Source organism: Euprymna scolopes, chromosome 8 (genome assembly GCF_053919585.1).
Source record: "Euprymna scolopes isolate OS-2025 chromosome 8, ASM5391958v1, whole genome shotgun sequence".
Taxonomy (NCBI): Eukaryota; Metazoa; Mollusca; class Cephalopoda; order Sepiida; family Sepiolidae; genus Euprymna; species Euprymna scolopes.
Window position 1 is genome coordinate 92,726,999 of NC_136489.1, and position 72,089 is coordinate 92,799,087.

Genomic DNA, 72,089 nt, shown 5'->3' on the forward strand with positions numbered 1-72,089 from the left:
TGCTACAACACCAGTCCCACAACGAACGATGGTTACACCTGCGTGGACATGAACACATGTTATATCTAAAACATTCATTCTTTCAACAATAAATAAACGACGTTTATCTTATCCATCAATTGAGTCTTTGTTTCCTTCAATTCCATTCGTTTCATTATTTTCTTGTGGCGAGTTAGGGTATTATTATATCCTGGTCCGCAACAAGTCCGGCGTATGTTATAATGGTAGGCAGCAGCAGTGATGGTTACTTGTTGGACTATATCCTGGACAGTTTAAATTTTGCCTGTTTAATCTTTATATACAAGCTTTCTTGAACACTCCAACCTGTTTACTTGTATTTATATGCGAGGAGCATACATAGTTCCTTTCTTTTTTTTTTTTGTGTGGGGATCATATCATAACGTCATGTGTTCTTCATACGTGTGGGTGTTTCAGTGATCGCTGTGAAATGTTCTTGCCGGGCATTTATTCCGGCCGGGCATAGTGGTTGCTACATCTTAGGACTTTACTTTAGACCCAGAAAACTAATATTTATCTTTTAAGGGATTTTTACAATGAATTTATTTAACTTCAAAATTTAGCTGGACTTGTCAGTTTCCGAATATTGCCGTGAAAATATTTCCCATTATAATTTTTTTTTTTTTCACGTGTGTAAATATTATTTTTTTCCTTTTGGAAATTAACTTAAGGTTTTAATCTTTCAAATACAATCAAAAAGTAGTCGAAAATCTAAAAAAAAAATTATAAATCGGTTTTCAAAACTATGTCCCTCTATCTTTTTTCCGCTATTATTGCCGTATCTATTGTTTAGAAACCCACTCTTAACATAGGGCGAGGAGGGTGCTTTGTAACTATTCTATACTTTCATCTAACAATATAATAAACAAAAGACACCGAATTTAACTTGAAAATTAAACTTGAAAATTCTATCCTAAAAAAAAATAATAATAATAAAATAAAATAAAAATAAAAAAACACGGCCCGAATTCTACGTAATTAACCAAGTCATAACGACATCGCAGCGTCCTGCGTAACTATGGAAACTATAAAGTCTCGCAAGACAACGTGTCTTGCGAGATTTCGGAACACGATAAGTTTAATGGAGCTCAGTTAACGCTCACGAAGAGCACGATGAAAGAGACCTCGACTTTATTATTATTACTAAACCGAGGAGCTTTATTGTTGTGTATCACTGCTAGTACATATCCATTATTATTCTCATCTTCTGTCAAGAATACTGCTGATTGATTTTAGCATCTACTAGAGAAGTGCCAGTATGTTTACCTCTCGTCGTTGTTACTAATACTAAGCACTCTGCTTTACTCTGCCTGCAAAACTGCTGTAGTGCTGTATTATTCATTTTTGTTTATTTTGGAAACTTTATATATAAATATTTATTTATTATGGCATCTCAGAATTTGTGGCGAGGTCTACGGACGACGGTTGCTGTCGTGTTGACTGCTGGACTTTCGGTGGCTGCTCTCTACGCTTGGTTCTATCATACCAGGAAAGTGAAAAACGAGAAGAGGAGAGAAGAAGCCGATGAAGATGGAGAAAGTACACAAGCGGTGTGTGATGAGGATGGTCAGGGAAAAGAGGAGAGACACCAGTTCGAGAAAGATACGAAGAAAGTAGAACAATATAGTAACAAAGATTTGAAGAATCATAGAAATATAATTAAAGAAGAAGAAGAACTCGAGGTGGTTCTCCCTTCGGGCGATGATAAACCTGCAAGAGTAAAACCGACAGTTCCCTCAGAATTACCTGATCTGGAAATTACTACAAAAGTTGTGAATGACCCCAACAACACATCCCAACCCGAAGAAAAGTCTTCGACTAATATCCCTTTAAAAGTAAGAAGCTTTTTATTATCGTCAACGGTTAATTCCTATTTCAGTCACGTGAATTATATAATGTGAAATCTTCGAAATGACTTTATTTTCTTATTTAAACCATTTCTGCAGTTTAACATTCACAAGCAAATTTAGAAAGCCATTCTTAACACGGCGGTAGCTCTGTTCAGCTCTTAGATTGCGCGGACGCTACTCTCCTAAAAAGAAACAATTTGTTAGTGGATATGAAACTGTGCTACTGCCTGCCTCATGTTGTTTTAACTTGTTTTAAAGCGTTTATTTACTTTGAAACGTAACTAGTGACGAACTTAAGTTAGAACAAGAAAGAATGTCTGGCATCAGACGATCATTTGGGGAATCCAAATAACCGATCAAAATTAAACAAAATACTGTTTTAAACTGAACTCATCCGATAAACCGTGCCATAAGTGGGTTGGGTTGTTGAGCGATTACCAAGGGTTCTTCATCCTGCGGTAACCATAATTATTTTCCGTTCTATCTAAACACAAGAATTCGTTTGACCCGAAAAACGCTGTAAAATATCTTAAAACACAAAATTTTCTAGGAAGGTAGAAGAGTCTCAGTAACTTACCTTGCCTTCGGTAACATGTATTTATTTATTTATTTTTTTAAAACTACTTTTTCGTTTTGTTGTCTATACTGAAAGATCCCCAATTTATTTTCGAGAAATTTTTACTTGGTTTCCATATTAACATTTTCGGTATTTTTTTTTTTTTTTTTTTTTTTTTTTTTTTACGAGAGTACCCAGTATAGTATAAACACCCTCAACCTTCCATGTTAAGAACGGCTTTTGGAATAAACACATCCAACCTCGAAAGCTGTTAATATGAGGTGTTTATACTACGCTGCCGCTGGGTACTGTCGTATAAAACACCGAATTACATTGCTTAATACCCGGAAAACTACTTATTTGCGGAAAATTTAAATGCTATATTTGTTTCCAGCAAACTCTTTAAAAGTCATCTTGAAAGAAAATGTTAAGGTGGAAATCAATAAAAATTTACCTTATTTTCTTTCAATTTTTCTTTTTCTTTTTTAATAATGGTAAGAATCGAATCCTTTTTTGAAAATTAGCCCCAATTTACATCTACAATTTTTTTTTCGAAAGAGCGAAAAGGAGGAAACGAATTATTTTCAATTCCGTCTTTAAAGATACAAAGGGTTTGTATTACAATCCACAGATATGAAAAGTTGTCAAAAACAAATATAGGGTTTGTTTTACTGTACACATAGATTCGAAAAAGTTGTCACAAAACAAATATAGAACAAGTAAGTAAATGTTATCAAAGGCAAGATAAGTTACTTTTCTACCTAACTGGATATGTTTTTAGTGTTTAGATTTAATGGAACATGTTTATTCAGCCCGAAAAACATAGTGTTTGCCGATGTATTGGAAAATTTAAAATGGCAGCCGTCTCTCTCTCTCTCTCTCTCTCTCTCTCTCTCTCTGAGACGGTAAGTTTGGGAAAATGAGTTATAAATAAAAAAAGTCAAAATACTGTTAAAAACCCGCCGAATATATGTCAGCCTATGTCACGGTAACATATATTGAGCGAGTTTCTAACAGTATTTTGTCTGATTTTTTTCAGTTCGAAAAACGAGTAATATCAAACGCTACCGAAGAATAAGAAAAAATGGCCGCAATATTTTCGAAGATTCGATAATCACTTCAAAATAAGAAATAAAACAAAATGGTGGTAAAAACCCACCCAATAAATGCCACAGTAATGAAGATTTAGTATCTGTCTGAGGTCGAAACTTTGCCACAAATGGACCGGTGTATCGACCACTAGTCCCTCCCTCCCTCTCTATTGGACAATATCCTCCAAAGAGTCTCCAATGGCAATCTAATAGGTCTCGCACTGTCAACCAAACTCCAACTCCTGCCCCATCGCCCAACTGTTGCATCCTTGTGCTTGTTTTACAAGAATTTTAATCGAATATGCTCCGATGAACTCGTAAAACTTGTGCCCATTCGACGTAATTACTTTCGACAAACGGCAAAATCCCACCCCCTTCAGTATAGGGGTCCTGTCCTTCAATATTGTGAGCCTTCTACTTTGAAAGTTTCTTCTCTCACACTGCTAGACTTTATGATTCTCTTCCTGTATTCTGCTTCCCCGACTGTACTACTTAGTGTCCCTGTAAGCATGGCCCCTCATTCGCGTTTTAATTTACATTTCACTAGATCTGTGCCTTGTTTGGGGTGAATGCAAGTAAAAAAAGATCTAATTGTTCTCTTTCAATGGTGCTTATGCAGAGAAGTTACCGTATTTTTTTTTTTTACTTTAATACAACTCATTATTCACCGTTAAATTGACGATTTCTATAGTTGTCGCATATGCTGAAAACAAATATCACATTTACATTTTGGGCAGACGAGTAGTTTTCTGGATATTAAGACCTTTATTATCCAATTCCATCCATTGTTTTCACTGGCGGCCATGTTTTTTCCAACGGAAAAAGTACTAATGTGCATGTGTAATTATGAAATGCTCCCATCCTCCCTATGTTAAGAATGGCGACCGCCATTAAAATTTATTAATTGGAAAAAAATGTCTTAATATCCAAAAATCTACTTGTTTACCCAAAATTTGAATGTGATATTCGTTTTCAGCATACCTGAAAAATCCCACGCCTTCAGAAAAAATCAATTTAAAGGTGAGTGTTAGTGTTGAGTTGCCGTTAAAGTAAAAATTTACCTTTTTTTTTTTTTATATATAATTCAAGTTTTACAATATCTTTCTTATTAAATTGTTCGGTGAAAGTACAGAATAGTAAGAAAACACCATCCCCATGTTAAGAATGACTTTCTAAATGTGATTATTTCAGCATGGTAACTTCTCTACAAGTACCCTTTTAATGCTGAATTCAGTTTACTATTTCGAAGTAATGTACTATCTTTTAGTGCTCAATTTAGGGAGGTAGATTAAATGTATTTCTTCTGTTATCACGATATTCCTCACAAATATTATGTTTTTTGTTTATTTTTTTGTTTTGTTTTTCCCCTCTTGGTGGCAAGTTGAAAATATGCGACCTAAACGTCATATATATAATAATAAAAAAAAAAAGATATAAAACTTTAATTTAACTTGAAAATACTATTAAAAAAATAGCATTGTAACATACGTGCATAAACATCTAATATTTTTATTTATTTATTTTTTTTTTGTCCTCTGGTTAAATTTCATTTTTATTTTTGTTGTGTAAATTTCAATTGAATTTGAGCATTATTTTAGAAATATCTACCTTTCATTACAATCTTGGGACATGACGGTAGTCAAGTTGTTAATGACAAGGACTGACGACCTGGGTGTTTCTAGTTCGAATCCAGTTCATTCCATAAAAATCACTTTAACTTAGGATGTTGGTAACCTTCATGCAGTCCCTCCTATAACTACACAATGTCTTTCTAGAAAGAATTCTGACTTGAAAATATCCAGGAAACCAACGATATAGTCTTTGGATTCATACGATATGATGATCACAATCTTGTCCAATAAAATGAAAATTTAGTAAAAATCGGTTCAATTTTACTGTAAGAACCTGTAGAATATCCTACCGATTTTGATTGGATAAAAATCGATTCTTCTAATACCTTTTGTTCTCAAATAAAATTCTAATTGACTTATATAAAAAAATTTTATTCCAAATTTTATCCATGGCAATCGTTCTCTTTTTATTAACTAGTATGTTTTAATCTTTTTTTTTTTTTTTTTTCTGGAAAATTTTTTTTTTAATAGTATAAATGTGTACGCCTTTCTCTCCTATAACGTCCAGCAAATGATATCACCATATTTGTCTACTGTGTCTCGTCTGGTTGCTGAGACTGGATTGTTTTTTCGATATGAGTCCTGGTTGATGAGAGGATCCGGTCGGACAGGTTACCACTCTTCCTACATTGCTTTTGAAAGTGTGCAATCCATTGATCCCTGGTCTCTCAAGTCAATATCACTGGAAAGTGGAGGTCATTTTAAGCCAAAAGGAGAAAAGAATAACAAGTCGATAACTGAGTTTATTGTATAAAAAAACAAGCAAACAAAAAAACCGGGATAATTATTCACTGAAAGTTATAAAACTCTGATCATTCATAAGTTTCTGACTCAAAATGCAAATGCTCGGGGACTGGTGGCTTCTTTTAGTAAAGTTTGGACGATCGACCCTAAGTGCGAGAGATTTGTTTCCTTAGTGTAGATTCAGTGGCTTGGAAAAGAGTGAGACTAAAGTCAAGGGTTTTTTCTCTTTAAATGGTGTTGGCCCTCGGCGGTCAAGCAGAGTGTGTCTTCAACGCTATTTTTGCCTTTCATTATATTGAGAATCAGGTGGGCTTGACTCCACCTCCAGATGCACAGAATTTTATTTCATAATTCTCAATAAACCAATCTCAGGCAGTCTTTTTTAAATTCTCAAGCTCTGAAAATTTTTCCTTTTTTTCCTCAAATCTTTATCTCTGACCGCCACTCTCAATAGACGGGTTCCATTACCTTCACCCTCCATTCGCTTTCACCATCACTCATGTGAGAAGGGTTTTTTTTCTCCTCTTGTTTCATTTCCATAATCAAGGTTTTTCTCAAATGCCATTTTGTATAAGTAAAAACATAAATAAATTAATTATCTTTTAGGAATAACCGAATTTCCTCCTCTCTTAAGGCCCAAACAACAACAATTAATAGGCACTTGAATTTGTGTCCGCTATCTTTTTCTTATCTAAAGAAACTAATAATATCTGAGATTTCACTTCAAATGGTCTACAAACACATTTGACTACCCCGAGGAATTAGGTTAACTATTTTTCTTAACAAGGGTGGCATTTAGATGAGACTTGCCAACTTGCCATTTCTGACAGTTTTTGGAGATATCTTTATAATCCAAGACATTAACTTTTTCAGCTAGTGTGTGTTTTAATGGCTGTCAGTGTCAACCCAATTATCATAGAAGAAAACGGATTTCTCCTTTATTAATTCATTATATCCACAAATAATTGTGTGTGTGTGTGTGTGTGTGTTAAATCAATATCATAACAATCTTAACAATGCTCTTTCATTCCATCATTATCATCATCATCATCATCATCATCATTATTGTTACCTTCAACAGCACCATCACAAATAGAATGCCCAAAGTTTATTTTATTTATTTTTATTTTATTTTTTTGTATCAATGTTTTTATAATTTAAAACCTGTAAACGTATTTTAGTGAGAGATAAAAAGAACATTACCATCAACAATTAAAATAGATTTTGAATACTTTTAAACTAAAATTTAATTTCAGGGCAAGAAATACAATTTAAAACGAATAAGTGGTGACTCCTCAGTTAAAAAAAATATCTCCAAAAATGTTCAGGCAATATATATTTCAGCAATTTTTATCACACGGAATTATCATTAGTGTTTTAAATCAATATGTATGTATATATGTAGAGAGAGTGGTCCTCATCCTCTTATGGAAGTAAATTGAAACCAGGAATTGTCTGGCTTGCTATTTTCTTAATTCCCCTAAATACTTGAAATGGAATCATCCCACAGTTTTTGTTTTTTTTACTCGTTTACTTTTTTTGTGATGAGGCAGATATATATATATATATATATATATATATATATATATATATATATATATATCGATAATATAAAGCTGTGTGTGTGTGTGTCTGGTCACGAATAGGCTTCTATATGGTTGACTATTTTAAAAAACTGATTACATATAATGATAGATGTATCGAGACACAGGAATGGGTATGTTTGATCTGGGAGAATGGTGGTTCATTAAAATTGTGGGGTCTGAGTTCGCACCTGGTCCACAAAGTATGGAAATAAAAAATTTTAAAATTAAAAAAAAAACGTTTACAAGTGTTTTTGATATAGATGTACATATAATACTTTGATAAGTATGTTTTAACTTAAATAGGGATGGTATAATAAAATTGTGGGGTCTGCGTTCGCGCCTGGCCTCCATAGAATGGAAATAGGCACACACTTTAATATAAAGACTTCATATCTATCTGCGTAAGTATACTTTGATAATTATGTTTCAGTTTGAAGAAATATGGTATGATAAAATTATTGGGTGTTCGTTCGTGCCTGATCTCCATAGAATGGAAATATTTCACAAAGTTTAACAAAGTTTTTTAATATAGATCCACAGAATATTGCGATGTTTCAGTGTGAACCGGTATGGTATAATAAATTATGGGGTTTATCTATTTTATTTTTACTTTCATCTTATTTTGCTTTGGTTTTGATACCCCCAAATTCGAAGCTATCTCTTTACAACCCTTCCTTTTCATAACCTATCATACTTTCATAAATCAGAGTCTATTTTCTGTAGGCTGTTTTTGAACCCAGTCAACGACGGGTACTTTTGCTAGTATATATATGTATATATATATATATATATATATATATATAATAAAGTTGATCCGCTTAAGTCCAACACAGGACTTTACACAGAGGCATCATGCATAATTCCAATATGACATGCTTTCAGCCAGCATCTGATGGATGTTTTTGAAAAAATTATCAGTTTCATTTAATTTTATAATTTCATAAATTAATCCTGACCAAACTGATTCTTCCAAACTCTTCATACTTAGAGAAGGTAGGAATATATTACACTCAGTCAAAAAAATCTACTACCACTCTCCTATCTATCATTGGGAACTCTACTTCATTGGATCCACTTTGCAAAAACCTATCATTGTTTCATTTACTCATTCCATGATATTTTACCCATTATGATTTTTCCAGTTAAATAAGTACTGCTCTTTTCAGCTGTAATTCATATTTTTATGGCAGTTTGATTGGCTGCTGTTACATATGCGATAAAAGGTGTGGTAAGTCAATTTATAATGTAGGGGTATGAACGGAAACTTAATGATAAAAGCAAATATTGTTTACCTTTGTAACACATTGCCAAAAGGGGGGGGGTATAAGTGAATGTACGGGAAATCAAAAACCCAAGCATTTTTCTCTTTATCGCATATGTGACACAGCAAAAAAGTAAAACAAGTGGAGAGAGATACAAGGACGAACACAATAAAAACTCAATGAAATAACGAAGTAACCGACACTTTTCCAAATGATACAAAAATAGATTTTAGATAAAAAAAGGAAGAGTTTAACGAAAGAAAAAGAAATGTATTCAAAGTTATGGAATCTGAAGTATATATACGTGTATGTAAATGAGCGAAAGTCCTTTTGGGGGGAGGGTAATCAAAGTCTTTGCACTTGCAGGTCTCTTTTGTTTTCCCCTTTTTTTTTGTTTCTTTGCTGGTGTGATTCATAACTCGTCAACGACGCAGTTAATCCAAGATATTTCCTTCGGTGGGGAAAAAGTTTGAATAGCAAATTCACGTGTTCTCTTTTCTTGCTTGCGCGTTGTATATCTGTCTCTTTCGTGAGGGATAAGGGATCACATCGTCCGCGTTAGTACATCTGCATCTCCTTCGCATGATGGGGATGGGGAAAAAGTCATCGTCTCTTTCGTGAGAAAGTAAATTAATCGCATTCTCTCGCATGAAAAAAATGAACTAAATTTATTTAAGTTAAAGAAAAATTAAAGATGCTTTAATGACGCCCCCCCCCTGCTGTTTTATTTACACATTGTTTAATTTTTTTTTTTTTTACTTACATAATTTTTTTTTTAACTTAAAATTAGTTAATTTTTTTTCATTTTCTTCGTGCGTGTTTGTTATGGAAATAAACGAAATTACCATTAAAATAAACACACACATGAAAAAGTTGTGTATCACTTGTCCTTGAAAAAAAATGCAACATTTATTTTATTAAAAAATAAAATAAGCACGCGCACGAAAAAAAAAATGAAAGAAAATGAAAAAAGGTATTTAAATTAAAGAAAAATTATTTAAGTAAAATAAAATGAAATAATGAGTTAATAAAAAAAGCCGGCGGCGTCATTAAAGCGTCTTTACACAAAACATGCGTTTGTGCTGGGTCCAGTCATGGTGTCTTACCTTTTTTTTTTTTTTTTTTTAGCTTAGACAATTAAAATGAAAATATTGAAAAGTTGAGAAAATAATTTTCTTTATCAACAGTATGGAAAACAAAGCTGGACATGTTTGATTTTTTACACTAAGTCACCAAACTGGGTTCAGCAGACAGTAAAAAAACAAAAAACAAACTACCTGATATATTTTTATGATATATATCTATATATGGAAAAAAAAAAAAAAAATTTTACATTAACCTGAACAGATTTGAAATATTTTCAATGAAAATTTTCTAGGGACAGTGCTATCCAAAACAAATGTCCAATTCTCTCAGGACAAAATTTGACTACTTTCCGACTTCACAGAGCTTTGAAAATGAGTGAAATTTCGCACGGGTAACACATGTGACAACAAATTCCTTAATTTTCAGGGTGTCAATGAATAAAAATTTATCGAACGACTATTGTAATAATTAGAATACTCCCTTAGAATGTAGAAAAACTTGTTTTTATAAAAAAATAAAGGCACAATTCGCAGAGTTTATACATTGTTTACAAATTTTTCAAATATCCTTCCCGTCTGAATATAATGCACGTGACGCTAGAAACAAGACTATTCTAAAAAAAATGGTCATAAGTATGGGGATTTTTTATGTCCTACATAAAAGAGTAATGGTTTAAGAATACATAAGCCAAAAAGAAAAGAGCAAAATAGTATAAGGGAGATTTTAAATAAATTTAATCGATGAAAACCTGTCTGAACTGTAACACACGTGACATGGAATAACCTTTCCATGACCAGGCAACACTGGGCAGCCTACTAGTTAATTATTTATTAAAATATTCCTTTGAGATATTGAAAACTTTTGAATCAGAAGGTAAAAAGAGGAGTTAAATTACCATAATTTGATTAATAGAAATTTCTTAAACTTTGACTTAGCATAAATCCTATTATTATAATCAGAGTTGTGGTGTCAAAGGTGGTGAATATTGTTTGACGTCAGCTGTTGATACATAATGGAAAATATTCCCCTTTAATTTAAAATTTTTTTTCTGATACATGAAAAATTCACAAAACAAAACATGTTTTTATGGATTAGGGTCATATAATAACCATTTAAGACAAAATATTTCTTTTTTCGCATCATTTTTCATGATCTATTACTTAAATTTTTTTATTTTTATTGGACTAAGTTAGATTTGATTGATTTAAAAAAGAAAAAAAAAGCATGGTTAATGCACAGAACCTTTAAGACGTTCCCATATTCTTTAAACTCAAAATCTTTTGCATAAACATTATCTAATAATAGATTTTACATATGTATAAATTAGAAGGTTTCTTATGTCAGACTTTATTTGCTGCAGCAAGGTCAGAAGGTGGCGACAGTCAGTTCTTCCAAGGGAGTACTCTAACTTGTACAAAAAATGGCAATGAACAAACCTGTCGACATTCCCTAGCATGGAGCATCTCAATCAATCAGAAATAAATCACCACCCTCCCTCCTCTTAAAAAAAATGGTAATGCTTGAGATTGTGAACCTTCTAAGATTAAACCGAACCAGACTTCATTCTGAGAAAGAAGTGTCTAGTAGTTCGGGTTGGTCAGAATGATTGCCAATGACAGATCTCTGGCTGGTATGAAAATGCTGCCCTAAACCAGCCTGAGGTGGACATTTGAGTTTTACCTAAAAAGCAATGAATTTGATTACAATTTTCTCCATTTTTTTTTTTCTTTTGACTAAGTTTACTGTGTGTAAATTTATTCTTTAAATCATTTACATACATTATAACCCTACTCACATTTATTTTTATGAAATTCATACATTTTATCATAACAAGTGGCCTAAATAGCCTATAATTTTTTTCCATTAGTGACAATGCAATTATAAACATTAAATTAAAAATAGATTTAAAAAAAAAAAAAAAAATGATGCTTGTATATGATTGGTGTTAGAAAAAAAGCAAAAATTGATTGTCGGCAGAAGTAGGAATGAAGAGAAACATTTTGTAAAAAGAACTGAGTGAAAAAAAAGACTTAAGATTATATATTGAAAGTAAATATCAAACTGGGAGGACGTGTTTATATTTGGTAAGGGGAGTGATCAATGCAATATAGCTTTGATCCAGCTTTTTATATTTTCGCTACAGAATACTTTATCTTTTGAAGGAAACAATTGCTTCATTTATTTATCTACACATTTTAAGACACGTCAGTGTGGATACTACTGTTAAACCACTGTGCCTGCTTCATCTTAGCCTTGTATGCAGGAGCAAAGTCATGCTGGAAGATGGAGTGTTTGGTAGCGATCTTGTCCATCCAAAAGTCCACCATGCCCCTCAGCACCTTTTGTTTACTTTTTTTCAGACTTTTCTGCAACTGTGTGTGTGTGTGTGTGTGTATTATATGCTTTTAGCTAGTGTGAAAAATCTCTTGCACTCAATACATACCAAATTTCATGTTTTGGGCAAAAAATATCCCAGTATAGAAATCCTACTCAAAGTCCTCCATTTTCTGATTTAAAAAAGTATATAATTTTATTAAAAACACTTATACATACACTTCGAATCGACCCTCAACCATTATTTCGTCAGATAATAAAAACAAACTTGCCTAATTTTTTTTAATTATTTGTTCTCCTTTCTCTACAGAAATATATCAACATAATCTCTATAAGCTGATGTTGTTAGCAACGTTTTCATTTTCAAGTACAAATTCATGTTTTCTCTAATTGTCTGTTTTAGATCATTCATAAAAACATGTTCAAACAAAATAATTGAGCCTATGAGGATTCAGAAAACCAATGCTGGTTCATTAAACATATTACACAAGGATGGCAGCCATTTTGGAGAAAAAGGTGCTTTTATCATGGTCATTCTATGCTGGCTTTATGATTGATATTTAAATCAAGTTTAAATACAAAAGTAAACTCTATTTGATTCTGATTATACAATGATTTTATTTTGTAAGTTTGAAACACAAAGGAGAATAAACAAGGTCAAACTTTCACTTGCTGAGACTAATGTATAGATTGATAGTTGAATGATGATGCATATTATGAGAGGATTGAAAATCTTCACATATTATCCACTAGAGTCAACAGCTAACGCTAAAAACAGCAATTCTCCCCTCTTTGTTAGCAACATCTCTTATAAAGTATGAAGACTAAAAGATAGAATAGGGATGAAACTATAGTCAGGAGGCTACCAAAAGTAAGCTCGATTAATTTCTCTCCATCAATATAAATGTATAAACGGCTGTTGTATTCCATGAAATTCACCCCCCCATTGACAGCTCTTCACTAACTACTCCTTTGCCCATTAGAAACCGCTTTTAGCATATATCAAAAGCTTTCTGCAGATCCATAAAGAAACAAACTAAATTCTAATTAAGAATTTGCATTTGTCTCTGGATAAATATAGTGACTGGTACTTAATAAACTGTCAAATAAACATCATTATTGCAATTAATTTGCAGATTTTTTTATCTAAAATTTCATGTTATGTATTTATTAATCAAAAATGATAGGAAAAAGTTATGCTTCTCCAGTTTTCACACTTTTATTTTAAAAAAATTGTACAATTATGTGAATAATTAAAGTTTTTTTTTATATATAAATAATCATTTCTGATGACTTAAAGAATTAGGTTATTTTTTTTTCTTTATTTCAATAAGATAGTCAGACTCTGAACTATCATAAGTTGAAAAAAAAAAAAATAGTCATTTCTGATGACCTAAAGAAAAAACCTATCATTGACTATGCTTTTATTTTTTTCCTTTAATTGAGAGCTGGAGGTAGGCATTAAATATTAAGAAGAAAAAAAATGACGCTAGATGTTCAAAGGCATTATGAAGTGAAATGGTTTTAAGAAAAGAAGAAAAAAAAAACGTACAAATCAATATAAGAAGCAAAAAAAAAAAAAATCATTTCATTATAGAAATAAATTTATGTTCTCCTTTGTCTTATCCATTGGTCAGATTTTTGTGTGACAGGATAACATATATTTATAAATAAACGCATCTTGCTCTTTATTACAGAGCAGAGGATTCAAGCAGGTCTTCTAATTTTGATTATTATCTAATAATAATTATTATTATCTATAACCTTCTCAATCACCAATAGCTATGGCTAAAGATACATTACTTGAAAGTACTTCTTTCAAACTCCTCGGCTTAACGTTCACAGGGAACAAAAGTTGGAACAAATGCATTGAGAGCATTGCCAAGGCTGCTGCGAAGAAGATGGGCTGTCTCTGTCGTGCTAGAAAGTTACTTATACCTGTACCTTTACAAGGCCACCATTCACGCATGTATGGAGTATTGTTGTCACATTTGAGTTGGTGCATCTGCTACTAGACAGGGTTCAAAAGGAGTCTCCAACCTGATAGGTCCTGAACTGTCATCTAAGCTTCAACCTCTGTCCCATCAACGAAATGTTGCATCCCTCTGCCTGTTCTACAAGTACTTTAATGGTGAATGCTCTGACGAACTACTAGCCTTTGTACCCCTTCAACATAAATACCCCTGACACACCCGACAAGCAGCAAAATCCCACCCCTACACAGTAGAGATCCCTAGATGTAAGAAAGCCTTCTACTCTAATAGTTTCTTCTCCAGAATTGCTAGACTTTGGAATTCCCTTTCGGTTTCCTGCTACCCCAACTATACTGACATGCATAAGTTCAAGTGTAATGTGAACAGACATCTTTCTGCTCAACTCCCTACATAGTATCCCTGCAACTCATGCCCCTAGTAGCCCTCTACATCAAAGTGGCACTGTGCCTTGTTTGGGGTGAAAATGTAATAATAAAAAATTATATTAAAGCTGAGTTAAAAATTCGTAGGGAAACAAGTATTGATTAACCTAAATATATGAACCACATTAAATGTCTGCTAAAATATTTCTCTGTTTTAGGATTGAGTTATATTTGAAGAGAAAAAACTTTCCTTTTAATGCTGATTAGCAGCAATTTGCAAATCACTCATTAACTGATCCATGACTTTTTATCACTTTAACCCTCTCTTGCTGTATGTTGTTCGATCCCCCCACTCTTATTTTTAGGTTGTCTATTACTCTTGATTTCTCCACTCTGTTTGATGAAGGAAAGAATAAGATAATTAGTCCATCATAAACAAAAAGAATATTACCACAAGCAGTAATACTATTTAATTTGTAGTAAAAAAAAAAATTAAATTAAAGACTTGTATAGAAAACAGAAATAGGCCAATTTTGTCTTTTTTAAATACTTAACTGGTTTTGCAAACTCACATTTTCTTGATTCAAGCAATTTAACTTGAACTCAGTGGGTGAACCAATGTACGATATTTTTTTTCTAGTTGTCTATAGTGGAGTTGTCACGTTCATTACCATGAAATTTATCTTTGATAAGATACTAGCATAACAAACAATACTTGATATGACAAAAATCCTATAACCATTACTGGTAAATGACCCATTGCATGCCGCAGGCCTTCAAATCAGACTGAAATTGAAATAAGATCAATTAGAAGTAGAAAGAAGGAAAGCAAAAACAGTCCAGTAGAAGAGATGGGGGAGGAGGTCAGTCTTGTTACCATGCCAATGACGAGATCAAAAATATGAGGAAGAGGTGATCAGAAAAGTGTATGGCTAGCAAGAAGCTACAAGTACACTACAAAATACAAATAAAATTTGTGGAAAAAATTTGAATAATATACAGCATTTGTATCGCGAACCTATAAACATATAAATTGATTGAGCTCCTGCAGATTCCATTTATTGATCTTTTTTACCTGATCGGTTTGCTTCTAATGGTATTTATTTTTCTCCCACAAGGGTCAGAAAGTGGCATTAAAATGTCAGCACTCCTGAAGAGGAGTACTCTGACCCACAAAATTGCCTGGGCAGCCCTGTTAGCATTCATCAGTAAGGGCACCTCAGGCAATACAGCAATAAGCTAACCCCTTCTAAAAGAGAGAAGGCAGTCTGTGATGGTGGGCCTCCTAGAAATGCACAGGACCAGCATCATACGAGGGGCGTGCAATAAGTAATGCCCCTGACCCACTTCCAGTTGTCTGATCTAGCTGAAATTTTGCATGTGCAATGATTTATATCTCTACGGGTTATGTGGCAAATTACAGCTCTGAACTAATTGTGGTTTCTGTTTTACAGGTGTTTGAACTGAGTCAGGTGTGAAATGGAGCCTGTTGAATGTCGAGCAATGATTTGGTTTTTGTATTTGAAAGGACGCACACCACAGGGGACTTTTGATGAAATGAAAGAAACTTATGGTGATAATGCCCCATCATATGACCTTGTAAAACACTAGCATCGTGAATTCAAACCTCGCCGGAAGTCTGTGGAAACAGCTCCCAGACCTGGTTGCCCCCCACCTTCTGCCATTGATGAGGCATCTGTCTGTCAAATTGAGGCTGCCATTTTGGAAGATTGGCGCATTACTATTCGCCAAATAGCCCAAGATGTCAAGATTAGTACAGGGTCTGTGGAAATTATCATTCATGATCATTTGCATATGCACACGGTGTCTGCCAGATGGATTCCCAGGTTGCTCACACCATTCCAGAAGCGAGAACGCGTTGAGTGCTTGAGGATGAATTTGGAGATGTGCCAAAAAGATGAGTCAGTTTTTGAAAAGACTGATTACACAGGATGAAACCTGGGTCCATCACTATGATCCAAAGCCCAGTCAATGCAGTGGAAGCACTTGGACTCACCACCTCCAAAGAAGGCTAGGGTGCAGCCCTCTGTTGGCAAGGTCATGTTCACAGTCTCCTGGGACCAGGATGGAGTAGTGATGACAGATTTCCTGGCAAAGGGTACCACGATTACAGGAGCCTATTATGCTTCACTTTTGAGGAAATTAAGGGAAGCTACCAAAATCAAGAGGCGGGGCAAGATCAGCAAAGGTACCCTCCTCTTGCAGGACAACACTCTGGTCCACAACTTGCATGTCGCCAGATCAGAAGCATGGGCATGTGGTTATGAAATCCTCCCCCATCCTCCCTACTCTCCTGACCTTGCACCCTCTGACTTTCACCTCTTTGCAGCCATGAAGTTGTTTTTGAAAGGAAAGCGTTTCCCAGATGATGCAGCCTTGATTTCTGAAGTCATGTCGTGGTTGGAGGACCAACCTGGGGTGTTCTACAAAAACGGTCTCCAGAGCTGCATCAAACGATGGGAGAAATGCATAACTCTGGGTGGTTACTATGTAGAGAAAGACTAATAACTGTACCAAGTTTCGTTGCTCTACTGCTATGGGAAGTGGGTCAGGAGCATTACTTATTGCATGACCCTCGTACCTCAATCAATAGCGAAAAGGTAATTTCAGAAATTATCTAGACTCTATCATGGTTAACCCCCTCAAGTGGCACGGTGATTCGGACATTGTTGATATGCTAATGTCAAATATTTTAGACATTTATCACTCTGATTATTTAACATGAGTTTTCTACAAGAATTGCTTTCAAAAATTGTTGAGTGCAAGGTTTCATTTACCTTCATCTTCAAGGTTCTTGTTGCATTGTTATTTTGTGTGAAATCTTAGCAATTTTTCATTCTTCTATTTCAGCATACATACTTGTTTTTAGATGAATAAAGCCTTATTTATTAACTGGCAATCATTCATCTTCCGTGTTCCGAATCATTACAATTTCTTAAGCCACAGCATTTTTGATGGTAACCTTTCAGTGCCTGATTCCGCAGACCCTTGGACACATTGGCTGTGTACATTCAACAACTTTCTGAGGTCAATTGACTGTCCACCAACTAGCAAACTAGACTCTTACCAATTACATCTCCCATCCAGTGCACAAATTAATAGCAAATTGTGACTCATGAATCGGCCATCGCTGAACTCCAGTCTCTTTTCGTAAAGCCCTCTAACCTTGTTCATTCTAGACATCTTTTGGCAACCTTTACGCAGGAGCCTAGTGAAACGATTAATGATTTTTTGCCGAAGTTAGATCCACTTCCTGTGGATTGTTGCTTTGAAGCAGTAACGGCTGAGTGTGATGCTCTCGTAATAAGCATTCACTCTCGTACAATTCAACAATGACTCTTAGAAAGGACACACAATTTGAAAGATATTTCTGACTCGGCTCATTCTCTAGGAACATCCCAGAAACAAGCTGAATCTTATATCAACCTCACACTGTGGTGCCACTGCTGAACCATCAGTGATTTGTGAGGTTTATTGTACTCCCAAAAATGTTTCAGCTGCAATGGGGAAAAAAGTTTCTTCTGCGGTAATCAATGACACGCACAAAATCAATGCTCTGCCCATGATGCAGTCTATAGAAGCTGCGGCAAGAGGGGGCATTTCCATCTAGTTTGCCAATCAAATTGCTCCCTTAAGAAGGTGACTTCTGCTTGTGAATCATTAATTGCATCCATTGTAACCGTTGAATCACCTGATTGTCTGTCGAAAGACATAATTAAACTTCCAATGAATAAACTCATCCTGGAGGCTCTGGTTGATACTGGTAGCTCAGAAAGCTATATATCATTGGCCATCATCCATAAGTACAATTGGCCGACACAAACTTCTTGCATGAATATATCAATGGCATCCACAGCTTTATCAAGCAGTACATTAGGTCACTGCTATACAACATTAGCATATAAAGGGTTTACCTACCTGCGTTTCAAACTTTCAGTCCTTTCTTCTCTTTGCTCAGACATCTTACTTGCCCACAACTTTCTCAAACTACACTCCAAGGTAGAAATACCCTTTGGGGGTCACAAAGATCCATTCTCTGTATGCACTGTAATAGCATTCCATCTTGTTTCTACACCACTAATCGAACATTTATCGCCTGGTTGCAAACCTATTGCTACAAAATCCAGAAGACACTGATCCATCAGCAGTTTATACAATCTGCAATTCTAAAAGACGGTGTTATCGAACCCTCTTATTCTCCATGTAGAGTACAGGTTCTAGTAAGCACTAATGATCGACACAAGAAGCATCTTGTCATTGACTATAGGCAGACCATCAACTGGTTCACAATGATCTGTAGTTTTCATGTATGACCTGAAATGCTCAAGCAAAATAAAAAATGAGAATGTAGAATGCTAGAGAATCAAACTATCAGCCCTTACATTTGACATAACATACTGTCCAGGGAAAGATAATGCAGCCGCAGAAACATTTTCTCGAGCAGTCTGCTCCTTAACTTATTCAACTAGTCTACGAGACCTACATCTTTTATTGCATCATCCAGGCATCACATGAATGTCTTATTTTGTACGTCTGTATAACCTCCCTTATTCCATTGAAGATGTGTAACAAACTATTGGGAACTGTTCTGTCTGTGCAGAATTAAAACCGTGATTTTTTTTTCATCCCACTAATTTTAAGCTTATCAAAGCGACACAACCATTGTAATGTTTAAGTGTTGCCTTTAAAGGTCCCCTGCCATCTAATAGTCGAAACAAATATTTATTAACATAACTCCATGTACTGTTTATGTTGTCGATTGTTTTGGAAACAAGAAATTTGAATTCCTGCAAGAAAAGTATTCATATTTTTTATCAACTTTCATCATTAGGGGTTTACATCCAGAAATTCAAAATTTATTAGAGTACACACCAATTTTTAAGCAAGTTCTTTTTTTTTTTTTTTTTTTTTTTTTAATCTATTAATGCTTACTGCCAATAACCACTTGAAGATAAAGATTAAAGAGATGGAAGGATTTCTTAACCGAAAAAGTGAGGAACAATCAATGGTATGAACTAAGTTTGATTACTTGTAGGACAGTTTGTACTTTAGCAGTGTTTGATACAAAGTAAATTATCTTTTTTTAAATGTGGGTTGAATAATTGATCAGTATTTTTCGGAAATCTCTCTATACTTTTATGTATGACCTGAAACGCTAATGTTTGTGTGTGTCTTGTAGAAAGAAAGGTTAGAAAATCTATATAAAACTTAAAAATGTATTATGTAAAATTAACAAAGGAAGATAATTGAAGTGTTCCTGAATCTCTAAGGTAAGGGAGTTACAGAGCATATTTTGTTGGTGGTGGATATTGAGTTTTTCAGCCATAATTTGAAAAGAAAACACTGTAAATTTTTTTTTTTTTTTTTTTACACAGTGATCACCACTTATCAAGACCCGGAAGCCACTCAGGGATAAGGGTTATTGCAAGTACATTACGTTAGTGTGGAGATTTGATGAAGTTTTTACTTAAGGGGGCGGTTCATTAGGAATTTGTTAACATTGGACTTGAACACATCCAAGTTGTAGTCCGGTGGGAAGCAGGCAGACGGAACAGAGTTCCACAGGCGTGCAGTTCTAAGAAAGAAGCTTTGTTCATGGAATCCACGTTTTGATTTAGACACAGATATAGAGTGGGGGAAATTTTTCACAGTGGATTCGGCTAGATGGGTGTTTTTCGTGAAAGATTGGCGAGGGGGGGGCAGAGATTGGAGTTCAGACGAGCACCTGCCATGGAAATAACGATAAAACAAGGATAGGCTCGCAACGTCTCTTCTGTGGGAAAGAGGTTGCAGGGTAGAGAAAAGGGCATCCCCCACTAAGCCACGAAGTCTATTTTGTATTCTGTCAAGGCAGGATAGGCTGTTTTTTGCAGCTCCTGCTCAGATATGGCAAAAGTATTCCATCCTTTTATTATTTCAATGTATTCAATGCATTCCAAAGGATGATTTTAGTAGGGCCCTGAAGGCATCCTTAATTTTATTTGGGTAGTATCAGTAGTGCTTTAAATGGGGAGCAATACATATAAGATTACAGTATTGTATTTCGTATGTGGTATGTAGTAATCCTAAAGTAATCAATGTCCTAGATAGAGCAGGTGTGTTTAAAGGCAGGATTGCCCAGGAGAAAGAACTTATGTTTTTTTTAACTTTGTGTTGCCTGGGAGTCAATAGTAATAATCCAATATTATATTTGATAAGTAGTAGGAGTTCATTAAAAGTGCTTAATATTCTAGATAGAGCAGGTGTGTTTACTCAGCATTGTTTAGGAGTCGTTAATATCTTAGACCAATCCTTATAGATAAAAGAAAATATTTTTAAATGCTGTGAATTTCACTCTAGCATGTTATATTATTGTATATTAGAAAAGATACCCTGTATTGCTCAATATACTAGATAGAGCATGTTTGTGCAATAATAGAATAGTACATTTCCTATGTGGTATATGCAATGGATAAGGGAAAGATAAAGAAAATTGTCCACATAGCATGCCACGCAACATAAATCAACAAAGCAACAGATGTGGTTACACACCGTCAATGCTGATGTCTAATCTACCTTCAGTTCACAGATTTACAATGTCAGTCTTGGAATTGCCTACTCATTATCATCTTGGCTGCTGTGAACTCTCAGGTATGATCTGCATTCATCCAGGACGTCATGTGTCCTATGGGAGGAGCTGGTTCAATCCATCCTGGTGAATGCTACTGATGTCAAAAAGTCAAATTCCTCTTAGTACAATAAGCATAAGTACACGATGACATGTTGATATGGCAGTGAGAATAATGAATGACCTGAGTGGAAATCTATAATGAGTTATATATAAATCTTGGTTCATCTAACATTTTGATGAATATAAATGGGTATGTCTAGGGGAAGTGGCTCATGCCAATGGCCGAACTGTTGCTAGATAAGCAATTGTAATGAGACTTAGGATGAATGATATCTAATATTGTCACATAATCGCAGCGTTGGATTGTGTTTTAGAAATAAAGCATTTTAAATTTCATTTTTTTTTTTTTGCGATGGAAGATATATCTTTTTTGTATTACTGTGGTAGGAGAACTCAGAGAGAGAGATAGGCTGAACCTGTAACAAGGAAAAGAGAGAGAGCATAAGAGAAAATAAAAGACTAAACAAGTCTCAACACTCCCCACCTCGTAAGGATGAGTCTACCATTTGGCAAGGTTATGGGTAGTGGCATACTGATTGACCCTTTTGGTTCAGAGGAGGGTTACCACCAAAAAATGGACAAAGAAAAAAAGAGGGCCAAGCAAAATACAGATGAAAAAGGAGGAAGAAAGAAAAAGAAATACATTTTTTTTCATACTTCTCGGCAAGCAGTCATGACTATTAGACAATGAAACTCTGTTTCGAGTAGTCAACAAAAATGAAGGCGCTTAGCTTTGGTGTGTATGAAACGCTCTCCTCTGAAAATCTAAGCGAGTAAAGTTGTCTACAATGGACAAAGGAGAGTAGTAGAGAAAAAAGAATATTGATGAAATAACCAAAACAAAAACATGACTTGCAAAACTGATAAGTCAGCATTTGAATTGATCTCGGTAAAGATTGTGTTGTTGGAAAGACTGCTTTTGTCAAAAGAACTCTCACTGGTGAATTTAAGAAGCGAAATTTGCCAATAAAAACAGAAGGTTGAGTGGAAGATCGAATTTGTTGATGAAAATAGCTGTGGATTGAGCAGCAAAGGAGGTAAGGGTGACAATGTGCCCCAGAGTCGTGGACGTGCTTTTTTTTTTTTTTTTTTTTTTTTTTTTTTTAATATGAAGCCAGGCTAACCAATATGTCCAGGATGAAAAACCAAAATAACGAATTCAGTTGAAGAAATCTCATAAGTTTTGGAAAACGAGTTAAAAATAAAAAAACATACAAAATACTGTTAGAAACTCGCTCAATATATGTTACCATGACATAAGCTGACATATATTCGATGGGGTTTTAACAGTATTTTGTATAGTTCTTTATTTTTAACTCCTTTTCATAAACTTACTGTGTTCAAAAGTTGGGTGCAATTTTAAATTTACCAATACATCAGTAAACATTGTATGTTTTTCAAGCTGAATAAACATGTTACATTAAATAAAAACACTAAAAAATATCCAGTTAGGTAGAAAAGTAACTTATTTGGCCTTTGATAACATTTGTTATATATTTGTTTTTTGACAATTTTTTCCAATCTATGTGTATAGTAATACAAACCCGAAATCCCACATAAAAAAAAACGAACTAAGTCTCTCTCTCTCTCTTGTGATGAATTAATGTTTCTTTTTTTTTTTTTGCTCTTTTTTCTTGTTTCTTGATTTATTTTCCGCTCAGCATTTTTAGACATTGTTGTAAGACCCCCACCCCACCACCATGATTCGTTTTGTTTAATCTCACCCTCTTTTCTTTTTCCCCCTCCTCCCATAGTCAGTTTTTGTAATAAAGTTTGATTTAAATTTTGATGTTTTTGTGTTGCATTGCTTTCACTGTGCTGTTCATTCGTCTCCTCACTATTTTGTGAGTTTTAAAAGAGCCTCCCCAATATATCAAACCTGAAGGACCTTTTATTTTTTTTCCCCCTTTATTTTATTAGGTGAGCACCTTTATGTAGTCCCAATGTGGGGCATGATAGTAACAATATATAAAATTATATCATCTGGATTTTAAGTCTGACTTACATGTATGCTAACAAATCAAACTTGTCATCTACAGTCATACTTCTCTAACACTGAGGATTTTGAAATCTGAAAATAAAGCAGTAATACATTTCATAAATATTGATGAATGAAAATAGTTTTGGTATTATTTCCTAATAAATAAAACTATATCAGTCGATTTGAAGTTTGTTCTAAATAGTATTTAAGACAAACCAAATTTTGATTCTGACTAGTCAATTAATATCGTACCTTGAAATAAACTAACATACTTCACTACAATTTATTTTCAACAAATACTTAAATGATTCGGTAGTTTGCTAATATTGAGTCATTCTTTATTCCTATAAAGACAAATCATGTAAGAATAACTTATTTTAATAAGAATAAGATTGCTTATTTAGCTTAGAATACTGAACCTACCAAAAAGGCTGTGGTTATAGGAAATAAATATTTACAAAACAAATTTGAACATAATGAATCCTGGGTAATGCCGGGTTAATGCAATTGGTTCCTAATAAAAAAAACAATCTTTTAGAAAGGTTCCTTGAACTGAGCTAATAGTCATTCTACAGTTTTGTGGTTGGAGATGGTTGTTTTAAATGGCATTATGTCTAGGTCTTTAAAGCAATTGCAAAGGCGATCAATACAATGAGATCCAGATCAATAAAAATCAAGAGTAATTGTTGATTCACTTTGTATAATCTGGTGATAAGCCTTTGACAATATGAAGAGCCAGATCAAACTGACGATCTTTGGCAATGTATTGTCAGGTGAATGTAGATGTGGGCAGCCTGTTAAAGTTTGCAGAAAAGCATATCAATAAATTCACATTCATGAAAAACAAAATTAAGCAATAAATTTGCCATTAGTTGGAAAGAGAACATAATGATCTTTCACAAAAGAAAAAAATTCAACCCCCAACAATTTGTGGAGGAAATTCAGTGTAAAAGATGACCTGCTTACTTCAAACCAATTAAGGTTAGAAGTAGAAGCTTTCTTGAGTTTGGGAATTCGTCAAATCGATAAAGAATGGGGCAGAAAAAAAATGCAACAAAATGGATTTTGATGAAGTGTAAGGATTTTATTTGGAGTAGACAATGAGGCTTAATTATTGAAGCTATTTAGTCTCTCCTAAAGATATGGGAAATGTGTGTATGCATGTGTGCGCATATATATTTAAACAGGGCTATTCAGCATTGCCAAGGGATACGGAAAGTTTAATTACAACATTTTTGTAAACATCTTTGCAATGTAAGTAAAAATGATAATTTATAAGTTTTTATGTTTTCTAAAATAGAAGTGTGACATAAAATAGCTTTTTGGAAACTAAAACCATGAATAGTTGAATTAAGAAATTGTTTTAACTACGTTTACAAAGGAAGCCTAAATAAAAAGAAAAATGTATTATTGTATCATTTATATTCTATTACTTGAATAAATTAAGACTCAAACAAATAATTTGCAGAAAACTAAAAAAAAAAAATTTTAATTGATAGGAATTAAAGTATTTTTTTTGTTTCTCTTTTTTTTTTATGTGTTTAAGACAATAAAATTATTTTTTATAATAAACGAGTTAAATAGAAAAAATGAGCTTAACCTTGAAATAAAAGTCCTCAGGGTAAGTTCATGTGTTAATTGAGCCTGACAAAAGTCACTTCATTTCATTGAAACAATTTATTGTTATTAAGCAAAGTATTTTCCCAACTATTATGTTATACAAGTAATTTCAATAAATACTTTAATATTTATTTTTAATAAAGTAATGTAGAATTTATTAGCTTCCTAAGCTGCTAGTGTTGTTTAGGTCATTATTAAAAATGTCTTCATTTTGTGATGTATGCCTCCCCCATTTGAGGATACAGAGAGTGTACACATGACAAAGGTAAAAGAAAAAAGGTAATATGAAAACAAAAGCAAAAAAAGGGAGGGAGAGATTAAAGAGTTTCTTTATAAAATATTTATTTCATTCGGACAAGTTTTCCGTGTAGGGGTATGACTTGTGTTAAGGTCCTATTAGAGTACAGATTTCCTTTCTATACAGAAAGGTAGAAACAAGGAATGTGGATTAATTTTTATGAGACAAACGGGATGCAAAAATAAAAATGGCCGAACACAACGAATGCAAGAAATAACGAAGTCAACACAAATAAACCCATGTAAAATAAACTTAACAGATGGGGGGAAAAATCTAAGAAAAGAAAACATTCAAATTATGGGATATGGGATATTTCTAACTATTACGAACTGAACGAAAGTCCTGAAATGAAAGGATTAAATATCACTTTTTCTGGCCTCGGTCAGTGGAGGAGAAATTCTTCATGACAGGTAATTTCCACTTTTGTTCATATCTCGAATGCTCCTTTCTGGGGAGCTGGATTTTACCACATAAAAACAGATCTTGTGTCCAACTCTGCCCTCGCGAGGTGGTAAGTAAATAGGAAATAGATATGATTGCACGATTTCGTCTCTTCAGACCAACAGATTAAAAAAGAATGAATTGGTGGACCGTTGCTCAGTTTAAACAAATATTAACATTTATTCTACCACTAACACAACTAAGGAAAAAAAATGTAATGTCGAGGTGGCCATCCGTAACAATTTTAACAATCTTCCTGTTAGAAATAAGTCTTTCCTATAAAGAAACTACAGAAAAATACATTTTTCTTCTAAAGGACATAGTGCAAGGATAAAAAAGGAAATTTATTAGTCAGAATCAAATATCGATAGCAAACTTTTGAGAAATAAATTTGGTCAGCATGATATTATAATTATAGATAAATACATGAAGGTTTGAACTACTACTTTTCCCTTTTTAACAGCTCTTAGTTTTTGAAAGTATATTTTGCTATGGGAATGTGAGCCAATCAGTAAAACAAGAGTGAGTCTTCTAGTCTAAGGGATCTGATGTTGCAAAGCCTGAAACTTTCTCTAAACCTTTTTATAGTAATTACTATGCAACCCTGTTCATTGTTTAGATATGGTGTTCAAGCAACCTCAAACAATGGGAAATAATTTACAATTTCTATTTGACAAAATATTTGCTTTTAAATGCTTTCCATTGTGTTTGCTGTTGCATATTACTTAGCAGTAATATGCTTTTGATGTTAAATGTGGAATGATTTGCTAAATAGATATAGTTACTTAGGTATGATCAACACAATTTGACTCAAATTCATATCTCACCTGATGTAAGGGGTAGATTAATTTGGTCCTACGGCATAAAGATTTTAAGTTAAAATAGTAGTTTAGACTTATTGTGTCAAGATCATTTAAAATCTGGATAGATAGGAGTGCTTAAACCTCTCTTATGTCCACCTCTTAAAATAGCCAGAAACAAGTAAAATCATTTTAAAGGTATTAAAATATGTTGGGAAAAGAGGTTATTTAACAACCAGCTCTGTAGGTGCCAAACATGAATATTATAAATATTAATAATATAAAGAAATAAATGTAAAGTACAAGTTACATATTGACAAAGTATAACGGAACACAAACATAATGTACACGACGTTAATGAGCAGAATTCTTACTTGTCTAAAAAAACACAAATATCCTTCTTTTTAATGGATGTTCAGTCCGAGTTGTCTGATGTTACTGGCTCTCAGTTAATTTCTCTCTGACCATTTTAGGGTTAACAAAGATGCACAACTTGTCATGTCACTGGTGTATTCAGATATTAAGTGAACATGTTGTCTTTTTTAGTTTCCAGTGATCAAGTCCCAAGAAAAGTATCCAGATTACATTGTAAATCCCTGCACAAGAGGTCATACTACATATGTGTAGAACTACAATGGATCGATTCATATGGCGACTCCACACACACATAGGCAGCTGAAGTCATGTTGTGTAGATAACACATAACAGTACTTTGTTCTCATTGTTTTCTTCTTTTTATAACGGCTGTTGTAAACTGTCTTAATAAATATGGCACATGATCATTTAGGGTTTAACAATGCTACTAGTATATATATATAATACTCCCATCAATTGGGGGAGGGTGCTGCTTTCTTTTTCTTGCATGTGATTTAAAAAAAGACAATTTTCTCAGCTTATTCATCGAGTGTCTTTAACAATTTCCTGTCTATAGTACAATATCTTAACATGTAGCCTTAATTCTAAACTTAACTTCTAACAGCCAAATTTCTGTCCTCCTCTTTCTTTATAACTAACAAATAAATTAAAAAAAAAACAACCACATATTTCCTTTTGACTTCATGTTCTTTGATAGTTTATATAAGCTTATCATCTGCTCCGTGTGGAAGGAGAGGATCAGACAAACAGACCTTTGAATGAAGACTATCAAGCCCAATCGTCTCACCTGCCAAAGATGATGGCTTTCCTATTCTCTATGCCACATCACGCTGCTGACTTCCTGTTCATGATGTTTCATCCTGACATGCAAACCTAATTCTTATTTTTAACTTTAAATAGAATTTTCCACTTTTGCCTTCTGTGGAAAATGTGTTAAAATTATTTTTATACACCCATATTCATCTTGCTACATATATACCTCCAATCGAGGTGACACATGTACAACTACTTGATATTATTTTTATGATTAGAGTTGAGTTTGTTATTTGCATGCTTTCAAACCGTTTTTTTTTTCTACATCTTAGCTAATGCCATTTTGAAATTCCATGGTGGTCTTGTTCAAAAATGTTATTTGAATTTTTATATAACCACTAGATTGACTTGGTCTTTTTTATCAAGGCCCAGAAGCCACTCGAGGATAAGGGTTAAAGAGTGTACAGTAGTCAATTAGACAATATAGTAATTGTCAGTAATGGAAATTCAGTAAATTTGTTAACTTAAGGGGAACGGCTTATCAAGAACTTGTTTACATTGGACTTGAAGACAACCATATTGTAGTCGGCTGGAAAGCAGGAAAACGGAAGACAGTTCCACAGGTATGCAGTTCTAAGAAAGAAGCTTTGTTCATGGAATTTACGTTTAGGTTTAGGCACAGATAAAGAGTGGGGGGAATTGTTGATAGTGTTTTCAGCTAGACGAGTGTTTCTTGTGAAAGTTTGGCGTGGGGAGGGCATAGATTGAAGTTCAGTCGAGCACTTGCCATGAAAATAACGATAAAGCAAACTCGCTACATCTCTTCTGTGAGAAAGAGGTTGCAGGGAAGAAAAAAGGACATGAGGCTACGAAGTCTATTTTGAACTCTATCAAGGCAGGATAAGTCCTTTCTAGCAGCTCCTGGCCAGATGTGGTAACAGTACTCCATCCTTGGACGAACTTGGCTCTTATATAGAGAATTGCATCAGCAGTGAGATATCTACTGGATCGATAGAAGGATCCCACCATTTTTCCGGCTTTGGCAACAGATTTGATGTACGTGTTCCATTTCAGATCAGGAGTAAAGGTCAAGCCCAGAAGCTTGTCAAAACATGAGGCCTCATGTGGAGGGGATCATCTATGTATTAATACGATAGCATGTGTCCTGCTTACATCCGGGTCGTTTAATTATGTACTTCTATTTTTTGTTATGAAGAATTCTTAGTAAAATTATTTATAAGTTTTGGTTTCAGTTTCGATTATGGCTGAAGGAACTCTAGTTATATATATATATTTTTTTTTTTCATAAGTTTTTATTTCTGTTTCAATTCAAACCAATGCACCCAAATCATATGGATATATTTTTTTATTTTTGAAATCGCAACTTTATAATATACAAAAATTGATAGAACGTTAACTCTATAATAATATAAATGAAATCTGCAAGAATTAAAATATCTTATTTAAGCGTACTTTATGACCAGGTTTTGCTGGACGTTCATGCTAGCTTAGATAAATACTTTTGCAGTTTTAACAAAAAAGCTACAATAATATCAAAGCATCTCCACTTACACTGAACATCTACAGAATGCCAACATCAATATATTGCATATGAATCAGTCCCCAGTGAAATTTCACCAGGCCCCACTAGTTTTATATTATTCCTATTCGCTTGACTATTTTTTTTTTTAAAACATTTAAGTAATTCAATTCAATGAAAACAAATCATTAAAGAAAAAAATCAGTCAGATGTTTTTCATGGCATTGAAATTTAAATCTAATAAATGTTTTTTTAATTATTTTTTTAAACAGCTGTTGCATGCTGGTCCTTCCTGCCCTTTTTCCTTTTTAATAAGATAATTGTGAGGTTTAATTTAATTAGGCATTGTTTAGTCATTACATTAATGGAACACAATTGCTTTTTTTTTTTTTCTTTTTTTTTTTTTACATAGGAGTCACCATTTATCAAGGTTTAGCGACCGTTTTTCTGTAAGCGGATTTGATTTCTATAAAAGATAACATTTTAAAGAAAATTCTGCGCAATTAATAATTATCAAATTTTTACATATTATACATGAAAATGATTCTGAAACTATTATCTATATGAAAATGGATGATATATGCCGATTTATCTTATCAATTTTGAAATATTCTTTATCAACTTTGCTCGGTTGTAACTTTGTTTCCTGTGGTCATAAGAAACAAAAATCAAACACCGGTAGAGATGGACTTCTATGTTTATATAGCCTGTAAAATTTCAGCCATCCCAATCAAAGTTAACCCTGCACATAGGTATCCAAACGTAACATATAAAATGTAAACATTGAAAAAACTGTTTCCCATTTTGTTGTTATCATTTTTTACCGTTTTTTCATTTTTAACTTGGAGCATAAAAACATTGAACGCATAAAAGAAAAATAAATTAACATCATTGGAATGTTTATTTTCTTTTCTTTCCATCAGTATAATTCTTTTAAAAATTGACCAACAAATAAAAAAGATATGACTTGTTGAAGCACATTAGGTATGTAATATTGCTGATGTCCACGAAAATACAGCATACACTTGTAATGTTACTAAAAGGCGCCATTCCTAACAATGCTTTCTTTCCATCATTATCATCATCATCATCAACATCACCGCTGCATACAATGACACTGTCACACATGTCCATTTATACCTTAGTTCTTTTGTGTTCACTTATTTTAAAACAACAAACTCAAATGTTCAGTATAGTTGTGTGGCTGTGGCATACGTTTTTCTTGCTGTATCTTTCTTTTTTGCTGTTTTTTTTTTAAATTTTATTTTTATTTTATTTATCTATTTTATTTATTTATTTATTTTTTTTTTTTTTTAGAGAATTCCTGAATGATCTGTCCCTATTGATTGTGGTGGGATGTTAGTTCTGCACATTTCTAGGTGGTCCACCTACCCAGGCTTTCTTTGAGAAGGGATTAGTTTATTGCAAATTGCCTAAGGCGCCCTTACTGGGGAATGCAAATGGGACTATCCAAATACTTTTTGCAGATCAGAGGCACTGACATTCAATCCCACTTTCCAACTCTGGTATCTAAGTTCTTGCAGTGGGAAAGCACTAAAAACCTTTTTTCTTTGCTGGCTGATGCTGCAAGTTTCTCTTTGTTGTTGTTTCTTTGTTGTTGTCGTTTCATCTAGTGATTGTCGCATTTATTCTTAATCTAGTGGTTGCTGTATGATTCGTTTCATCCATCTTTTTTGCATCGCTGTGATTCATCAGTGTAACTAGCTGAAATAAACTTCTTCTTCATGCAAAAAAGAAGGCTAAGACACATTTGGAGTTTTTAAGTTTATTTTTAGAGAGAAATAGATGACATGAGAGAGACTTGTATTCTCTTAAATAACTTATTAAAGCTAAATGATGTAGACAGAAAATAGGGATCTTAGAAGTCATTTTTGCATTTGGAATTCAAGTTTTTTTTTGTTTTTTTTATTAGAGCATTATTGACCAAACTGCTTTGTGCAACATTCTATGGACAGATTCGCGTTATTTCGAATGTGTCCGGCTCAGCTCCCATAGACAAACTGATCAAAAAAATCTCTTGTTTTCTTAACTCAACAAAAGTAACATCATTACTTTCATTTCCTGTCTCTTTGTTGTCTAACCCATTTAACCTCTTACCTGTGATCACCTATCCATGATTCAGTCTCTGGTAATCAATCTGTTTTGCAGATTGCGTGTCACCATGTCTTGTATTGGTTGCATGACTCAAAAATTTGTACTAGTTCCTTATATGTCACTATTCGACATATAGCCACCCGTAATGTAACATTTCTAATCACATTTTCACTCTTTTCTAAACAAACTTTTTAAAGGTATATGTTTATTTTTCTAAATACTTTTTTTCTTTTACAGAGTTTACGAATTGATAGTGCCGACAAAAAGCGTGTCCTTGTACTTGGACTTGACAAAGCTGGTAAAAGTACATTCGTTTTAGCATTGTGTGGTAGACCAGTTCAGGCAGAGTATAACCCAACTCAAGGATTTGCTGTGGTTACAACTACCATTGGAAATAAGGCTTTGAATTTTTGGGAAGGTAAGTAAAAATTTAAGTCTAAAGAAAGTTCAAAATAAAAAAAAAAACACCCTCTAATATACATTTTAATATGGTTTATATGTGATTAAATAGTTCTTTTTTTTTCTTTTTTTTTTTTTTTTTAAAGAAAGATTTTGGCAGTAGACTAACTTAAGTTTTTTTATTGGTATCTGTGTTGCATTGAAACTGAGCTGGTTGAGCTATCCAGTGTTGCTTGGAAGCATCAAAGTATGTAACCTTTTTTTTTTCACCCTCACCCTTCCCTTCTCTCTCTCTACATTTCTTTCTGATTATTTCATACACTATCTTCCAACTAATTTATTCCCTAATGACCCTAATGGAATAAATATTACAATACTTTTTCTTGATTGGGGTCACCTTGAATCTGATAATGTAAAATTTGTACGTGTACTTTTTGTAGTTTGACTGAATTTTTGAGATGAGGATTGAGGATTCCTAAATTCAACAATATATACCTGGAGAAGGTCAGAGGTTACATCAACAGAAACATTGTAGAAATAATACTTAAGATGAGAACAGTAGATTCTAGCAAATCCAAATACAGTGGCTCATGTTCAAAGGCCCTATTTGCAGGATCACACCTTTTCTTGTAACCCTCACCAATGGCACTGATTGATATTTAGGATTGTTGTTAGTCTAATTCTGAAAATATGTGGACAAATAACCACAGCTTCTTAGTAAAAATTAAATTAATGAAATTAATATTTCATTTCTGTTATTTATATGGTATACTTTTTTCTGTCACTGTAGCTCCTTTTTAAAATGAAATGTCTGAACAATCACTTTTTATTTTTATGAATTAAAACAAGGACAGATAACTCCATTCACATAAATTTGAAAAATAAAATAATTTTGACCAAAATGGTATTCTAAAACCATATAATATCAATATTTCTTAATCTATGACATTTTTATAACTAAGGGAAAATCGTATAAATAATACAAAATAGCCACAACATTTTATTTGTTGTTCTTGTTGAAAGTAAATAGTTTTGCCCAACCTACTAATTTCAAGTAACATAATACCTTGACAGTATACATTAACTAATTTGGCCTTTAACCCAATCTTTCTAGGATTGCTTTTCACAGCTGTATCTAATTACCTAAATGCCTTTGACTGGAAATCCTATATGACTTCACCCACCCACCCACACACCTCTTCCTCACAACCTTCTAAAGTTGGTGGCAGGAGTTTAACTTTTTGTTAATCTCCTCTTTGGGTTCAATTTACTTATAGGGTAATTTGTGTCACATATCTTCTACTCTGTAAATAGATTTTCCCTCTACTACAATTAGTTTTTGTATTTCAAGTATTTGTGCCTCCTAAAATTGTATAGTTATTTTATTTTTATTTTCTGGATATTCGAGATTAATTAATAAATCTATTATTTTAGATGTTGTTACATTTCCTCCTCTCCTCTCTCATGGGGAATTCTAATGTCTTGAAAGTGACAAGCAATTAATTTATATATATGTGGACATCCAAAAATATGCCTAGTGTTTTCCACATTCAACTACAGAAATCGTCCTTATATATACCCCCCCCCACACACACAGAGTGGAATGATAAAATTGTCACCCTAAAATTATGAAAAGACATGGTTGCCCTAGAAAAGATGACATGGTTCCATTTCCATTTGATGAAAAACCGGTTTTCTTTTTGTCTTGCAGACCATCTACTAGTTGGCCAGTTATATACAAATCCCAAGAGTGATAGGAGCCTTCTATCATGTCTGAAATCGACACAATATTCAATGAATGAGGTCTGAGATGCACGGCTGTACAACTCATGCTCTCTACCGATCCAAGTTATGACAACGGCACCATTGCCAGCACCCTCAAAATGTATTGCTGGATAATAAATACAAATAACAGAGACGTGCCCAGGATGATGAAAAAATTTCTGGCCATGGTTATGGTCTTTGGTGTGGTTTCAAATGAGGGCCACATCATGCCACCTCACATTGCCAAAGTGTACCTAGATGTGCTGAAAAGTGTGGTGATCCTCTGGTACAATTAGGTGGGTGTGGCAGCAGGACTTGGAATTGGCCCACAAATCCAAAGGAATCCAGGCTTGCCTGGTTGTCAAATAGGCTTAAATATGATATATTAATTTGTCCAGATTTTGTATATATTATTAAAGAGTCGTGATATCAAAAGTAAAAAAATATAATTCAGTGCTATTGGCTAGAATAAAAACTGGAAGCAAACTATAACATTCAAAGCTGGTGATGTTACCACTGTACCAACCTGACACACATATGAAATGATTAAAAATTAAAAATAAACTAAGATGAATGTACAAAATGTATAACAATTTTTTTCAAATTTGAACCATTTTTGACCCCTTAAAAACTATTTTAACCGGATAAAGACCCATAAAAGAACATTCCGTAAAACATCCAATCATTTGAGGTCCCTAGTGCTGCTCTGCAACTTTTGGTTTTGGAAGAGGTTTGAAAATATGGAGACGGACAGACATATAGCCTTTTATATATTAGATTATTTGTTCATGGCTGCAATATTTGTTGTCTATAAGGATAGACTTTTTTTTTTTTTTTTTTTTTTTTTTTTTTTTTTTTTTTTTACTAAAAATGCAATAGCAGTTCTACTTGATGAATTTTCATAATGTTTGGATATATTACTATTTTCGACATGACAATTAAGTATGTAATATTGTTTTTGCTTGAAACGATATATTTAAAAAATCGATTTGCCAACTATATCTTAACAAGCACTTAGTTGTTTATGATTCAAGTCATAACGATCACATGGGTAAACAACTCATACTTTATTTGTTTGTTTTTTTCTATTTTAAGGAATAATTTTCCCATTTTTATTTATATTTAATAAAAAAAAATTATAAATTCTATTTTTTCCAATATTTTTGTAAACCATTTTTATTTTGTTTCTTTTGTTTTAGTCGGTGGTGCTTTGAAGCTGCGACAACATTGGGACCATTACATTGATGGAACGCAAGTGTTAGTTTATATCATTGACTCTTCTAGTTTAGATACGGTTAATGTTGCAAAAGTAGAATTATTGTCTTTAGTGGAAGCCAACAAACACTTGGAAACCATTCCGTGGTTAATCATTGCCAGTAAACAGGTAAGGAAAATAAAAACTCTTGCTCCTCTTTGATCTGTCTTTTTGGTGTTATCATTTTAAATTGTTTCTTTTCCAGCACATTTGATAAATTAACTGTTTTGCTGAACCATTCAAATTCATCAGGCACCTCTAATCCACTAGTTATACGTCTACCATGTCTTTAAACAACTAGATATTACTAGAAACTTAAGTAGCTTGATTGTAGTTATGGGTTACACTAAAGCTTCTTTTTTATTGGCTACTACACCATGGGAAGAGAGGGCATAACTCTTTTCCATGGACTGTTTGATCTTCGCTTTTATATTATTGAGCGGTTAGGGAGGAGACATTAAGTACCACTTTTTAATTATTATTAGTCTTTGGTGTGACCAAAGATTGAAACCATGGTATATCAGTGATAAATTATAACAAAAGAACCCCTTTGTTAGATACAGTCCTGGTCAAAATCATAAGACGACTTAAGAAAGTAAGCGTTTATGCATATTATCGAAGTTTTAATCAAACAAATGGTTGAAACCATTGGCAAAAGGGAAAATATGATGGAAAAAAAATGAAATCTGCTTCATTCGAAACCTTAGCCCTGATCTAATAATTATTTTTTAAAAAACAAACATTTTCACCTGGTCAAAATGATAAGACCACTTTAATAAAATCGGCTAGTTTGGAAAAAATAAATACGAAAAGATTTCTGTGTTACTAAAAGCAACTTGTTAGTGGATAAAAAAACCTCTAAATAAATTATAAATGGCAAAAGGGAAACCATTATCAGAGTTTGAGAGAGGAAGGATCTTTGAGCTTAATAGGGGTGGACTCTCCCATAGATCCATTGCAAACGAAGTGAATCGTAGCAAAATGGTCATCACAAATTTTTTTAAGAAATCCAGATCAATATGGGCACAAAAAGAGTCCAGGTTGACCAAAAAAAATAACCCCATCACTGGATCGCCGTATCAGGAGAAGTATAAAAAAAACTCCAGTATGAGCTCAAGTCGATTGAAAAGCCAAATAGCAGCAGAATGTAGTCCTAAAACCATCAGAAGGCATCTGAAAATGAAGGGTTTCAATCATTTAAAGCGACTGCAGAAACCACGTCTTCTTGAACAGCACAAAACTAACCGACTTAAATATGCCACCAAATACCAGACTTGGGATGAAGAGAAGTGGGAAAATGTAATTTTCTCCGATGAGAAAAAGTTTAATCTAGATGGTCCAGATGGATTTCAACACTATTGGCATGATAAAAATTTGCCCAAAGAGACTTTTTCAACTCGGCATAGTGGAGGAGGGTCTTTAATGATCTGGGGTGCTTTCTCGTCAGCTGGGACCCTAAAGTTGCAAGTAGTGAAAGGCCAGCAAACATCATTGAAGTACATTTCAATGCTTGAAAGTGCTTCTATCAGGACTGAACGTCCACGTCTGTGTGGAAGAAATTGGATTTTCCAGCAAGACAACGCTGTGATACATACTTCTCGACAAGCACGAGAATACTTTTCTTCAAATAATATAGAATTGTTAGATCATCCAGCATGTTCTCTGGACCTCAATCCCATTGAAAATCTTTGGGGATGGATGGCAAAGGAAGTGTTCAAGGATGGAACCCAGTATGATTCGATAAAGGAACTTTCTGATTCAGTTTTCAGTACATGGAATAGAATTCCTTCGCAACTGATAAAAAACTTAGTCGCAAGCATTCCGAAGAGAATTTTTGAAGTAATTCGTAATAATGGAGGCTATACTAAATACTAAGACCCTTTTTAGTAATTTATAATTGCCTTTTGTTAGATAAATTATCAGTGGTCTTATCATTTTGACCAGGTGAAAATTTTTTTAAAAAATAATTATTAGATCAGGGTTAAGGTTTCGAATAAAACAGATTTCATTCTTTTCCATCATATTTTCCCCTTTTGGCAGTGGTTTCAACCATTTGTTTGATTAAAAATTCAATAATATGCATAAACGCTTACTTTCTTAAGTGGTCTTATGATTTTGACCAGGAATGTATCAAAGATTTTATTTAACATAAAAAAAAAACAATATTTCCAAAAGAATGGATGCTGATTAAAAGAAAATATCATTCAGTCTGTTTATAAATATAAGATCTTGTGAACTAACGTATGTAAAAAAAAAAAAAAAAAAAAATCAAGCACTGGCCTGCACAGAGAGCATTAAATGAAGAGAAAGGAATTCGCTTATCACAACTCTATTATGCTAAATGGGAAACTCCAATCAAGATTAAATGTAAATAAATTAAATAAAATTGGCAGAAATAGACTTGTTTATATTTTACATTCTGACTGCCACTTTAATTTAACTGAAGTCATAACTAGGATTAAATTATAACTAAAATATAATCTCAAGATAAAGGGAGACTACTACCAACAGGTAGAATGCAAACAAACGATGCGCTACACATAATAATCTGTTGACAGCAAGATTATCAAGTTCCCCCATGAATTTGTCTGGATTAAAAGTGATGCTGGACTATGAGTTATTGTAAAATCTGTTTTACCTGTACTAATTCAAACCCAACTAATAACATCATAAATATAATTTTCCCAAAAATTATATTCTTTCATAGAGCTTTTCTATTATATTAACCTTTTATGAATAGCTTTTATACGTGATGATGAGCACTATGGATATTGTCCACCTCTCTCTTTGCGGCATCGTGGTTGAGACATTTGAATGCTTTTCTGCCAAATAGGCTGATACACAGAGGAAGGAGAGACAAACATGTTCATTTAAAACCATCCTTATAATCATCATTATCATCAACATCATTATTTTGTCTTTTACATGCTGGCAGGTGTTCGATGCTTTTTCAAAATTGATTTCCAAACTAACTTATCTGATTAGGTGTTTATTTTTTTTATATTTTTATGGATGGAAATTGTTCCAAACATTGTATGAAGCTAAAAAAAAAAAAACTTTGAAAAAATACGACTCCAAAATTAAAAACTAGTTAAGATGAATAGATTCCAACTCAGAAAACCGCAATTCTCACCCTTCTGTCAGAAACATTGCTCAAGTAAGAACTAAAGAACAAAATAATCCATCCTCATCTATCTTTATCGCTTCCTCTCATGTTTTCTTTGACTTTCTCAAGTGGTCATTTTTTTTTTTTTTTTTTTTTTTGTAGGAGGGGGGGCACAAAAGATTCAGCAAAAAAACAAAATATATTTTAGGTGGTTTTAACAAATAAGGATCCTTTTAGGTAATTTGAAACTCGTTTTATTTTATGTAAAAAGATTTTCTGACAGCCTTAACTATGGGGTGACTCTCTCTGTCCTAAAAAAGGGGAGAGGGTGACCAAAAATTGATAAAATTCACAATCCTTTCTGCAATCAAACCATATTTGATACAAGTAAACTTCAAATTGCATTTGACTTGTCCACCAAGTTTCAGTCAAGAATGTTTAACAGTTTCTGTTTTACTGCTGTTCAGTGATTTACTTCAAAATATGCACATATGCTTTGCAAACACATCTAGATACAAAATGTAAAATTGCCAATAACTCTGGCACTTTCCTCTTTTAACATTTAATGAGTGACACTGTTGCCATTAGCTTTCAAATTTTATATTGTTCTATAAGCCCCGAATTTGTGGGCCCACCTGGACATGAGTTTCGTTTGTCTGGATATTGACAGTATTGCAATTTTTTGTTAATAGTTACAAAGTATTCATGTCTTTTCTTGAACTGCTCAAGATATTTTTGAAATTACTTTTTTTTTTTTTTTTTTTTTTTTAAATCTTCCTTTCAATGATTTTTCTTTAAACCTGAAATATTAAAGCAATTAATCAATTATTAAAGATTTTAGTGATGTTTTCATAAGTGGTATTGGGCTCGGTGCCATTCTTTACCCACTGTTATATACTAGCTTGATGTAAATTTCTGGTTGAAGGCCTGGTGCTATTAGATCAGGCTGTCTGAAGATACTGTCTTCATGACCTAAAATGCACCAAACATAGATGTTATTTTTTTCTTTCTCTTTGTAAAACTCAATCCTGTTTTGCAAAGTAAAAAACAAAATAATTTTTCTCTAGAAAACAACCAAGTCAAACACCATAAATAAATATTTGAACGGATAAAGAACTTGAAGTAAAAAAACCTTTTTAAAAAATTATGGCAAAATCCCAAAAGGGTTGATAATGATGGAGTACTGTTGCCATATCTGGGCAGGAGCTGTTAGCAGCAGCCTATCCTGCCTTGACAGAGTTCAAAATAGACTTCGTAGCTTAGTGGGGGGATGTCCTTTTCTCTTCCTTGCAACCACTTTCCCACAGAAGAGACGTAAGCCTGTCTCTACTTTATCGCTACTTTCATAGCAAATGCTTAGCTGAGCTTCAATCTATGGTCCCCCCCCTCGCCAAGTTTAGCCAAAACCACTATCAATCATTTCCCACACTCTTTATCTGTGCCTAAACCTAAATGTAGATTCCATGAACAAAGCTTTTGTCTTAGAACTACACGCCAGTGGAACTCTTTTCTGATTGCCCGCTTTCCAGCTGACTACAATCTGATTGTCTTCAAGTCCAACGTAAATTTATTGATGAACTGTCCCTCTAGGTAATCCGATTTACAAAATTCCCACTACTTATGTTTACTACGCTATAATCATATTGACTAATATATACCCATTAACCCTTATCCTCGAGTGGTCTCCGGGCCTTGATATGTGGTGATTCCGGTGTAAAAAAAAAAAAATAAAAAAAACCTTGGAGAGGAAGTATGGTTTTATACCTTTACCAAAAACATAGCAATGCATTTCTTTTCATAAAATATTTCATCTTTCGATGTTTCATTTATCTATCATAAACGTTTGTTCTATTGAAAACAATTATTATTTTGCTTGATTTCAAAAGAAAAGTTTTTTAAAAACTTATTGTTTTTAAATTTCTTGCTAGGATCTGCCAGGTGCCATGAATCCTGAGGAACTGAGGGAATCTTTGAATATTCCACAAGTGCCAGAAAAGCCTGAAAAAATTGTCATTGGGATGGAACTTCCTGCAAAAGGACTCAAAAAGGGAATCTCCAATGTGAAGAACTTTTTTACATTCACAGACTTTTAACAATTTTATTTTTTATGCGTCAGAACATGAGTTTGAAAAAAAAATGCTAACAAAAGTCAGAAAAGCATAATTCCTTGGGATTATCATCAGTTTTGTACCAGAAATCACATTTAATGTTGCCCACATTTTTTTATTTATTAAGGAAATACTCAAGTAAGTGCAAAAAAATTAATAAATAAAATCTATCAATGTTAGGTTGATAAATTTCTTTCCAGTTGTATAGTTAGTTGGATTTTTTTTTATTCTTCATGGAAATCTCCAAACAAGACATTGAGCCACTTGATGTAAAGAGCTTAAAATATATATACTACTTCATGATCAAAAACTAGCCAATAAGTGTTAGATGGATAGATTCTGATTTGGAAAACGGCAATTTTCCCCCTTTGTGAGAAACAGCACTCATGGAATATGAGGACTATAGGATAAAATAAGGGAAGTGAGTTACAAGGCTGCCGAAAATAAACCCATGGTTCACTGTTTACTCTCCTTAAATTTTCTTATATTCTGCTAAATTGTATGAATAAAGACAAAATGTTAATATTATTTCTATATTATGAGAGATGTGTCATTCTATACTAGAAAACCAATAATTTCTTATCTCTAGATAATTAATGTGATATGTTCAACTTTGACTTGAATTGTTTCTGACTTGAAAAGAAGTAAACTGTTTTATTTTTGTTGTTTTTTTTTAATAAATACTCAACTTTTATAACTTGTTTTTTGTTTGTGACCTTCAGATGTTTTATATCGAAAGTTCAAACTTTCTCAATGTTTTTCCAAGCCAAATATTTGAAAATAAATCTTTAGCAAATTTATCACTTGTCAAGCAATGCTTATCGATGCACTGTGGAATTGGTAGGCTGGTTTCAAATCCTGCCTGAATCTGCTGGATGCATTCCTACCTTTTTAGAAAAAAGTATGAATGTATAGCTCTCTCTTCTCTTGGGTTATAGAAATCTAGAGTAGGTGTTTATTCGCTCAAAAAGAATTGACTTTGGCATTATATCACAACACGGTTGCTGTGACACTAATACCAAACAACCGTTGAATCTTTTGTGTGTTCAATATGAATAGAAAAAATATTTAGTTCTCCTAAACACACCTTTTAAAAAAAAAAAATCTAAAAATCAGAAAGATAATGGTGATACCCATGAAATCATTGATAAAATTCAATCCTTTTTTCCAATCCAACCTTATTTTGATACAAATAAACTTCAGTCTGTGCCTGACTTGATCAGCAAGTTTCAGTTGTAAATAGCCAACAGTCTTTTATTGTCATTCAATGATATATTACTTCTGTGCTACAATTCCACTTTGATATGACCTGCACCATTTATTTAGTTTTTTCATTTTATTTTTTTTTTTTTGTAACTGTTTAAGGACGTTTATATATATATATATATATATATATATATATATATATACTTTAATTATCCTTGCAATGATCCTTCATAAACCTAAAATATTAAAGCGATGGCTCAATTATTAAAGATTCTATGCATATTTTCATGGGTGGAATTTGAGGTGTGGGTTAGTGCACCCTGTAATTTAAAATGGTTTTCTGAAGTTTTTAATCGTATATGACTTTTGTTATAAAAGAATATTTATTGTGGATTTTAAATCTTTTTTATTTAAAAACCTTTATTTAAATTTGTCAGTTAATATTTTGGTGCTTGTGATATTCATATGTGGAAAAAGTGAAACTTTGGATTTGAAAAAAAAAAAAAAAATGAATGGGCAGGGGAGGGGTCTTTTCAGAAATCTGTGCAAAAAGATTTCATTTAATAATAGCTTAAAAGATTTGGCATAAAAATGTTAGTGATATTGAATTATCTTAGATGCTGTGATAACGAATTCACAATAGCAAGCTGGAATCAGTAGGTTGTTTCTTCTACACCAAACAATCATGATTTAAAAAAAATAACATAAATACATATATATATATATATATATATATATATATATATATATATATATATGATAAAAATTTATTGGAGCAATTTTTTAGATGAAAATTAAATATCAAGTAAAAATTCCATTTCAAAAATTCCAAAGGCATCAAATAATTTGAAGTTAAAATTTTTAATCGATTTTTTTTTTTTTTTTTTAAATTTAATTATTTTTAGTGTGCAATCATTTATATCAGTTTGAAACCATTCAAATAAAACTTACAACATTGCTTATGATGTTTGGTACAAAAGAAACCGTTCACTGATGTCAAGTTATAAATTCGAAATAACAGCATGATCGTCTTCATAATTCAATATCTGCAAAATGTTTCCCGTTGGACACTTTCATTTGACTCAGTTTCTGAGATGAGATATTGTTATTTCCATGTTTCAGACAGTTATCCTTATTTTAGTTATCTTGACAATGTTTCGACCTTGTTCTCACTGGCCTTCTTCGGGTGTTTTTTGTAAATCTTGAAAAAATATATAACTGGTAAGATATCTGAAATAATGAAGAAAAAATGATGTATGAAATGCAAAATGGGACTAGTCTACCCCAATAGATTACATGAAGGATTTGGTCCGAAATTCTCTGAAATTTTCGGACTTCAACAAATATCACCTTAAGAGGCCATAGAGGAAATTGGCTAATATATTAGGAACCTAACATAGTCTAGATGTGTCTGAAACATATAAATCGATACTTGTAGACTGTATTAAGAATTAAAACGTTCTTACATTTAAAGAGAAAGAATTTCATTATACATCATCTTGGGTTTAAGGTTCACAAAGTTCATACTAGAATTGTCCACATTCATTTAACAGGTTATGGTGTTGGTTTATCCTCAGTTCTAAGTGCCAGTCTTCTGTACATTGAAGGTTCAATCCTTACTACAGGCAATAATATGTAAGAATAACATAAAAATTAGCACTTCTACTCTGTTATGGCTGATGGAATGAGAATAATCTGCTCCCAGTGATCAAATATAGGATTTGGTTCAAAATTCCACATAGGTTCCTGAGTTCGACCTAATGATTTGGTTGTACCTTTTTTCTATGGAAATCACTCCAGACAAAGCATGAAACCTCCTTGATGTAAGGAGCAAAAAAATGATAATTTCAAGGTCAAAAGCTAGCCAAGGATAAATGATTCCAACCAAGAAAACTGCAATTCTTCCACCTCTGTCATATACATTGCTGATGGAATGTGAGGACTAAAGAAAAAAATAAGGGAGGGAAGAGTTATGAGGCTGCCGAAAGGCAATTCAAGATCCACTTTCTACTCCAGATTTGACGATTAAGATTCCCAAGTGATGCCTCTGAAGATTTGAGGTTACATCAGCCAAAATGTTGTAAATATAACAACCAAGATCAGAATAGTGGCCCAAATAATCTAATACAATATGTTCAAGTTTTCATGTAAAATTATCATTTGCTAGTGCTGTGTTACTTGGTTTGTCCGTGTCGTGGGGACATCTTTACAATGGTTGTTACATCCTGGGCACAGCAACTAGCTCCCCCAGGTGGGAATCATGATGAGCATATCCCCCTTAGATTAAGGGTTTGATACAACATTGGCTATGTCTGCTTGGCAGGTCTTATCATTGGTCTTGGCGTCATTACTGGCAGGATTTTCATTGTCATTAATGGTAAGGATCATTCTGCTAAAATGTTCAAACGATTGTATGAAATATGTGCTTGACACATTTTCTTATGAAAATAGACATTTATTTAATTTAAGGAGAATTTTCTTTAACTCAAGACTTGTTCTCAATAAAGTCAAGAGTCCAACATTCTACGTCTGCTGGGAATGGGAGTCCAATTTCAATGTCTTGTGATTCACGGCGGGCAGCTTCCACTGCTTTTCCATTCTTCCTTCCTCTAACTGAGATGGAAAGAGTGATAGAGGGAGATATTGGCAGACACATATTAAAAAAATAAAGAAACTGAAATCTTATTTTGATTTTAAAATCCTGGCGTCGAACCAGTAAATCTGACGCCTTTTTTCCTTTTGTATCCCAACTGCATAAACAATCTGGCTTGGCAGCCGTCACTTTCTATCAATCTGAGAAGAGTTGATGGGCGACGACATTCTGAGATGAAAACCACACCAATTTAATTTTGCGTGTCTCCTTGCGAGTAGCGGGAAAATCTGGTATAAAGCCTCCAAATGTGGGGAGCTAAGGTTCCAACCAATTATCATTGTGCCACAGTTGTAGATACTAGAGGCAAATAATTCGGTGCTTTTTGAAATAACAATCCTCAGTCACTATAATAAATGACACCATCATATTCAATTAAACGTCCGTTTTACATACTGCTGGCTAGGTCTTCATTTATCATGTTCATTTTTATCACTTCATTTTGTTTTTATTTTTATCACATGTTGTCTTTGGCCTTCTCCTTTGAACTGGACTTGCTCCCTCAACTGTTCTACATTTACTAACCAAAGAACTCTCATCCATTCTTTCAACATAGCCATACCATTTAAATCTTTTGTTTTGCATATATCTTCCTTTACTTTCCAGATTTAATCTTCCTCTGAGGTCTTCAGAACTAATAATTTCTTAATTTTATTTCATGCAGACTTATTGTGTAGAAAAGTGATGTCAATTTTTATTGAAAACAAACTGGTTGTTCTTTTAGTTTTGTATTGTTTTGCAAAGTTTCTTATATCTATATATAAAACAGATGTATGCATGTGTGTGTAAATAGCTAACTGCTAAACTCTTAAACTAATGGTCACATAACACTGAAATTAACAGGAGATAGTAATCATACACTAAGGATGATTTATAACGGATAAAATCTTTTGTTTGGATTGATGAATGGCATGTATAGAAGTAGGCAAGTTGAAACGCAAAATAGTCAGTTCAACTTGCCGACATTCCTATCAGTTTGAACATATGTAAACTAATCATAGCTAAAAGTGGTTTAATTTTATGACTTTATTATACCCCCCCCCACCCAGTTACAAATGAAAAAGGTTTTTAATGAGTCTGTCATTTTAAACAGACTATTGATGATAACTTCAAACTATTGATTTAGTCAGATCGAATTATTGTCCTAAGTAGTTTCTTGTTAAATATGGAGGTCTAACTCATTAAAAACCATTTCATTTGCAGAGTAAAAAGAATTGAAAACTCTAAATATATCCCCCTAGAAAAAAAATCAAAGTACATTTTTGATTTCACTAACATTTTAACAATTACTATTTTACACAATAAAATTTCTGCATAGCATAAAAATAGGATTGTATTTAGAATAGTTACTGAAGATTGCTACGCCAAGAAACAGCATTACCTGTGCTCCTGTGAACAAATTATCAGAAATTTTTTTATGAAAAAGTATGGGCAAAGTAATTCAACAATTCTTAGCCAAAATGGTGAGTTTAATCCTTGGGAGAATTAGCAATACTATGAGCAGCGTTTCAGAAGTAATGTCACCTATTTTTTTTTTTTTATTCTGCCTGAATGAATCAGAGGTGATTGCAGATTGCATTGTTATGACTGAATTTATGCATTCATAACCTGAAAGTTTTATCTGTTGTGGTTATTGATGGTGTGAAGTTCTAAGAAAGCAATCTGTCATGGACATGTTTCAAAAGCAAAAATGCATATTTGAATTATTGTCAAAAGTGCACTGAGAATGGTGGTGACAATGTAGAAAAATACTTTTTGGAGTACAAAAGGTCGCTCTCATCTTCATAGCTTTTCAACTCTGAGTTTTAAAAAGTAGGCATATTTACTCTTGGAATAACCCTCATAATTTCTATAATAGTCATTTGAAAGGTAGAAGAGCATCATGAAGGCAAGCTATGAAATGTTGACAGTTTGGCAGTAAAACTGGGTGGGAATTTTTATCTGTTCCCTTCCAAATAAAAGTAAGTAAAAAAAATAGTGCATAGATATTTTTTAATCCTTTTGTTAGAAACAATTTTTTAACTATGCCTTGGAACCATTATCACATGATTAAAAATATTTGATCTTGTTGTTTTATTTTGAGGGAATGACTGGTTATTTAGTGAACATATACAACAATGAACCCTTTATTCTAATTTATGTATATATTTTGGAATTAATCAATTCAGCACCATATCGTCAGATTTTGCATTAAAAAGAAAAAATTGAAAAAAAAATATGTTCACTTTTAGCAGGTTGGTTTAAGTTGCTATATAATTTAATCAAAGAAATATCTGTTCTTTGCCTCTGAAAGACTGATCTGCAATCAAGTATTTGTGTATTTGTTACACAATAGAAAGATGTATTTGTTTTTCTCTTTTAGATTCCTTAGAGTTGCCTTACTTTTTCTCTAAATTTTATATCTACTGGCTGTATTTACTTGACATTGTCCATTTACTTTCAATTTTTTTTTTCACTCATAAACACCTCTTCTCATAGCCACTTTGCTTTTTTTTGTCTTAATTTCTTGTCAAAAATTATTTCCACCTTTTTAGAAAAATGATTCAATGAATATCATTAAAAAATTGGTTTTGCAATAAAATGCTGAAATCTAAATCCTAGAAATATTTTCACATTTTTTTCTCTTTTTTGTTCGTCTCCAGAATTCTCGCTATATTTAAAAAAATAAAAATAAAGAAAAATTTGTATTAGGTATGTAGCGATGATGAAATAAAAGTGTTATATTCCAAAAGTTATGTAAATTGATCAAGTTTAATTTTTAAATAAGAAAATCATTTTTAAGGGAATTATGGGAATTTGTAGATATTACAACAAAAATTTTGCATGTTTGACTTATTGGCTTACCTCGTTTTGTTTCTTGAGATTATTTTCAAGATAGTGATATGAGACGCTCGCTCCTGGGTTATTCATAAAATTTTATTTTCTTATTCAAAAATAAAACTACTTGATCAATTTACATGATTTTCGAAATATGATATTTTTGTTTTGTCATGGATATGTACATACAGATTTTATGTTTTTCTTTCATATAGAGGGAATTCTGGACAGTTTTTCTAAATTTCTTTTTTAAATTGGATTTTTGTGAATTTAAATTGTATTACAGTATTGTTTGGTCATTACACCAATTGAATAAAATTGTTTAAAATTATAATATACTTTAAAAAGAAGTTTAAAAGTTATACATGAACTTTAATTGATAAATGATTAAAAAAAAATTTTTTTAATAATTTTATTATACATACACATACACACATTGTTTTTATGGTTCAAAAGTTTTGTTGAATTAAGATACTATTAATATTTATTTTTAATGGTACTTATTCAGAAATTGATCCAATTTTGCATCAACATCTTTCAGCAGGTTACAGTAAAGAGTTGTAAGATGCCGAGGCGATTAGCTGTCAGCAGATAAGGTTCATTGAAATCATGAAAGTCAATTAATAAAGAAAATTTCTTTTTAGTGGAAAATGAATTGCAATAGTAAAAGAAGACCCCTCCCTTAAAAATTTAGCAAAACAAATATCAACAGAAAACCTTTTTGAAGTAATAAAAAAAAAATTAAAAAAGATTTAGCAAAAACATTTTTATCATAAAAAGATATTTATTTTAAGTTTCTTGTCATAAGTAAAAAAACAATATTATTTATTTAAAACTTTCTTGAAAAACACTTATATACATTTCTTAAACAAAAAATAATTTTCTTCAAACTGAAAAATGTTTCTTTCAGGTGTTTCCATGTTTTCGTCATAAAATATTTATTTAAAAACTTTTCTTGAAAAAAATGAAAAAAAAAAAAAAGCTTTTATATGCTTTTCTTTAAAAAAAAAAAAAAAAAAAACGTTTTTTCTTTCCGCCATATAATTGCACTTCTGGTAAATATTTTCTTGTTTTACAGTTTTTTCAGAGTTTTCACTTTATTCTATCTGGCAAGTTTTGCATTGGCTTTTTCCTGCTGCTTAGGTTATTATAGCGGAAGATGCTGCCACAAAGTTGGGTCAAATTCTGGATAAGTACCGATTTATTTTGTATGCAATAAGAAGTCAAATATCTTGTCTGGCAACTCTGTTGATCTTATATGTGGATAAAAATAATTATCTTGATTCAAAGGATCTCATCTCCTCATGATAATGTTAAATCATAAAGCAAGATTTTATTTTACCTTTTAACTATAAAATTAAAAAAAATTCATATATATATATATATATATATATATACTAAGAATGTTTATTTTCCTTCTTATAAAATTTCTAAAAACTTCTCTTATTTCTTTAATGTAGTACATCACTTCCTTCCTAAATTTTTCTCTTACCATTGTTGATATCATCATGGCTTGCCTGCCTCCACCTCATTTAGGTGAGACTTGCTATTTGTTTCATGAGAACTAGAATTTTTGCAACCTTTTAACCATTCGTTATCACATCTGCTTTACATGTTCGCATGTGTTGGACAGCTATTGATCTTTCTGTCAAACATTATCTTTATCAATGCTATATTTTCTGCTTTACACATATTTCATTTAAAGCCGAGATATTGTTTGTTAATGAAATTCCTCAATCAGTGTGAATTTTCTGTCTGAAGATTGTCATATATATATATTAATGATGGGACGATTCCGATATTTTTCTTGATTCTGATACAATTACTGATTCCGTACTAAATTCCCGATTCCGATACAATTACAGATTCCGATTCTTTATAAATCTCTAAATATTTAACTATAAAATTATTTTATCCCGATTACTGTAAAAACACATCTAAAATGTACATATATAAGTCAAATAAAAAAGATAATTATAGGAATCGGTTTTGGCATCGGTAAACAGGCTAAATTTTTTTTTGATTCTGATACACCAAAAAGCTCTGATTTTCCCGATTCTGATTAATCGTCCCAACAATATATATATATATATATATATATATATATATATATATACAAAGCCATGTTTTTATTTCTATTTATTTATTTTTTTCTCTGACGTTCACCCTAGATGTAAGAGAGCTTGCTTCTTCTTTTGCTCATCACATCAGCTTCGACCATAGCTGTTTTATAATCTAGAATAAATTGATAAATTAGAAAATTTGCCAAAGAAATTTCTATGAATTAGATAAGAATTCAATTGAGAATAGATAAGAAATTCTGTTAATGGCTTCAATTACAAACATATTTTCAGTGTTCCGCTCTTGATGAATTTCATATCTGAATTTTTTTTTTTTTTTTTAAATTCCTAACATATGCATATACAAAAATTATTCCCTCTCCCTCCTTTCTTATTTAAACTATGGAAAAGGTTCCGATAATTTTTCTATTGTGCGCGTACACATATTAATGCAAATCTTGTTAAAAAATAACAGAACTTTCTTTTGATCTTTTTGTGATTTTTTTTTTTTTTTTTTTTTTTTTTTTTTTATTAATCTTATTATACAAGTTTTTGTATGGTTGGGTCTAGCTGATGAAGAAAAAAAAATTTAGTTTTGCATATTTTTCAACCGATCACTTTTGATAGTCACTGATCATATTCATGGTAAACATTTTTTTTTTTTTTAACTCACAAGGCATATTGCTACTTGGATGTAAGAGGCTACTATTTGGAATCATGCCTAGAAAAAATTAACAAGATTTTGGTTTACATTACATTTAAACTTCTGCATATAAATACAGTCAGGGAAACAGGTAGCAAGAAGTAAATTCCAAAGTAACTAGTCTAACTGTTTGAAGGAAGAAACTATTAGAGTAGAAAGCTTTCTGGCATTTAGGGACCTCAATAGTGTAAGGGTAAGGTTTTGTTGTTAAGAGGGAATATGTACGTCGAGGGGGGAGGGCACAAGTGCAACAAGCTCATCAGAGCACATTCCATTAAAATATTTGTAAAACAGGCACAGAGATGCAACATTGTGGCAATGAGGCAGGGGTTGGAGCTTAGTTGACGAAGTGGGACCTATTAGATTGGAAACTCTTTTTGGGGTCCAATCCAAGAGGGAGAGGCTAGTGGTAGATGTACCAGCCCAGATATGGCAACAATATTCCATGAATGAGCGAATAGTGGCCTTGTAGAGGTACAGGATACTTTTAGGTGTGAGTAGTCTTCTAGCTCGATGGACAGAACCCACTTCTTTGCAGCAGTCTTTGCAATGTCCTCAATGTATTTGCTCCAGTTCATATTGCCCGTGAATGTTAGGCCGAGGAGTTTGAAAGAAGAATTCTCAGGTAGGGTGTTATTTGACACGGATATAGGCGGTTGGAGAGGTGTCTTATAATTGTTAAAGGAGAGCAGCTTAGTCTTGTTAGCATTAAATGTTACCGTCCATTTGTGGTCCTATTCCACTACAGTCTGGAGGTAATTTTCTAGTGATTCTGCTATTGTCTTAGATTTATGTACATCCGTTCTTCCTTTGCATTTTATAGAGCATTGTGTCATCAGAAAATATACTCATCTTAGACACAATATTATTAGGGAGGTCGTTTATGAATATCAGAAATAGTAGTGGTTCAAGGATCGACACATGATGCACTCCCATATAATTGTTATGCTGCTTGGATGTACGTCCATAAATGACAACCTGGATGGTCCTATTGTTTAAGAAGGATCTAATTATATTTAGTATACGTCCAGTTATACTGTATGATTTAATTTTGATTAGCCCTTCATGCTAGACTTTGTCAAAGGCCTTGGATATATCAAGGACTACTGTCCTGGCTTTGCCCGCCTTATTCAGACATTATATTATAATGGCTGTTATATTTGAAGTGTAACTTTTTTCCTTTTTTTTTTTCTTTTTTCTATTTATTTAATTTGAAGATTTTTTTGGTATAGCTCATTAAGATCTGGTTGGGAGTAGTAGAGGTAATTATTGAAAATATTTGATATATTAGTGCCAATATTAAATCCTTTTTTTAATGCTGAGTCTTCGGGTTTTAATTCCAGGACTTTAAGTTATTTTTTTAAATTGTTGTAGAATATGTTATTAAAGTTTTGCATATTTCAGAAGAATTTACTTTGTTACTGCTACGGGTTGTTAAGTGGTTATAAATGATGTTAGTATCATTTAGGTAGTATTTTAGTCAACGGGAAAGGATTATTGTAGTATAACCGATGTATGGATCAAAATTGTGGGAGAGGATTAGTTTAGGTTTATTACATGTTTATAGATGTTTAGAAGCCAATATACATTAATTCCAAAAGTGCTTGCTACTAGGTTGGTTAATAGAGCTAGAACGTATATGTGGTTTGTTCGGCTTCAAGTTGAGGTTTCTGTTGTATATAACCTCAGGGCTGCTATTTTTTAAAACTGTTGTTGAGTAGAATGGTAGCCCTAAGGAGGTCATACAAATATAATTTTTTTTGTTTGCTTAGTATGCTGTTATGTTTTTATTTTTGTGTTTTGTTTTATCATGTTTAGGTTTTCATAAATTTCTTGAAACTCCTTTTGTAAAGAATGAGTTTTTATGATCTGATTTGAATTTTTCTATGTTTTTTTTTTTCCCAAGCTTAGTTTAGGTATTGTTTTAAAATTCAATGAAAAAGAATTGTTGATATACTATTATATATATTATGTTGTTCCTGATATTGAATTTAAAAAATCTTATTGTTTTGAACCATACAATGAGTTTATTTTAACTTTAATTCTATTTTGCATTTTAAATTAAATTAAAAAAACAACTTTAACTTTAATTTTTTATGTGTATGGAGGAAAGGTGCTTTTCAACTTATGGATTTGGCTTTGCAGAGTTCAATCAGATTTATTGTCCTCTTTTATGCACTAATACTTTTGGGAAAGGTACTAGTCTGCCCCCATCCACACAGACAGATAAGATAACATTTTTGTGTCCAATAACATTTATCCAATGATTCATTCAATGTTTTACATGTTTCAGCATTAATTAGCCTGAAAAGCTTTCTATGGAAAAAAAAAAAAGTAAATATAAAATGGAAGATATTAAAATATATATAGATACTAGCAGTATTACCCGACCTTGGTCGGGGGGGTGATTTAATGTCACTTTTATGCTTATGAAGTGTAAAATAAATATGTAAAAATATAAATTTTCAAAAAGAAATCTCAATCGAAATTTATGAAGATTAAATGAGAAAAGAGAGAATTTTAAATAAGTGTTCATAAATGCATAAGTAATGTATAAGCAATGTGGTTTTATTGTTATGATGAGGAGTGTTTTGTTTTGATTAGTTAATCAAAGAAAAAATCAGTTTTGGTAAGTTAATGAATATGTATTTATATAAATAGATGTTATTTAAAGTGGTAAGTCAAGTTAATGGAAAAATGGAAGAACTATTTTAAAATATAAAAAAATGTTAAGTTGTATTGATACTGTAATTGAGGTATTACCGTCTATGAATTTTTGATTTAAGAAGGTAAATTATCCAATTGTATCAATAAATGTCTTTTGAATTAATGGAACAACAATAAGAAGTTACGTCATCAAACAAAAAAAAAGAAAGAGAAAACACACTGTAATGGTCATGTGTGCATCTGTGCAAACGCTGTGAAGTAGTAGTACAAACAATTCCATAACAGAAATACGGTGTCGGGTCTGGCTCGTTGCTAAGCAATGACCTGGAAAAATGGCCAGTCATTTTCATTTACATATGTACAATAATACATAGCGATTATCAGTTACCGATACTTGTTGGAAACATTTCAATGCAAAACCTAGCTTAAAACACTGCCAGGCACAGCAAGTACCTTTGTGTGTAATTTTATAAAAATCGGTTAGGCCGTTTTTTAAGTCTGTAATGAATGAACTCCCACAAGCACAGACAACGTTGCATTTATATAATAGTATGGATATAGATTATAATAGTATAGATATATATATATATATATATTTTTTTTTAAATATGTCTTCCATTTAATATTTATTTGTTTTAACCATATAAGATTTGATAGTAGTATCTACTTTTGGAATTGCCTGTAACTCCCTCTGCCCATTACTTCTGTTTATTCTGTTCTCTCACTCTCATGCATCCCATGCATTTTGAGACATTATCTTCTTTTCAGATGGAGATTTATTTCAAGGTTGGCTTATATTGTTTATAACCAATTCTATCCTAGTATTTTTACAGATTACTTTTTTTTAAGTAAAATCCATAGGGGATGAATTCTTTATTCTCTGTTTTATGTACATATTTAATTTAACAGATCGTTTGATGCCATGAAATCATAGTTGCAAATTTTATTATCTTTTTAAAAGACTTCAATTAAGCCACATTTAAGTCTTTGTAATCTTCTGATGAATTCATGGATGCAAGAAATATAGTGTTTACTATTAAAGAGAAAGTTAAATAATTTATTAGATTAATTGAATCTTTTCTTGAAAAATTTTGAATTACATAAAGAATCCTTCGACTTGTTAATTTTAAGAATGAGTAATGAATATTTAGTTAAATTTACGCAAAGCTTAAAAAGGGAGATAACCTTTATATTCATGGTAACTCTCTCTGTAGCATTATTTAAATTTAATTTTAAAGCATTATTTTCAAATAATGCTTTAAAATTTGATTACTTCTACATGTTAGATTGATCAGTGTCTTATCTGAAAAGAATAATAAGCAATCTAATGTGTTCGATCCTCATTAGCAGATCACGCTTCACTTTTTACTGTGCCATTTATTCAGCTTGTTTTAGTGTGAAAAAAAATCACAGTGGAAATTAAAAATCTTATTTTGGTAAATGCTATTTCTTACCACTTCTTCCACCCTCCTCCCACAAGTGTCTTTTTTTTACAAGAGAGTCACCACTTATCAAGCCCCAAAGACCACTCGAGGATAAGGGTTAATGAGTATAAGGTGGTCACTGAGACAACAACTTGGTGATTGTTGGTGGTGGAAGTTGGGTAGAACATGATTATTTAATTGGTTGAGACATCAAAAACTTGAAAAAAAGTGGGACCGAGTTTCACAGGCGAGCAATTCTAGGAGAAAAGCTTTGTTCATGGTATCTGCATTCAGAGTTAGGTACAGGTGGAGAGTAGGGGAAATTGTTGATAGTGGTTGTAGTTAGATGAGTGCTTTGAATGAAATCTTTATAAATCAACTAATTCAACATTTCAGAAAGTTGTTGGCAAATATCTTGAATTTTAATAATTAATTAATTAATGATGAATAAGATGAAAAAACTTCTATAGTAAAATTGTTACCTCAACTTATTTTAATGTGAAATTTGAAAAATACTCAAAACTAAATACTTGGTTAAAAATTATGAATTTGTTCACATTTAAATGAATAAAAAAAACCTTATGGAGAATGTAAAAGCATGTAAGGTATAGGTTTTAATCTGATTTAAATAAATTTTAATATTTTGAGTGGTCTTCTGCTGTATATAACAATTGATTGAATATGGAACAGTTATAAAAAAAAACTTTAATTTATTGTCTCAACATATAAGTCAGTCTGCAATAAATCTCTCCACTGAATAACAAAGCTTGTTGTTCTTTCTAAGTCAATACACATGTTCATCTTGTAAATTCTTGTTAACAAATGATTCTCACAGCCAACTAATTTTCATTTCAAAGCAAAATTCTTGTCTCTTTTTAAAATTTTCCATGTTCTTTTTTTTTTTTTTTTTAATATATTACAAAGTAATTTTAGATTTTTTTTTTTTATATAAAACAAATTCTTTGTCTTGTATGCTTCTTTTGTAAATCGTGTGAAGAGAGGAAAGCTTTTTAGTGTGTAAAAGTCTCCCAAATTGTGCAACTGATTTTTTGATATCCATGCATTTTTCATGATTATCTAAGATAAGATGATGCTTTTTTTATTTATTTATTTTTCTGAAATAGTTTTTTTTTTCTTTTTTTGACATCCTATGTTTTTTTTTTTTTTTTTTATGAATGAAGTGTTGTAAACTTTTGTTTCCTGGAAGTCATTCATTTGAAATAAATAATATATAATTATAGACAAATTAGATGAAATTTACTTACACGATAAAAACACAACATTTGTCAGTTTTGGTATAGCACCATGGCATTCTAAGGCCATGTATACCACACAATTACACCACATTAAGATACATCTAACTACAGATAATTTTTTTTATAAAATCTTTATAAAAAATATTTTCTATCTAAAGGCTGTGTTTATAATTTAGTTCTAATTTTGTAATTTCTTTATAAGTTGACCGTTTTATTCCAATTACCCCCTCCTAAAATATTTTCTTTATGAACTTTCTTTTTTTTTCATAAAAATATATTTCTGAGAATGAAAGTATCAAACTAAATAAATGTAAAGAAACTACCAAAACAAACTTGATCAGAAATGAAATGTTAGAAAAATATTTCATAAGACATCACATTCAGTTTCAAACATTTATTTGCAGTTTTAATCATATTTTTAATAATTTCTTTTTAAATATGCACATCCACACCCTGCTCACATGATTTGTTATTGAAATAAAATTTTTTTTGGTTTCTTTATAAATATTTATTTTTTGTGTCTAACTGAAGTGATAATCAATTTCTTGTATCATTTTTAATGCATTTTTGTTGTAAATAATTCCATTTTATTCATAAATAATAAAAAAATATATATATAAAATTGGACATGTACATTCCCTTTACATGATTTGTATTTTTTCTTTTGATGCCTTTTACCTGTTATGTTTATCCTCCCTCCACATACACATGCATATCAAATTAACATCTTAGAATCCCTCTTCTATAGAAATATAAAAAGAATATAACGGAACTTTCTATTGCCCCCTCGCCCCAAAACCCTTTCAAAGAGGAAGTTTTTCACTAAACATCAACTGATTACCAATCAATCCAACAGAGGGTTCAGTTTGGGGGGGGGGGGGATAAGTAAGAAATAGTCAAAGCACTCCTTCTGAAGCCAAGCCTGGGTCTCTTTGGACTTGTGGGCCGGTGCAGGTGCTACTGCCACACCCAGGGTCTGCCAGCGACCACCTTGTTTCACCACACTCTTCAGCACATCAGAGGTACTTTTTGGTGTTGACTTTCAAGCCAACTTCGAAGATGTTAGGTGGCATGATGTGGCCCTCATTTAAAACCACACCAAAGACTGTGGTCAGAAACTTTGTTGAGCTGTGCCCTCAAGAGTTGAACCATCCAGATTTGCATTTTGAGTGTACTGGCATTAGTCCTGTTGTAATAACTTGGATCAGTAGAGACCATGAGTTGTACAGTGGCGCATCACTCTCGCTCGTTGAACATTGTGTCACTTTCAGACATGATAGAAGGCTTCTATCACTTGTAGGATTTGTACATAACTGGTCAACTAGTAGATGGTCTGAAAGACAAAAAGAAAACTGGTTTTCATCAAACAAATGGATCCATGTCTTTTCTAGGGCAACAATTTTATCAAATCACTCTGTGTAGGTAGATATGACCAGCACAAACCAAAGAGCATACAGAAGAAGAAAAAAAAGGAAACCAAACTAATAATAAACTGCTATTACAAATGTTATATATTAATATCAAACTTTTATGTCCTTACATTATGACCATAGATATTGTGTGCTTTCATATATGTATAAAATTGTGCAGTCATCATTGCATGTATAATTGTTTATTTATAAACCCACCAATGTTAAAAAATCTTAGAAAAAGTGATGCTTCAATGTGTGCATTTTACATGTATGTATAACATAAAGAACAGTTCACAGTAACTTTCAATTAAAATGACAAGGTACAGATTTTGACAACAATGAGCAAGCATACTTTTTTTATTTCTTTCTTTTTTTTTTTTTTACATTTTTGGCCGTTAATTTACACTCCATCTTGTTGACGCTGGAACCAAGATGCCTCCAATATTTGATCTGCATGCGAGTCAGCACATAACTTTTGTTACACTTTTATTTCTGTTTCACGATACCATAGTGATCAATGTCATGATGCCATAGGAATCAATAGGTACCTCCACGGCGATGTGTAAAACATCAGTAGTACACGTTTTAATAGTGACGTCATCATTTCGTGTGTTTGTGTTAATTTCTATGGATAAGCGTTCATGTTATAATTATTAATGGAGTAAGTTTTTTTTTTCTTGCTATGGATAAAAAATATAAAACTTTTGTAAAACAAATACATTTTTATTAACGAACTACACAGACTAGAGTTAATAAAATAAAATTAATTTTAACGTATTCTGTTGATACATGTATTTAAAAATAATGTTCTTTACAAGCATCCATACATTTCTGAAAAAAAAAAGCGCCAAACATAAGGACCGCCCTCTATCAATTTAAATAATAAAATCAAAACGAATTTTTTTAAGGTTGATTTTGGATTTACAATTTTTATTATCTCAATAGTCTTATATTCTTTTATATGAATATATTTTTTATTATTGGAAACCTGTTATTAAAAAAATCCATTTAAACTTCATATCACATAATATTTGAATTTAATATCATTTAAAGCAGCGGTTCTCAACCTTTTTTGACCCATGGACCCCTTTTCCCTTCTTTTTTTTTCTTGGTGGACCCCCTTATAATTTTTGGTCATAAAACAATATTCTATTTCTCCAAATAAGTTTTTGAGCTTTTAATAAACAAATAAATATTATATAATTAAACTTTATTTTTAAATGAAAACTAATTTAATGCAAATAAAGTATTTTACAACAATTATAATAATGAAAACTTGATTAACGCTAACTGTTTTTTGTGTTTTTGTTTTTGTAAATTCACGTAATGGAATGTGTGTGTGTGTGGTTTTGGTACTTATGCAGGATACGGGCCATGCTATTTTGTAGATAGAATTTTTAAGTTATACTCAATTTTTACGGTATGTTTTGTTCCATTAAATTGTTAGGTGAATGTACATACATCTCAACCTTTTCCCGGCTATCGCCCCCAAAAGCTATCCGGAAACGGTGCATGCTCAGTGTGTGTGTCGCCGTCCGACATTAGTTCCGGATATTGAGTTAGTGTTTTGTTTATGTAAATATGAACGAATCTGTAATATAACAGAGCGAATGAAAATTGTAAACACTTGTAAGACAATGTCACTGGAGAATCGGATTTACTGAAATAAATTGAATATTCAAAACTGACAATTCATTTATAAGAGAGCAATTCATAAGTCACGTGACCAAAGTTTCGCACTAATAGTTTAGCTACGCGTTTATAATTTCAAAAAATTTAAAAAATTTACTCGCAAAAATGTCAAAATTTTTCACAGATAAAATTGATTGAAAATCGCCCCCCAAAATTTGATTTTCGCCCACTAGGGGGCGATTCGCCCCCGGTTGAGAACCGCTGATTTAAAGCTTTTTAAAAATAATCATTTTTTAGAATTGTTTTTTTTTTTTTTGTTGTAATTCGAATAATTATATTACTGAGAAAAAAAATTATCCAGAAAGTTTTTTTTATTTTATTTTTTTAACATAATATTGAATTTATGCCCAATTTTATTTACAACTTTGAGGTAAGTGAAATAAATAACAGGATTTAATATATATATATATATATATATATATAAAAATTACTATTTTTTAATTATTTGATCTTTTCAGCTTTAAAAAATGTTGCAACTTTTATGAAACCACATTTATTTTGCTTAGTTTTCGAACCATGAAGTATAGGGGGGGTAGAACACCTAAAAAAAATATATTTCCGCTAATATATTTGACGAAACCTACTTTTAATATGTAAGTTTATTTACTAATGATTGAATATTGAAAATTTCAGGAAAATATGATTATTATTTGATTTTTACTAGATTTTTAAAACCTGGGTGTGTGAACGGCTTAAAAAAACGTCACCACATAGGAACGTTGTTTTAAAGCGTCGATAATGTAAACACGATTTTTGTCTCATATTTTCATTATTTTTGTATGCTGTAAAAAATTTTTTTAAAATATTAGCAGTTTATTTGAAGCGTTTTCTATTAAATGGTAAAAGTTAGGATGATAATATTAAATTAAATTACAATTACATCGTGTTACATACAGGGGGGGGTTAAACTGTGGTGCGCGTTGGAGGTACCTAGTGATCAATGTTCAAGTTTTTACATCATCAAATGGTAAGCACCCCTTAGCTACCAAGGCATAAGAGATGCAATGCTATCACCAAGCAAACAAATCTGTAACTGTTGCAAAACTCTCTCTTCTTCAATCAATCCATTAACTTATATGCTGTCCCAAAACTCCAATTGCATCATCTTTGATGTTCGCAAATGAGGCCAATGTTAATGTTTTATTATTTTAAACTCCTCTTCTCAAATATTTATCATTTTCTTTCCCAAACTGTCTTTCTAACATTCTTTCTGCTTAGTTATGCAAACTGCATATTTAATCTAGCTAACATACTCGATTCTTCATTACCACAGGGCCCCAATATGATACACAAAAGCAACACCCCCAAATATACACATACAAGAAAGCTCCTTCACATATATAGAAAATAATCTTTAAGTTATATTATTGATTTTCCGAAACTATATAGTTAATTTGGATATAGTCATAAAATTTTTGCTTTAACATCCTTTAGATGAGGATTATTGGATTATTTGGATTACAAATCTCACCTTATTTGTTATCTTCACAATGTTTCGGCTGATGTAACCTTCAGTCTTTTTTACATGATTCTTTCAAAATTCAAAATTTCAAACAAAACTCGTTATTTGACCTAAGATGTAGATTGTTCTTGTTCTGTAAGCCATGAACGGGTAGAATTCTTAATTATATTCTTAGTTAGTATCGTCCGTCATGAGTATTAAACCTCCAGAAGAATGTAATGTACAACTGCTTGTTAATCAACACCTTTATCCAGTGCACAAAAGATCCATGTGAACTTGATCCATAAATTAAATAAAGGATTCGGTTCAAAATTCAGTATAGACATAAAGAAAGACTTTATCCTACCTTGACAGAGTTCACAATAGACTTCATAGTCTAGTGGGGGATGCCCTTTTCTCTTCCCTGCAGCCTCTTTCTCATAGAAGAGACGTTGCGAGCCTGTCTCTGCTTTATCGTTATTTTCATGGCAAGTGCTTCTCTGAGCTCCAATCTATGGTCCGCCCCTTGCCAAACTTTGACAAGAAATACTCATCTAGCTGAAAACACTATGAATAATTTCCCCCACTCTTTATCCGTGCCTAAACCTAAATGTAGATTCCATTAACAAAGCTTTTTTCTTAGAACTGCACACCTGTGGAACTCTATTCTATCTGCCTGCTTTCCAGCTGACTATAATATGCTCATCTTCAAGTCCAACGTAAACAAGTTCTTGATGAGCCATTCCCCTTAAGTAATCCAATTTACCAAATTTCCACTACTAACAATTACTACGTCACTGTCCCATTGACCATTGTACACTTATTAACCTTATCCTCGAGTGGCCACTGGGCCTTGATAAGTAAAAAAAAAAGAAGAAATTAAAATAAAATTTTGAATAACTTAAATATAATACATCACAATGTTATGTTATGCCGTGTTATGTGTTATATCAGCAGTGAGGTATTATCAGAAAGTACTGAATAGAGATCTAATTCTGATGCAAGTAGTATGTAGAAATTTTCTTCGTTTTTCCTCTTCTTCCTTTCTCTTGGGTTTGCTTCACTGCTGCTGATGTTGTTGTTGGTCATGTGACTAATTTCTGCCTGTTGATTGATCTGCGCATTAGCATGTTTTGTGATAAAATTCAAGCTGAAGTTGACACTGGACATGCCAAATGTGTTGACATGCTATCTTCTCTTCATTTAAACAGGATGTTTAAATGTTGAAGTGAACTCGTCTAAGTTACCTGGCGAAGTTTATAATGTTGAAGTGATTGTGTCTGTTACTTGATGAATTTGTATCTTGCAGAGAGAAATCTACTTCAAGTAAATCCAAGAAATCTATTGAGGACTTGGCAGTTAAATATGTTGGAAAAATACCAGCTTGCGGGAGAGAAGACACGTGTGGGAAATATTCTCACTGGGAAAGATTACTATAACTAGATATTTTCTACTAAGGCCTAAAGAAAGTGGATACATCTCAAGCTTCAGTTTTTCTAAGTCAAAGGAAAAGAACATTTCTATTCTGACTGGACTCAAAAAAAAAAAAAGAACGAGAAAGTTTTTTTCTGGACTTCTTGCCTCTTCAGAGAACGTTATTATATGAAGAACTATGTGTAGTTTTTCCAGGTTATCCCCAAAGGATAATGAAATAAATTCCTTGCTATAAAAGAACACTCTTGGAACATTATTTCATTGTCTGCAGATATTTAAATTAATCTACTCAAGTGGACTTTTATTTTAAAATCGATAACATTACACAATATAAGCTTAAGTTGCAAACAAAGGGAGCAAATTCTTTTCAACTTAGCTCAAGTATTTAAAGCTTTCTAAAAAAAAAAACAACCCTACATTGGTTGAAATCTCATATCACAGCAGTAAGTAAAAAGAAAAAAAACGCCTTCTCAACTTGTCTTTCTTTCTTTATATCTTTTATAATTATTACCACACAAAGGACTTTCTGTGTAACTGAGAGCAAAATCTTAGCAGCAGACAACTTGGGAACTTTTTTTGGCTCTAAGTTTCTTTTTTTTTCTAATAAAATTGTTTATTTATTTCTATCCACCAAGCCTTTTCTGTTCTCATTGTTTTTGTTGCTTTTCTTTGTCTTTGTATTGGTAACGTTTTTATACATCGAAGTGGCCTTCATTGGAAATGGTGATGATAATTTCAACACTCTGCAAAAATTCTGTGGAACTTGATGGCCTTTTCTACTAATAGTGTAATTTCTTTCCTTTTATTTTTCTACTGAAATTGGATTCCCCCACCCCTCCTGAATTAGTTTTTGGTGGTATAGTCACATTCAGTTGATTTTCACGCTGGCTGCTGTGCTCTCTGTTTTTTTTTTTTTTTTTTTCCCCCTAACATTTGCCAGTTTTGCCTGCCATATTTTCTCCTTGGTTAATTTTTTTTTTCAGCACCAAGAAGCAGATTATGTCCTTTTAAGGAAATCTGTAACCAGTGGAATTTATTAAATTACTGTCTCCCTCTTCTTATTATCTGTTGTCTCTGTCTTGGTCATCCCTCCCTCTCATTCTCTCTGTCTCTTATTAATGTAAGTCTTGGGGGCGGATTTTAGCTGCGTAAAAATGGCTTCCTCTCCTGCTACTACAGCTTCGTTGGTGCAATGGAGGAAGTTAGCTAGAGACAAAATATTGACTGTTTGAATTTTTAGAGTCCCGGAAAGAGGTTGGGATATCTAATTTGGCATTATATGAAAATCAAATTGATGATCATTTGAAATTTGTGAATCTTTTAGAAAAACAGATTGTTAATGTTTATTTGACGGAAGAGATTGATGAGACTATGACCGAATCCTTTAATAAAGAATGTACGTTGTTCTGAATACAAGTGTTTGGAAAAAATGTCTAACTTACGACCTTCTAAGGTTGATGATTCTATTGAACATCGGGAAAACTGTGAAAAACAAGGGTCCTAACATGGTTCCTAAGATTGAATTCTCTAAATTCAATGATAAGGATCTGGAGAATGATAAATTGGCCTTTCTGAATTTCAGTTGGAATTTCAGAATTGTGTAGCTAATCTTGATTGTGACGCTTTAAAGCTAGTCGTTTTGAAAAATTACATAACCGGTTACACCTTCCAGTTAGACATTTGACAGTATCTGATGAATACTATCAAGTAAGTCTAAACATTCTCGTTACAAAATTTTTGGACGAAAAAGATATAATTGACTCAATTTTTTCTTTTGTATTACGTATTAACAAACTAAGTAATATTTCTGCCGTCAGGAAGTTTCTGAGTATTTTGAAGGCTCAGATATATGAACTAAAAAATTCGTTTGGATTGGATTATTTGGAGTTTGAATCTCCTGGGAATAAATTGCTTAGCCAGATAGTTTTTAATAATTTACCAGCTTTTTTTTTAAGACAGAATTAGTTCACAAGGTTGGAAATAATTTTCCTTCCCTTGAGGAAATATTAGATAATTGTTCTGAAATTTCACGTACATTGGATTTTGTAAGCAAGATTCTTACCCTCGTAAGATCGTGAATCCTGTTAAGAAGTTTTCTCATAAGCTTAAATATATCCCCGCTATCAAAAAACCTTCCATTTTGGAGAATTTTTATACTAAAGTAACTAAAGCAAATTACAGTTGTAATTTTTTGAGAGCTAATGGCCATCAGGGTTATTCTTGTAGTTCTTATCCTACTTATACTGTAAGGTTAAAAAGATGCAAAAAGTTTGGGTTGTTCTCTAAATGTTCGAGTCCTCTCCATGATGAGAAAGAATGTTTCTGCAACAAGAAGGAATTTGGTACTTGTTGGACTTGCAAAAGAGAGAGACATTGCAGAATTTTGTGCCCTAGTTCGGTTAGTTCCCCTACAACAGTTAATGCCTGCTGGCTTAATAATAGTTTGTCTATTCTACCAGTCATTAAAATCCCTATCGATATAGACTGTGGCAAACAAGTATCATTCAATTGTTTACTGCATATAGGTAGTGAGGGATGTTATTTATCTTTTAGCTTGTTGGATAAGTTTCCTGGTTTAGTTTTTCCCTTACAAGATCGTAAATTCTTGATAAAAACTTTCTTGAGAAAAGAGCTAATTTGAAAGAAATCGACCTTAACATGAAGTTCTCTCACGGAATGCGTTCTGTGTCTTTCTTGATTGATGAGAATTTGCATCTTACTTTCTGTATTAATGGATTGACTTCTGTAATTGAAGATCTTATGAAACATAAGGTTCAGCTAGCTACTGATTATTCTGAGTGGAGTGACGACATGTTGCCCGTCTATGGTCAATTTGGAGTAGATGTGATTAAATTCCTAGGACCTCTGAATTTAAGCCGATTTAGAGGAGGACATGTTTGAGAGTTCCCTCAGGGCAGGATTTTGTTCGGAAATATAGCTGACTTAAGATCTCAAACAGAAGAATTGGCATTGAATCATGCTCAGATTGTCGACAAATATTCTTCTTGTGATATTACTCATGTTTACTTTGTGTTGGACTCTAAATCGGAATATGCTGAAATTTGGAATGGTTATGAAGAGTCCTCTTTGATAGAACTGTTGGCAGGTTATATAGTTTAGAGACAATGGTTAGCAAAGAAAATGAGTTTAGTGACTACAATAAGAAGAAAATGCAAGCCTTTTGCTCTACCATTAGTTTTGTCAACAACTGTTATGATATAAGTCTACCCTGTGACGAGGATAAACTAAGTACTGTACTCTCTAACTACCAGGTAGCCCTGTTGGTATTAGATCGTGTTTCTCATAAATTATCTGAAAGGGATTTGTACCTTGAATATTGTTAGGTGTTTTTGGGAAAAGAGAAGGAAGGTATAATCGAGAGGATAAATGTCGATCCTTCTAATTTTAGTAAGTACACTTGGATTCTACACCGTCCAATGTTTAAACAAGACTTACACTGCACAACAAAGATTCGTCCTGTTTTCAATTGTTCTTTGAGAACAGACGGAAAACTTTCTCTTAATGACCGCGCTTATGCCAGAGTAAATTTGTACTCGGATATGCTGAAATTGATACTCAAATTTAGGACAAATTGGTTCATCTTTTTGGCAGACATCAGAACAGCCTTTCTGATGATTAATCTAAAAAATGAATTTGATAAAAACCCTTTCTGTTTTTTGTTTTTTTTTAAGCTTGAAAATAAATTAAGTTATATTGTGAAGTACCATGTGGAGAAATAGCCACCGGGTTCTTGTAAGGATTTATTACTTGAAAGTTTTTACGTTGGCAACTTAATGAGAACATACCAGTCTTCCCCTAATCTTCTACAGTTGTATTTAGACGCTGTATTGGTTATGTATGAAGGAGTTTTTTTGTTTTTTTTTAAACTTGCTGCAGTAATAGTGCAGTGGTTGCACAGCATATGGAACTTGACAGTACTTACCTCACTCATTGAAAATACATATGAAAATGTTTTGGGTTACCTTTATGGCCCTTTATCTGACAAGATGAAATTAACTTCTTGCATAGTTGGAAGGAATGTCTCTACTAAACGTGACATCTTGTCCATGAATTCCTCACTTTGATCCAACAGGATTGGTAATACCTGTAACTATTAAAGGTTGGATAATTCTGAACAAGCTCTGGAAATTGGGTATTTTCTGGAACCAGAATGTTCCACATGATATTTTGATCTCTTGAAAGAATCTTTATCAAGATCTGTTAAACTTGAGATTTCCAACACCAATTGTGTTGGAAATCTCGAGTTTAACAGATACTCTGTTGATAAAGATTCTGTTGCGGTCTTAATAGTATTTTGCGACACTTCAAATCAGGCTTACAGTATTACTGAATATATCAGAATGATGAAGCTAATTTAATTTTTGCCAAGTAGCTCCTTCTGTTAAGAGGACCTTACCCACATTGGAATTATCAGCTATTTATATGTGTATCAAAAATCGTTTAAAACTTTGATTGTTGACTTATGAAACAGGGATATAAGGTTAAGTTCAAATATATCAACACACAAAGATAATCCCGCAAACCTCGTTATACGAGTTATCTCTCTAAATAAATTTAGAAGCGAGATGAAATTTTGGTTGAGAGGTTCTGTCTGGTTGAAGGGAGATAACTTTGACTGGCCTACCTTTGGCCTAACGTGCCTTAGCTCAACGAATAAAATACTCACTGAAACATACACTAGGTTTGAGGATGAGTTCCTATTTACAATTCCTCCCCACATGACAGAGTTGGACACCAGGGTCGTTTTTTAACGTGGAGAAAAGGAACAAAAATTAAAAATTGTCTCAGTCGTGAAGGACTTCTTCACTGACAGAGAACAATAACCTGAAGTGCAGCATCTGAAGGACAGATACTACACTTTGATGATGAGTTAAATGATCTGTCTGTAATTAATGTAGAAAGATTTTCGTCTTCAAATAAATTAAGAATATTCAGTTTAGTTTTTAAATTGATATTAAAAAAAAAATGGTGTCGATTGTGCAAGAACTTATTTAATTAGGTTTGCTTAAAGTCAATTTCTGCTCAGGGAAAATAATTATTTGAATAAATTCTCCTGTAATGAGATCCCTTTATTGGTATCTAAATTCAATCTCTATCTGGATAAGGAAGGGTTGATTCGTTCTCATGGACGAATTGACAACGCTACCTATTTTTCCAAAGATATTATGCATCCTATTTTGTTGCCTTGGTCATGTGGTCATGTCATGTGACTCATTTGCTTGTCATGGACTGCCATGTTAGGTGCACACATTTGGGAATAGCTGCAACTCTTTCCAAGTATCGGGTTAACTGGGTTAGGCCTTTCTTACATACTGCCATTGACTTTACAGGTCACTTGTGGGTTCAAGAAGGTGACAAAACTAAGAAAATATATATATTGATATTCATATATTTTAATGTCAGAGCCATTGATCTGGAAATTGTGTTTGATATGTCTGTTTGCTCTGTGGTATTCGTCTTTTTGAGATTCTTAAATATGTTTGGAGTTTCTTCACATATTTTTTCTGGCAATGCTTGTTCTTTTGTAGCTGGTTGTCGCTTGACAGAGCAAGTTTATTTGTTGGATGAGTTTAAGAAAACTTATGACACTTGTATCAAACATCAGACCATATCTATGTATTCAACTTGATATGGAGCAGTGTGGGAAAGATTAATTAAGGTGATCAAGAACTGTCTTTTTAAGGTAATTAGACGAAAGAAGTTGGATTATTTCCAACTCCTAACGGTCTTGGCTGACTTGCAAGGGTCTATTAATGACAGACCTTTAACTTATCGTTGTTCTAACGACCCAAGTTTGGAAGTAATTACTTTTAACGCATTTATCCGTCCTTTCTACAAAAATTCTATATTTTTGAATTTAGAAGATGATGTTTTTGTGTGTTGTCCTCCTGGCAGGAAAGAACTCATGAGAAGTTTGCAATGGTGGGATGAATTTTTGCTTCAGTTTAAGCAAATGTGGTATGAGAGTTATCTATTGGGATTAAGAGACTTGTCATATGATTTATATCAGGCTGAATTTCATAATAGAATCAAAATCGGTGATGTTTAATAAAAAAATCGGTAAAGCTACATCCTTATTGGAGTCTAGGAAGAGTGATTAATCTCACTACTGATACTGATAATTTAATTAGATCTGCTATAATCAAGATTGAATCACTAGAACTAGATATTTTCTTCTCAGACCTGAAGAAAATGGATGCGTCTCAAGTTGCAGTTTTTCCAAGCCAAAAGAAAAGAACATTTCTATTCTGACCGGACTCAAAGAAAGAACGAGAAAGCCTTTTTCTGGACTTCTTACCTCTTCAGAGAACGTTTTTATACAAGGAGCTATATGTATTTTATCAGGTTATTCCTTCAGGATAATGAGGAGATAAATTCCTCGCTGTAAAAGAACACTTTTGGAACAATATTTTAAATAATAAGTTCTCTTTGTCTGCAGATATTTCAACTAATCTACTCGAGATGACTTTTATTTTAAAATAGACAACATTACGCAGTGTAAACTTAAATTGCTAACAAAGGGAGCGAACTCTTTTCGACTTAGCTAAAGTATTTAATCCTTTCTAAAAATAAAATTTAAAAAAACAAAAAACAACCTACATTGGTTGAAATCTCATATCACAGCAGTAAGTAAAAAGAAAAAATGCCTTTCCAACCCGTCTTTCTTTTTTCTGTCTTTCATAATTGTTACCATACAAAGAACTTTCTTTGTAGCCGAGAGCAAAATCTTAGCAGCAGATAGCTTGTGAACTTTTCTTGGCTCTAAGTTTCCCCCCCCCCATATAAAATTATTTGTTTGTTTTTATTCACCAAGTCTTTGCTCTTCTCAATGTTTTTGTTGCTTTTCTTTGTCTTTGTATTGGTAACGTTTTGATAAGTCGAAGTGACATGATGACAATAATTTCGACAAATAGTGGTTCCACATCTAAGAGTGAGAGAGAGAAATTGGATCTACTTTTGTTGAGCTGTCTTGTTATATCACCAATACACATCCTGGTACTTTTGATGTTTTAGTCAGAGAGGAAGAAATAACTGTTCCATTATGGGGGAGTACTAAAGTAAAACGACTGATCGTCTATTCTCGCTTGTGCGATCATATGATAAGAGGGCTGTAACAATAAAGAGGAAGAGATATTAGCTGAAAAGCGAACGAGCTGCTTTGCATGTCATGCAAGTCCATCTGTCAAAGTAAAAAAATAAATAAATAAATAAGCTTCTCTTCACAATTGTAAACTTTTATAGTTGGAATTGATTTGTATATGTGAATTACTAATTTGCATATGTAGAGACCAACCGACATAAATGAAAGGATGGATGGAAAGCAGTGAATTTATTTTCAGAGAGAAGAGCAATGAAAAAATAGTGGTGATGGGGTGATTAAAATCTGTTTGATTGCTTGTGTAACCTTTTTTCTTTTTTTTTTAATGGTTATATTACACATAGTCGCAGTTATCAAAATGAAAGAAGAAATAAAATACGCATCAACACTGGTTTATTTAGGGATTTTTCTTTCCATTTTTTTTATTTTACAATACAAAAAAAACAAAAAAAAACAAGGGGTTTAATAAATAAATAAAACAATTTCATTCACTTTGATTTTTTTTTTCACACCTCTGAAATAAAACAAAAAACAAGTCTCGAATGCTAAATTTAGATTGTGGCAATTTTTCCGGATTGAGGAGTTTTACCAAAATCATGCGGGGCCTTGCATTTTCACTCTGACAGGTCATTATGTTTTTGGGCTAGAATTTCTTTAAAAGAATAAAAAGTGAAAATCGTTTTCGGTTTTGTTTTTGCTTTAAAAAAGGGGGAACAAGATTATCAATATTAAAATTAGATACCATTTGATAAACAAATCAAATATTAATAAAGAAAATATCTTTTTATATTAAAAATAAATTTTGAAGTTATTTTTAATATAGTTAAGTACTTTTTTCTAATGTATAGATAAATTAAAAGTTGAGCAAAATTTAAATGTATTCAAATTAAAAAGGGGCCCGAGCCAAATATCATACTGTTAAAGCTTTGAGTAAAACAAATTCCACTTCAACAGATAGTGTGAATTTTTGATAAAAGATATAATGCCACAAGTTCAAATTCCTCAAACTGTCTATATTTTCTTTTACAAATTGGAGAAGGCAATAATTCTAAGTTAAAATATTATTTTAAAAATGAATAAATAACAATGATAACCTTTTTTTTCTTTCCCTTTTCAATCTCTATTTTTTCAACACAGCCTTGAGAAAATCTACAACAGAAATAATATTAGTCTGGATTTTTTTCTTAATTTCTTATAAATATAAATTTATTTATTTTTTTTTTTAAATCAAAATATTTCAATATTTTTATGTTGACGAGTTTGTTTGTTTTTTTTTTTTTCCCCAATTGCTTTTCCAGACAAAATAATGTTTTTTGTTGCTTAATTCCCAAATGGAACCTCTTCCGTGATATTTTCACTCCTTGACCAAAAGTAATGGCATTAATATTTAAGTTCGTAGCCGTGAACATCCTTATTGCTTCATCACAATGTTTTTAAGCCCTTCTTATAAGCGATATTCATCAAAATGGTGTGAGCAACACCGAGGTGACAATGTTCATTTTTAAATAAATCACAAAAACAATTGAAATGTAAACATTTCTGTGCTTGTTAGAGACAGTAGACAGATCGATTTTTTTTAAATATGCTGTTTTAAGCAAAAACAATATTACGTACTTAATTCTCATGCCGAAAATAGTAATATATCCAAAAATTACAAAAAAAATCATCGAGTAGAAAGTTATTTCTAGCTCAAGGTAATGTTTACTGAAAATTGGGTAAACTCGCATTTTTCATAGACATTATAAAGTAGGCAATAGGAAGCTAACCACAGGGGAGATAACTCCGAAACAAATATTTTAGATTACTTGTGTCATGCTTGCTGTAATATTTGTTGTCTATGGTGATAGAATTTTTTTCTTTTTTACTAAAATCACAATAGCTGTTGTTCTATTCAATGAATTTTCGTAATTTTGTTTATATATTACTATTTATGACATGACAAGTAAATATGTTATATTGTTTTTGCTTAAAACGATATGTTTAAAAAATCGATTTGTCGACTTAACAAGTACCAAAGCAATAGAACCAAAGCCAGTAATCAACTCAAGTTTTAAAAGGAAGGTGGGGGGGGTAATTTACTAGTTTAATATATATTAAAATAGGCTCCGACATTACTCTCAAACAATTTATTTCTACTTAAAATCATAGTTAATATATATATATATATATATATATATATATATATATATATTTAATTAATTAGGTATAACAAGATGAATTGTACATGTGAATCGGCGAAAAAATACAATTATTAATAGATATTGAACAAAACACAGGGGAGATAATTCTAAATTTATATGTGCAACCAAGGGAGATCACCTGTCGCATTTATTATTATTATTATTATTATTATTATTATTATTATTATTATTATTATTTATTTATTTATTTATTTATTTATTTATTTATGCATTTACTTATTTTTTTTAATATAAAGGATCTTGTCTAATTAGGTTGCATTTAGAGTAATAATATTTGGTATTTTTCTACAATGTTTACATTATATTCACAGGTTTGTGTATACTATACCTTAACTAACTTCTGTATTGTAAGTAAAAAGTTAATGAGTAATGATAGACTCTATGCTTTTAAACTAGTAAATTACACTACATAAGCAATAAAAAAAATTTTAATAGTAATATTTTATTAGAAGACACGTGATTAATTTTTTATTTTATCTCTTTTTTTAGACTAGCTTTAAATTAAGATAAATCTTATGGTTCAAACATAAAGGACACATAAAGGAATATAGTTGGGTACTCACAAATAGTTATTAAGCATCTATCTTTTAGACCATAAGATACATCTTCTCTATAAAAAAAATATTTGTTTTTATTTTTGAATGTTAAAGCAAACAAATGATGCATCTTATAGTCTTGACATTACAATTGATTTTATTTTATAAATTATTTTTTTTACAGATTTCTGCCTGTTTTTGTACTTGATTACTGAAAAAGTACTTAATATTCTGAAAATGGTTCCCCTCATGGTAGAATTTGTCTGTAGTAAATTGAACAATGTTTAAACATTAAAAAACAAACAAACAAACAAACAAAAACAACTGTACAAAATTTCTGAATGTTCTGCAAAATATAATTAAAAATCTGGGATTTTATTTTATTTTTTTGTTTTGTTCTTTCAGTATAAATACCTAAGATAAAATGGGTTTCTTCCATCACTCTATATTCGCAAAAATATAGCTTTTAAAACTCCATTTTCTTTATAGCAAAATACATAAGCAAGCATTTAAAAAATGTTTTCTATTTCTCACGCTGAAGAGGGTGGCAACCAATGCAGGGGCAAGTCCATTAATTAAAAAAAATAAAATAAAAAAGATGAAAGTATAATTAAGTTTACAAAATTTTTGTGCTTTTTTTTTTTTTTTTAGGTTTCTAGTTAAGGATTGTTAAAACAATTATTTGGTAGAAACATTCCGGCCATAAAAACTGAAATTGTACATCAGACATTTTCTAAAAATACATCGAAAAGGGAGATAATTCGCGATTTAAATGAAAGTAAAATTACTCTTTTCTCCACCCCCGCTTTTTTTTTAAACTCCCAAGTAGGGCCTCATTTTGTAAAAAAAAAAAAAAAAAAAAAGAAAAAAAAAAGAAAGATTATATATTTATTTCTTGCTATAAAATTTTTTCTTTTTTAATTATTAGCAAAGACATTTTTTAATTAAATTAAAATAAAAACATTTTAATTTTAGGTTTTTAGTTATCTTAATACCCCTCCCGTCAAAAAAACAATTTCGAAAACCCGAATTTAAACCTGATGTTCTCTGATAAATAGAATTGTGAATTGTAGAACAGATCTACTTTTTATTTATTTTGATTATCAGTTTTTATTGTTTTTGTTTTTTTACTACAAAGCAAAAATATTTTGATTTACATTTATGGATTCAACTTTTTTTTTTTATCAATATGTCTGATTATAAGGTTGAGTCAATTTAATTTCCCGATTTTGAAATTCCCTTAGAGGCCAATAATTCCTTGTCTGTCGGCCAAAACGTGTCAGTAAGAAACACAACCATCCAATATTATAAATGTTAATCTCATTGTCTTGGCCAAAATGATTAAATGTTTATCTTTCTCTTCTTTATTATCAAGCCTTAATGGAAATTTATATAACAGAAGTTTTAGCTATCAAGATAATAGGCTAATATTAATTTCATCAAAAGGTATTTGTAAAACAGTGAAAATAATAAAGCTAAGTGACCGACTATAGTTGAGGGTGACCCAAAGGCTCTCTTTTCATTAGATGCTATACAGCAAGGTGTAAGGGAGGGCATCACTCCATTCACAGGATCGCTTCACTTGCCCTTGTAAGTAAGGGGGGTATCGAGTACCATTTTTTAAAAAAATTTTGGTATAACTTGAACACAGATTGAACCTTAGACTTCCAGCTCATTAGCAAACATTCTTACCATTAAGCTAAATGGGCC

The 72,089-nt window shown here is 32.1% G+C and overlaps 1 protein-coding gene across 1 annotated transcript; it reads left to right on the plus strand.

Annotated features, from left to right (window-relative positions):
• Nucleotides 1–1,098: 1,098 nt before the first annotated feature.
• On the plus strand, nt 1,099–40,463 carry LOC145283635 (uncharacterized). The gene is made up of 4 exons (XM_080132587.1): nt 1,099–1,853; nt 31,366–31,546; nt 34,491–34,675; nt 39,581–40,463. Exons 1-4 carry the CDS (start codon nt 1,404–1,406, stop codon nt 39,743–39,745), a joined length of 981 nt encoding a protein of 326 aa, XP_079988713.1. The 5' UTR covers nt 1,099–1,403; the 3' UTR covers nt 39,746–40,463.
• The last annotated feature ends 31,626 nt before the right edge of the window (nt 40,464–72,089 follow it).

Bases quoted from the DNA above. Each gene is read 5' to 3' on its own strand.
- LOC145283635 (XM_080132587.1), top strand. From the start codon at position 1,404: ATGGCATCTCAGAATTTGTGGCGAGGTCTACGGACGACGGTTGCTGTC. The intron at 1,854-31,365 runs GTAAGAAGCTTT...TTTCTTTTACAG, and splicing joins CGACTAATATCCCTTTAAAA to AGTTTACGAATTGATAGTGC. The intron at 31,547-34,490 runs GTAAGTAAAAAT...CTTTTGTTTTAG, and splicing joins GGCTTTGAATTTTTGGGAAG to TCGGTGGTGCTTTGAAGCTG.